Source organism: Micromys minutus (assembly GCF_963924665.1).
Source record: "Micromys minutus genome assembly, chromosome: 6".
NCBI classification, from domain to species: Eukaryota; Metazoa; Chordata; class Mammalia; order Rodentia; family Muridae; genus Micromys; species Micromys minutus.
In genome coordinates this window covers 741,306-813,394 of record NC_137975.1, presented here as the reverse complement: position 1 = coordinate 813,394, position 72,089 = coordinate 741,306, and positions in this window count along the sequence as shown.

The following is a 72,089-nucleotide window of genomic DNA, read 5'->3' as shown; positions in this document are numbered from 1 at the left end:
GAAGTGAACCGAAAGCCATGGCCCCATCCTCACATTCTTTCTGATGTATATTCACCTTTTCACCCTCATCTGATGACACTCTGTGTCTCTACTTCTTTTTTGCAGTGTTTGCACTTCTGTCTCTTCCAGTCACTGTTGGCACCCCTAGAACAAGGTCTTTGAGGTGTTCTATTTCTTTGCCATCCCAAGCTCTAACAGTGCTTGCAGCACAACTCAACTTGTATTTGTCATATGTAATTAACAATTAATTAGCATTATATTAATTAACCTATGTAATTTCACACAGAGTGATATATAAACAAACACATTCAGTAATACCCATGTCTGGAGATCATAGAACAACTTACTAGCATTGGTTTCTTCATCACATTATATGGACTTTGCAAGTTGAACTCAGGCTTTCCAAGTTGGTGGCAAAGGCATTTACCCGCTGAGCTTTCTCAGTGAGAAACATCTATTATAAACAGTAGATTAATTATGAAAACAGAGGTCTAATTACCTTTTGTCCTGGTTTTGTGAATACATGTATTCTCTCAGCAGTGGCCCTGGCTCTAGAAAACCTCCAGAATACAGAAACTATCACATGTTTTCTGCTTTCCCCTAAGCTGATTGAAATGATTGAGTTCTTATTGAAATATTATTCTTGGAATTAACGTATCATAAAATCATGTACATTAACTTACATTCATGTAGTCCTACCGTATGCATCCTTTTAGATTGAATTATGTGTACCAGGGCTTGCCTACATGCATGCTTAGTACCTGTGAAAATCAGAAAAATAGCATCGAATGTCCTCAAACTGGAGGTGTGATGTTTCTGTGCCACCATGTGGGTTCTAAGAGCTGAATTCTCGCCTTCCATAGGAGGAATATGTGCTTTTAATTGCTGACCTATTACTCAACAACCCTATTTTAGTTTTTAAAATTCATTTGTCAGGATTCTTACTGAGTCTGTATTTTCTTGCAACTCTATGATGAACTAATTCTATTTCTGGGAATATCTTCTCAATATTAGACATAAGACCTGAATATGTGATTATATCCACTTTTTCCCAGGAAGAATCTGATGCCAAACAAAATTACCTTTGTATTTGATGAGCATAGAAATTCTAATGAAAATAAATTAATCAAATAAAGGATACCTGTGTTTGTGCATATATGTATGCAAGATGTGTATATGCATCTGTCTATATATGTGTATCTCTGTAACTACTTAATATATGTGTTCATACAAAATAGGCTCCAGCATTTAAAGTGATTGTGAGTAAGGCATAGCAGCAGGAGTGTGAGGCAGCTGGTCACAGTATATTCAGGAAGCAAAGAGAGAAGAATGTTTGTGTTGCTCTTCTTTTTCTTTTTTATTCGCTTCTATTTCTTTATAGCATCTTGAGTTGCACCAACCACATTAGAGAAGGGCCTTTCCACTACAGCTCTTCCAGCCCCATGTCCCCCTCTCAGATGTGCTTGAAAGTCTGTGTCCTGTGTGATTCTAGAATTCCATAAATCTGGATACGCTGTTTTGTGTAAAATTACGAAAATGTTCATAATTGAATTCGAATTAAGCCAAAGGTAAAACAATGAATAAACTGTCCTTCAGCTTAATCTATTCTTGGTTATTGTCACTATCTAAGTTACATACCAGGTGATGAGAGCAAATTAAGAATCACCCTGCAGTCACTTAACTGTTTTCTATGTGTCTGTGGGGTTGTGTGTTGTATGTATGTTGGTGGATGTGTGTACGTGGTGCAAGCATATAACTGTGACTGTACCCATCTCTGCATGTGTTTGTGGAGTCTGGAGAAGGATATCAAGGTTCTTTTTTAGAGCTTTGCACTTTTCCTTTTAGATAAATTTTCTTGTTGAACTAGAAACTCACAGTGTGGTACTGGAGTACTGGCCAGTGGGCATGGGCTATAGTCATCTGTAGCCAGGCCCTATTTCCGGCATTTTGTACACATACTCAAGATTCATGTCCAGGTCCTGATGCTTTTATCCATTAAGCAATCTCCCAGGTTTTGAGTGGTGAATGTTTGCTTTTGATTCAATGCCAGACCTAATTGTTTTGTTTCTCCCAGTTAACTCTGCAGGTGGTTATTGTAAACCAAACCTGAATAAACTGGAAAATACAGTAAGAGTAGATGCATCACAAGCAATTCTATGAAACTATATCTTGCATACTTACCTTGTGGAGTACAGTTGATATTTCTGGGTTTGTCTGTTATATAGAAAACATAGTCTAATATAGGGGTAGTTTAGACTGTATAAATAGAAAAGGAGTAAGAGAGATACATCTCTGGAGATAGTGTGGACAAAGTGATACTTTACCATGTGAGAATTATAACTGAGATTCATAGTTCAGCAGAGGGAATAAAGGAAGTCTGGGTATGCACCCTTTGCAGCACAGTTTCTGGAATAAAACAAGCAGGGACCTTTATATAAATATACTGAAGTATTTAAGACTCCATTTCTTTTCCAATATTTGCAATTACACAGTCAAGTATTATAGCTTGGAGTCGTAGATCACTGTGCTATCTAGGATGGCCCGAAGAGAGCAGCATAGTGGCCGCTTAGCAAAACAATGGGTAGGAAATGCAAAGCTGTCACCCCGTTAGGATTCATATAAATTGCATTTCCTCACTACTGTGAACTCAACAGCAATGGTTGCGGCTGTGCAAGTACTTCTGCAGTAAGATGGAATCTTGTGTTCTGCCCACAGGATGTATATATAGCTAGCTGGGTCACATGATGTCCAATTTTTAGTTTTTCTGATTTAAAAGGTTATTGTTGTTAGTAAACATATGTGGAGATTTTCTGAAATATTTTTGACTAGAACTTTTAAGATTATTAAAAGTATTTTAATAATATTTAAGATTATTGTAGAGGGTGATATAGAGTGGCAGGACCAAGGATGAGAAATAAAGAAGAGAAAGGCAATATCTGGGGCCCTGAAGTCTAGTATAAGCTGATAATTAATGCTAAGCAACTTTATTAGAAATTATAGAATCATATTTGTGATTTGCAGTCCTGGGGATACTAGTGGTTGTACTTGGGAACAACCAAGTCAGCAAACAAGTCAGACAATGCTGATCAATTGAAGACGGGTTCCCATAGACACAGCTGCCTAAGGACTGAAAAGCACAGCTTGGGGAAGAGTCTGGTCCCAAGAAACTTCAACCTTCACTTCTGTGAGGCATTGGCTTCAGCATCAGAAAGGCCTTGGCAAGTTTGATCCCGGCCAAGGGCAGAGAACTAATGTTCCAGTATTCTTTGGTCCAGGTCTCTCAGACAGCCTTGTGTAGATCTGGCTCCCCACATTTATTTGACTTTTCTAGTTGAATGTGAGTAATTTTTCTTTCACAAACAGCATAGTGTTAGATCACAGACCTCTCTAACTGGCCGCTGCCTTTCCCCCAGTCTTTTCATCTCTTCTGTAATCTCTTGCTATGACTGATAAGCAAATATTCTGTAGCCTTGTAGTCTCTCTTTTCCTTGCATCTGCTTTCCAGACTCCAAAAGCCTTTAATAATAACTCTGCCTTTATCTTTTATCTCTCTATGACTCCATCTATTAGTTTAGGTCATGTGATATATAACCCACCCACCCAAAAAATATTCTAGGAGTAAAAAACACCAAAATCCAATAGTTCCTTAGAAGCTAAAATCCTGACTGTCTATCTTTGTGTTTCCTGTTCCATCCTGGTTATCTGCGGCCATGATGCAATACCTCCCCTTATACTCCCAGACTTCAGCGGGATTTCCCTTCAGAATTCCCGTCACTTTACTTGTGTAGTGTATTTTTTCTCATTACTGTTGTTCAGACCGAAGGGTTTATTCTCCCTGAGCAGGCCACTGCACTGCGGCTCTTCTTACATATCTCATCGGAAGGGTGCTTCCTTTCTAAGAATCTGTAACATTTTTTCTTTCATTTCTGACAGACTCAACCAAAGATGATGGTTCTAACAAGTGAAATTACACTGTGATAATTATTTTCTTCCATGAACTCTTAAGGTGCTTATTAAACAGTATGGAAAATGTGTACATATTTTAACTCATCTATTATTTCTAGCTATATGTTCATGAGCTACTTAGGATATTCTATAGAGATATGCTATCTTCTGTTAAGTCAACCCTTGCTCTTTCATATTTTCTTTATTCTTGAAATTTTCATGTATTTATATAGAGAAATATGCTCATACTCACTCTTCATTTTCCTCATCAAAATCTCACCAAATCTACCACATTACATCTCCTGACTTTTTCATCTTTTTTCCTTTTCTCGTGGTAAAATCTGAATTTAGTGTCGCTCATGAAGTGTCATCTACTGAAGCACAAGCAAATTGCTAAGGCCATACCTGGAAACAAATGCTTCTTCATTTCCCAGCAGCCATCAAATGTCACAAGCTCCTCAGTATGGCATGGGCAAGGGTGGGTCACCCCACTAGAGCCCTGACTCTGGCTGGCTTGGTCATGTGAGAGTACTGTGTGGACAGAGCTGCTGTGTGTTCATGAGTGTGATAATATCCTGTCCAGAGAACAGTTTCCAGGTCCTCTCTACCTATTGGCTGCCACATCGTTTCTTGATGTGGACTTATAGAGGTGGACAAAGTGTCCATTGTGAACAGGCAGGAGCATAGTAATCTAATCTTGATGGAAAGGTTATTAACAATTTTAGTCTCTAAATATCTTATATATATATATATATCAAAATATATATATCAAGATATATATATATCAAAATCTGGAAATTTTTATTTCTGTTTATATTCTGTAATATTTTTCTTTTATTTATAGCAAACACAACCAAAGATGATAGTTCTAACTGTTGAAGTTACATTATGATATAATGTATGTGTATCAAATTTTTCTAAATTTGTGTGCATGGGTATCACATTTTAAAGTGTATTAAGTTTTTTCTTAAAGTTATCTAGCTATAGTAATATGATCATAGGATTTTATCTTTAAATACATTAAGTTATGCATTAATTTACTCTCCTAATTCTTCATTTTATATCTCAAATATTATTTTCTCTTACATAAAAAGATAAATTTTAATTGCTAAAATTTGGTTAATAAGAACTTTCTTGTTTATTATAATTGTAAGTTTATATTTTTGTTGAAATAATAACTTTGCATAAGGTTTACATGCATAATTTCCATATTTATTTATTTGATATCACACTATTGTTATTAAACATAATCAGAAATATTTTGTCATCTTCTTAAATTATTAATGATTATTAAAAAATATTGTATATTTTTATTTATGAAGATGAGAATTATTTTACTTAATTTGATTTTCTTTTGTTTTTTAATAATAACAATAACATTACATTTCTAAGACCTGAGCTTCTGCCATTAACTTTAATAATGCTATTGCTTTTGTGCTTTATCCAATTTATTTTCTTGTTGATTTATTGGTGTCATGCAGAAATACAACAGGATGTGATACAGATCTTAGGTTCCAAAATCATATTAAAATTAACAAAATGTTGAAAATTGTGGTATGTTTTTATTTATTATGTGTAATTTAGTTTGTGCATGCGTTTGTCTCATCGCATTATGGTGATCATAGGACAGCAGTTGCTTCTCATCTTCCATGTAGTGCCTGAGGTTTGATCTTAGAACTTCAGACATGATGGCAGATCAAATATCTAATAAATGTTGAAATGTATTCTTAAACATTTTTCTCATAATAATTATTACATTTGTGGATGCATACAAGTTATTTTCTGCCCAGGCAATATTTATCATCATCTTCATCTTCATTACCATTCACAAAATTATCTCTAGAAAACACAGTATGTGGCAACAAAAGCAACATTCATTTCGTTTATGGAGTAATCATTATTTCTTCTGGGCACTAAATATAGTTTATTTCACTACCACATCTAATTCTTATGTAATTATTTAACTTAAATCATTTTCTTTTTCATCATCGTAGAAGAGCAGTGCCCACAGTTAATCATGTCTGTGACCAACAATGAAGAGCACTGGATATTGCAATGTAAGAGAGTTTCAGACATAGTCCAGTTGTGGAGATACCATTCATCATGAACATTATGTCTGTGGAGCAGAAAATTTTCTGTCTGTTCAAAAGTTCTCTCCTATCCTGGGCACATGCAGAACAGTAGTACATGCCAGTTCTTTACCTTTTATGGATATTTTCCCATAGAAGCAATTTGGCTCAAGACACATGAAGCCTCATTAACAGCATGCGTTCAAAGGGCAACAATTAACATTATTATACAATTGTTAACTTCATTATACAATTGCACAAATGCATCTTATATCATGGGCATCTTCATCAGCTTCATAAAATTCTTTCTTTTCAGATAACTATAACATAAATTTTGATTACTTGAATGAACAAATGACTATTAAATGCAACTGTAGAAATTATTGATTTGAATATGACTTGAAAAAGTATAGAGAAGAATTATTTGATTTTGAACACTAAGTAGGAGTGTGTGATTGCATTTTAACTATATGAATTATTCTGTTCAAAGTCATGTTATGTGGCTCTTTGTAGATATGGACAGAATTAACACAACTTACATTCAAATCATTGCCCTTTGTCCTCCGTTTTCCTTTTGACATTTTATAGTTTTTCATTTTTAAAAGCAGTTTTAAACATTGACTTTGTGTGTGTACATGTGTGTACAAATGAGTTCAGGTGCTTGCCGAATGCAGGAATGCAGAAGAGAGCCCCCAGTTGCCTCACGAAATTGACAGATGGTAATGAGACCCCAGATATGAATCCTGGACACTGAACTTATGTTCTTTACTAAAGATCCAACACTTTAGGCACTGAGCGTTTTCAATAGGTCTAACTTTTCATTTTTATTAAGGCTCTAGTTCTGTATGTCTTTATTATTCATAAAAACAATTTAATCAAATTTGACACAGTTGTGTGTAGATATTCATCTTTAATTAATTGGAATTCAAAATTTCTAACTGTAATTCTTATTGATTTCACAATGTTAATAACATATAGATAATATCATACTGATATATACTTTCAGGAAAACCATTCATGAAGCCACCATGACTGATAATGGGAATACAGAAGGCTTAAAAACAAGTACTTCCTGAAAGCATGACATGTGTACTATTCACCACATTAATATATAAGCTGATATGTAGGAAAAGACAATTCAGATTAATCAGTAGAGAATTTGCTTTGTCTTGAACTATCAACTCAGCTAACTTACTTTCTACCACTGTGGGACAAATTCCCTCCCCAGACGACTGTCATGATGATTTTCTCATCATTTCTACAAAGAGCCCAGTATTTGAGGAAAAAAAAAAACTTGAAGTTAAAGTTAATCTGTTTACAGAGATATAGATCTGCAAGTTTGAATGTTATTGCTAATAACATGATGGATTTACCTTTTGAACTTCAGAATGACATAAAGTACATATGAAAAACACATGGATTATGAGGTGAAAACTTATTTGGCTTGTTGTCTGAATGTCTGTATGTTCGAACTTGTTTGTGTGTCCATGAGTATATGTATGGTTTTGTGTGTGTTGTGTGTGTGCCTGTGTGTGTTGTATATGTATGTATGTGCCTGTGTGTCTGCATGTATGTGCTTTTGTTTGTGTATGTGTGTGTGTGTGTGTGTGTGTTATGTGCATGTGTATGTGTGTGTCATGAGTGTGGAGCATTGTATGTGCATGTAAAGCGAGAATTCTGCACTGAGTGTCCATTTCTATGTCTATGATCTTTGAGACAGTCATTCACTCACCCCAGTGCTCACTGCTTGGGTTGGCCTGTGAGTGTCAAAGACTCTCCTGTCTTCTCCTCCCCCTAATAAGAATCCAGATGTATACTTCTATACCTGGATATTCATGTGAGTTAATACAGATCCTCACCATTGTGAAGCAGCCACTCTACTGACTGAGCTATCTCTTTAGACCCTGAAGGCTTATCCATAAGATATATTTAATATGCACAATACACATATAAGATATATATGTATATATATATATATATATATATATATATACATATACATATACATATACATATATATGTGGGGGGGTTGTGTATCTTACCACTTACTATTGAGATGACTATGAGAAAAATAGAGCCAATCTTATTGAAGACACTGTCCTTCTCATGAACTCTTTAGGGATAAATTTTACTCTTGGTTTTTGATCCTTACAGTATGTCCTAGAAGAAACTTTATGTTGATAAAGAAGAAACTAATACATAATGTTTTCTATTTCCTGAAGTGAGAATAAAGTTATTTTATACTGAACAGAGGGGACTAAAAAGGTAAACTATATGAAAACAGGCCCCAAAAGGGAGGATTCTGGCCTCTGCAGATGCTTAATGGTCCACAAATGTACATGATTAGCATTTCATAGGGTTAGCATAAGTTTTGAAAAATTGTGGACTGTACTGTGAACCTCTGTTGTGAGATTCTTCTCAGTACCCAAAGTAGTGATATTACTTTTCCAAAGCCTGGCCTCCACGATGAGTTAAACAACCCCATCCTTGATAACTGCTATTTCTTGTTTTGTGTAAGACACATATAACTATAAGTGAATATGATTTGTTTTAAATTTTTTAGTAATTTATTTTATCTCAATGACTTTCCACTTTACTTATGTGAACATGGTTTGTTCTTTCTTTTTATTGTACGTTAGTGGGTGGCTTGAGTGGGGCTTAGGTTTCAAGGCCAGGGTCCATGTAGTTCAGGATAAGCATAAATTCAATTTGCATCTATGAATGACCCAAAGGTTCAATTCTTTTATAATTGCTAGATTTACAGGAACAAATATATTTTGCTAGTATTAAATTCTCATCTTTGTTTTGTTAACTAATAACTGAACACTCTACCTACTAAGCTTAATCTACATTCACATAAAAAGCATAGTTGCTTAATCTCATTAGCTGTATTTTATTTATATATTTATGGATGAATATTGCTCATCAAATGATTAGGAATATCACGAATAATTTAAGCTGGTTATTTTAACTGTATATTGATTTCTTAACCTTCTAATGAAATTAATCCATTTTACTTTTATCATGTAAATTTGCATAACATCTAATTATAACAACTATTTATTTACTTCGTTTTGCTTTATATATAGCTTCTTTGTAGGTCTGTGAATTATAAAATCTAAGTTCAAAAGTAGATTGCTACTATATTTTGAGGTTAGCAATCTAATTGTTGTTTAAACTGGGCATGCATTAACCTGTTCAATATATATATATATATATATATATAGCATAATCCTCCTGACAGTGGGACCCTGTTCTAGCCACTGCAGTCACAGAGACATGGTAGGTTTAGATCCTTCAATAGGAATACTTTGTATCATGGAAGTGTTAGATGTGCATGTAGCAACATGAATTAGAACAAGAGGATCATTCCAGGCATAGATTATCATGGGAACAATAAGGGAGACATATTTTATCTTATTTCAGGGACTTTACCCAGATTTACAGAAAGGAGGATATTAAGTTATATGTTGAGGAAGAAAGTAACAAGACATCTTAGCAAGAAAATCAAAAGTTAAGAACATAGAAAAAATAACATGGACAGATCCAGAGATATGAGAGGCAAGAGAAAGTGCTAAGTACAAAATATAGGTCAGATTAAGGGAGGCGTTTGACTTTTTAAAAAGTGTTGTTCTTTGTCCTTGGCAAGCTTTCACTTTTGATTTATTATATCAACACTTTAGATTTCTTTTGGGTGTGTGTGAAAGTTGTATACTTTCTCTGAATACAAACATGGACTATTTTACTGTCAGAGCCCACAATAAGAAAAGGGAGTATGTGAATGTATAAAACATGGCTTTAGAATGTGGGAGCCTTATGAACACTGATGGCATCTTCATTTGTTAAACACAGAAGTCCTATAAGTAGATTAGTATTTTCAAATAACCTTCTAGAGACTGAAGACAGATTAGAAAGAGGTTTCAGCTCACAGTATAATGGATCTGTCTAGAAAAGATATTTGTGAGGCTGAGAAAGAGTAAAAGAGGATAGAAAGGATGCTTAATGTCCATTATATTCTCTCAGGAAAATGTCTGTATGTAACATGGTACCATTTTAATAGATATGTACTATGGAAACAATGAGTCCTGAGTCTAGTTCAGGAATCTTGACTGGAAGACTTAAAGTGATGCCCCAAGAGGTTGGGGGTAAGAATGCAGACAACTTTTTAAAGATAATATTAACAGTAATGATGACCACAGCTGATTACGATTAAAACCTCACAAACTGTTCCAGCTGCTACCAGTCAGGCTGTTAACATTCACAATCTACACATGAGTGATATGCTTAAGTGTGTAAGAAAAACATTAAAAAGTCCAAAACACAAAGTAGGGCTCATGAAGAATTGGGAATCATAACTTCCTTGATTTGACTCAAAAGTTATTGCTTATGAGAGCAGGCTGAACACCTTAGGTCCAGTCTGCTTTTTATTTCTAAGCCCTCAATAATCAAGATAACAAAATCGTATAACTTTCTCTTTCTCTTTTCTTTTCCTCTCTTAAATTTTCGCTTATCTTTTTAAATTTTTCTTCCATATGGTAAGATTGGGTTATTTGAAACCTAAGGAGACTTGAAAAAACTAAGAAAGAATCATGCTCTTTCATTTGTTTTTTTTTTTTATTTCTGTCCTTCCTCTGTCTTTATATCCCTCTCATTCCCTCTTTATCTTTTTCCATAGGTTGTCATATATCACAGACTTACCTGAAACTCACTACATAACCAGCGATGACTTTGAATGACTGATATTCACCAATACGATTAGAGACTCAAACAACCATGCTTTATCATTTATACTTTTGGAACTTAATCCAGGGTGTCCTCCAAATTGGCATATGATCTGCCAAATGAACAACTTCCCAAGTCTCTCATTGTTCCTTCCTTCCTTCTTTCATACCTTCCTTCCTACCTTTCTTCCTTCTTTCTGTCCTTCCCTCCTTCCTTACTTTTGTTCTTTGAAGAGGTGCCCCCCACACCCCAAATGGCCATTTCTACTATACTTCTTACCTTAAATTTTTTAAATTTGGATGCTCACGGCCATTCAGCTGCCGAGCTCCATGGACAATGACCTGTGCCACCTAAAGAGTTAGTAAAATGGAAGGATGTCCTCACTGGTAATTGGAAAGGTCTGGATCCTATTTTAATATGCTCCAGGGGAGCTATTTCTGTGTTTCCACAGGGAGAAAAAAAAAAAGCCCGATTTGGATCCCAGAATGTCTAACATGTCGAGTGCTACCAAAACAAGATGCTGTTCCACCTGCTTCTGATGAGCCAGTCCTGCATGACGATTCAAGTGGAACTGAGTTGAAAATTTTTGTAGGTGTTTCCAAAACCGATGCTCATATGCCTTAATGCAAAACTATTTCCTCCTTTGTTTGACACCATTAAAACCTTTGATATACCGTACTTGCCCTTAGACATGGAGATAGCAAGGCTAGGAGATTATAAAACTCTTGCCTTATCAAGTAATTTTTGGCATGCTTTTGTGCAAAGAGACTGTGTTTCTGCTCTAGATGGTGTGCAAACTCCGTACTCAACAATAACATGACAAAGTGGTCATAGCACAAGCTCTTGCTGCACTCAAAATGGGCACCTCTCCCTCTGTTTGACTTAGTATGCTTTAGAAAAAGTGATGGGTCTGTGTCTGGATAGCCCCTGCACCCTGAGCCTTCGAGGCATTGCACCAGGAATGGGTATCCTACACATAGGCAGTCTTTGCACCCTACAGGGCTCGTTCCCATTGTACGCAGGAAGGTGCCTTACCCAAAATTATTGCTGATCATGGTCTTGAACCCTAAAGGTCCAACAAGAGCCTGATGGTTGATTGGCCATGTTTTATGTTTTATTTAAGAGAAGGGGGAGATGTTGAGAGCCGTTTGTGCCGCACCCAAACATGGCTCCGGCTTCCCGCCGATGACTCAGCAAACAGAGCCCAAAAGACATAGTGCGCATGTGCCACAGACATCACAGTCTGCTCTCCGGGCATGTTAATGAGTTACTGGAGGGTGCACCAATCAGGTAGCGACACGAGTCTCCTGGGGATATATAAGCAGTGCATTTTTCTTCCACATGGGTCCCCTGCTTAGAGTATTGTACAATAAATGTTGTTCGTAGAAGAATCCTGTTGTTGCATGCCTATTCCTGCCGGAGGGAAGTGGGGCGCGCGACAGTTCTTTTTACTTTCTGCTCATATATTTTTCCTTTCATTTTGATATTGACCATAAAATGTATGATGGATGCTCTCATTTTTTGAAACCAGAAAGCATGAGCTGAGTTGCAGAGCATTTAAATCTTCATATATAGAAAGCCATTGTGTACCTACAACAAAAACTATACACATAAAAGGTGGCAAAATATTAATGTTTCAAAGTTTCATCTCTTCTTTTCTATTATTACTACAATATTTTATTATTATTAAAAATAGTTCAAGTGACTTAACATGTACACTATGAACATCTGCATTTTGAAAATGAAAGGGGGTACATATTTCAAATAGAGCAAGAGAGAAGCAAGCACTTTTCTAATATGCTAATTTCAGAGTTAATATTTTTATCTACCATGCAAATGTATATTTTAAAAATTCTCTAAGAACACTCTACTTGCTTAACAGTAGGTGACATTAGCAAAATACCTGGAAGTAAAAAGCAAGTCTATTGCGCTTGTACTTAATATCTTTTTTTTAATTGAAAAACTTTATTTTAAAAAACAAAGATAAATGTACAGATTTGAAGAATTTCTGCAAAAAAAGTATATGAATACATTTTTTGTCATTGCTTGGCTTTTTTTAAGGTTTGATAATGTATATTAAAATCTTACTAGTTACAATGAGCATAAAGTACATGTAAAACAGGATGTAACCTGGAATTAGTAAGTTTTCTTGGTGTGTAAGGAGTAAACATAATGTTTTTTTTCTTTTCTTTTCTTTTCTTTTTTTTTTTTTTTTGAACTTCACACAGTCTATGAGTTGTTTCTGGGGTGTTCAGAGCTTTCTGGGGTTAGTATCCAATTATCAATGACTGCATATAATGTCTGTTCTTTTGTGACTGGGTTATCTCACTCAGGATGATATTCTCTAAAAGCATCCATTTTCTTAAGAATTTCATAAAGTCATTGTTTCTGATAGCTGAGTAGTACTCCATTGTGTAAATGTTCCACGATTTTTGTATCCATTCATCTACTAAAGGAACCTGGGTTCTTTCCACTTTTGGCTATTATAAATAGCGCTGCTATGAACATTGTGGTGCATGTGTCTTTGTTGTATGTTGGATTGTCTCTGGGGTAAATGGCCAGAAGTGGAATAACTGGGTCTTCAGGTATTACTATGTCCAATTTTATGAGAAATTGCCAGACTGATTTCCAGAGTGATTGTACCAGTTTACAATCCCACCAACAGTGGAGAAGTGTTCCTCTTTCTCTACATCCTTGTAAGCATCTTCTGTCATCTGAATTTTTGATGTTATCCCTTCTGGTTGGTATGAGGTGGAATCTCAGGGTTGCATTGATTTGCATTTCCCTGATGGCTAATGATGTCTAGTCCTTCCTTAGATGCTTCTCAGGCATTCGATATTGCTCAATTGTGAAATTTTTTATTTAGCACTGTACCCCATTTTTTAATATGGTTGTTTGATGCTCTGGTGTCTAACTTCTTGAGTTCTTTTTATACCTTGGATATTAGGCCTCTATCTGATGTGGGGTTGGTAAAGTTCTTTTCCCATTCTCTTGGCTACCATATTGTTTTCTTGACAGTGTCATTAGCCTTACAGAAAATTTGCCATCTCATTAAGCCCCATTTGTCATCCTTTGACCTTAGAGCATGAGCCATTGATGTTCTATTCAGAAAATTTTCTCCTGTGCCTATGTGTTCTAAGGTTTTCCCTAATTTCTCTTCTAATAATTTCAGTGTACCTGGTTTAATGTGGAGGTCTTTGATCCACTTTTGCTTGAGGTTTGTACAAGAGATAAGAAAGGGTCTATTTTCATTCTTCTGCATGCTGAGTGCCAGCTGGACCAACACCATTTGTTCAATAGTCTGTCCTTTTTCCATTGAAAATTTATAACTCCTTTGTCAAAAATCAAGTCACCATATATGTGAGGGTTCATTTCTGGATCTTCTATTCTATTCCATTGATCGACATGCCTATCTCTGTACCAGTACCATGCAGTTTTAACACAATTGCCTTGTAATATAGCTTGAGGACAGGAATAGTGATTCTAGCAGATGTTTTCTTGTTGTTGAGGATGGCTTTTGATAGTCTAGTTTTTGTTATTCCAGATGAAATTGCACATTGCTCTTTCAAACTCTATAAAAAATTGGGTTGGTATTTAGATGGGGGTTGCATTGAATCTGTAGATTGCTGTTGGTAAGATGGACATTATTACAGTGTTGATCCTTCCAATCCATGAGCATGGGAGATCTTTCCATTTTCTGAGATCTTCCTTGATTTCCTTCTTTAGAGGCTTGACGTTCATGTCATACAGGTCCTTCACTTGTTTAGATAGAGTCAAACCAAGTTATTGCATATTGTTTGTGGCTACTGTAAAGTGTATCTTTTCCCTAATTTCTTTCTCGGCATGTTTGTCTTTTGAGTAGAGGAAGGCTACTGATTTGTTTGAGTTAATTTTACATCCAGCTATTTTGCTGAACTTGTTTATCAGCTGTAGAAGTTCTCTGGAGGAATTTGTGGGGTCACTTATGTTCACTATCATGTAATCTGCAAACAGTAATGTTTTTACTTCTTCCTTTCCAAATTGTATCCCTTTGATCTCCTTTTTCTGTCTAATTGCTCTGGCCAGTACTTCCAGTACTATGTTGAATAGGTAGGGGGAGAGTGGGCAGCCTTGTCGAGTACCTTATATTAGTGGGTTTTTTTTCGTTTTACACCATTAAGTTTTATGTTGGCTATTGGTTTGCTGTATATTGCTTTTATTAATTTTAGGTATAGAGTTTGTTTTCTGTTCTTTTCAAGTCTTTTAACATGAAGGGGTGTTGAATTTTGTCAAATGCTTTCTCAGCATCTAGTGAGATGACCATGTGTTTTTTTTTTTCTTTGAGTTTGTTTATATGGTGGATTGCATTGATGAATTTTCATACATTAAACCATCCCTGTATCACAGGGATGAAGCCGACTTGATCATGGTGAGTGATCATTTTGATATGTTCTTGGATTTGGGTTGCAAGGATTTTGTTGAGTATTTTGCAATGTTATTCAAAAGTGAAATTGGTCTGAAGTTTTCTTTCCTTCTAGGGTCTTTGGGTGGTTAAGGAACAAGGGTTATTTTGGCCTCCAAAAATGAGTTAGGTAGTGCTTCATCTGACTATACTTTGTAAAATAATTTGGACAATGTTGTTATTAGCTCATCAATAAATATCTGATTAAATTCTACACTGAACTCCTCTAGACCTGGGTGGGTTTTTTTTGGGGGGGGGTCTGTTGATTACTGCTTCTATTTTTTAGGTTTTATACTATTATTTAGATGTTTTACCTGGTCCTGGTTTAATTGTAGTATCTGATATCTGTCTAGTTATTCATCCATTTCTTCTAGATTTTCCAGCTTTTGAGTATTGGCTTTTGTATTAGAATCTGATGATTTCTTGAATTTCCTCATTTTCAGTTCTTATGTCTCCACTTTCATTTCTTATTTTGTTAATTTGGATACTCTCTCTATGCCCTGTACATAGTCTGGCTAAAGGTTTATCTATCTTGTTAATTTTCTCAAAGAACCAGCTCTTAATTTTGTTGACTCTTTGAATGGTTCTTTTTGTTTCTATTTGGTCGATTTCTGCTCTGATTATTTCTTGCCATCTAGTACTCTTGGGTGTATCTGCTTTCTTTTGTTCTAGAGCTTTAAACTGTGCTGTCAAGTTGCTAATGTATGCTCTCTCCTGTTCCTTTCTGGAAGCACTCAGAGGAATGAGTTTTCGTCTCAATTCTCCTTTCATTGCATCCCATAGGTTTGGTTTGTTTGTGTTTTGTTTTCATTAACTTATACAAAATCCTTAATTTCTTTCTTTATTTCTTCATTGACCAGGCTATCATTTAATAGAGCATTGTTTAATTTCCACGTTTATATGTGCTTTTTGTTGTCTTTGTTGTTATTAAAGACCAGCCTTAGATCATGGTAATCTGATAGGGTGCATGGGAGTATTTCAATCTTCTTTATCTATTGAGACTTGTTTTGTGACTCATTATATGGTCAATTTTGGAGAAGGTGTGCTGAGGTCCTGCGAAAAGTTGTATTATTTTGTTTTAGGATGATATGTTCTGTAGATGTCTCTTAATTCCAATTGCTTCATAACCTCTGATAGTTTTACTGTGTCCTTGTTCAGTGTCTGTTTCCATGATCTGTCCATTGATGAGAATGGGGTGTTGATGTCTCCCACTATTATTGTGTGGGGTGCAATGCATTTTTTGAGCTTTAGTAGGGTTTCTTTTATGAATATGACTGCTCTTGTTTTTGGAGCATATATGTTAAGGATTGAGAGTTCCTCCTGAAATATTATCCCTGTAATGAGTAAATAGTGTCCTTCCATATATTTTTTTGATAACTTTTGGTTGAAAATCTACTTTATTAGATATTAGAATATCTAATAAAGGAAACCCCGGCTTGCTTCTTGGGGCCGTTTGCTTGGAAGGTGTTTTCCCAACCTTTTACTCTGAGATAGTATCTGTCTTTGTCTCTGAGATGAATTTCCTGTATGCAGCAAAATGCTGGGTTTTGTTTATGTATCCAGTCTGATAGCCTATATCTTTTCTCTGGAGAATTGACTCCATTTATGTTACCAGATATCAAGGAATAGTGGTTGCTGTTTCCTGTTATTTTTGCTTTTGGGGTTTGAATTGTGCCTGTATATTTTTCTTCTTTTGGTTTTCTTCCTTAAGAGTTTTCTTTTTTTCTTTTTTTTTTTCTTTTTTGTTATGAGGTGGTTCCCCTCATTATATTGGGTTTTCCACCTATAATTCATTGTAGTTCTGAGTTTGTGGTCAGATATTGTGTGAATTTAGTTTTGTCTTGGAATATCTTTGTCTTGCAAACTATGGTGATCAATAGTTTTGCTGGATATAGCAGCTCGGGCTGGCACTTTTGCTCTCTCAGGGTCTGCATGATGTCTGTCCAGGCTCTTCTAGCTTTCATAGTCTCAGTTGAGAAGTTGAGTGTGATTCTGATTTGTCTGCCTTTATATGTTAGGTGACCTTTTTCCCTTACTGCTTTTAGTATTCTTTCTTTGCTTTGGGCACTTGGTGTTTTGACTATTATGTGTCGGGAGAAATTTCTTTTCTGGTCCAACCTATTTGGAGTTCTGTAGGCTTGTTTTATGCTCATGGTCATCTCATTCTTAAGGGTAGGGAAGTTTTCTTCTACAATTTTGTTGAAGATATTTACTGTGCCTCCTAGTTGATATTCTTTGCCCTCTTCTATTCCTATTAACCTTAGGTTTGATCTTCTCATTGTTTCCTGGATCTCCTGGACATTTTGGGTTAGGAGCTTTTTGGTTTTGCATCTTCCCTGACTGTGTTGTCTATGTTTTCAATGTTTTCTTTGGCCCTTGAGATTTTCTCTTCCATCTCTTGTAGTCTGTTGGAAATGCTTTCATCTGTGACTCCTGATTTCTTTTTTAGGTTTTCTACCTCTAGGGTTGTCTCTTTTAGTGTTTTCTTTATTGTGTCCATTTCCACTTTATATTCCTTCTTCCATTCCTTCATCTCGTTGGTTCTGTTTTCCTCTAGTTCTTTGAGTTCTTTGAGTGTTTTTCTTGTTTCCTCTTTAAAAGCTTCTAATTCTTTATGCTTTTCTTCTCGTTCTTGTTTAAGTATCTCTATCATCATCTTGAGGTATGATTTTGTGTATGAGTCTTCTTTTCTGGAATGTTTGTCATTCTGCTGTTTACTGTGATGGGAGAACTGGGTTCTGATGTTGCCAGGTTGTCTTGATTTCCCTGTGGTACTTTCTTTTGCTTTCCTCTTGCCATCTTGATGTCTGTGTTTATATGTGGTCTTATTGTCAGTGATTGGTTCTTGCCTCTGCCTTGTTCCTTGCCTGTGTCCCTGGATCTGCTGTTCTCCAGCTACTTGGAATACCTTCTCACCAGGCCTGTGTCCCAGAATCTCCTCTGTTCCTGGTGGCTGATGGTCCAAGTGCTGTTTCTGCACCCGGAGAACTCCAGCTGGGGACAGTCCAATGCCAGGTTACTGGTTCCCTGAACCAACAGGGGGTGAGTGCACTTTCCACGTTCTTGGAAGAGATCTCTCAGCACCCTGGCTTCTCAGAATGCCTTCTCACCAGGCCTTTGTCCCTGGATCTTGGCTTTTCTTCTTTGTTTTCTTCCTTCCTTTCTTCTCTCTTTCATTCATTCTTTCTTTCTTTCTTTCTTTCTTTCTTTCTTCCTTCCTTCCTTCCTTCCTTTCTTTCTCTTTTTCTTTCTTCCTTCCTTCCTTTTTTCTTCCTTCCTTCCTTTCTTTCTTTCTTTTCATATCTTAGACATCAGTTACATATGAGGCCAGCCTCATACTTCTTAGGTATGATAAAATCTGATCCTGATGACTCTACATCCTGAGTCCTGGGATGAACAGCTTGAGTCATTATGCCTAATTAAGTTCAGGAGAGATGGGTCTTGTACATGTTAGGCAAGCACTGAGGTTCATCGCCGCCAGCCTCTTACTAAAGCAAAACATTTTCTAGTTTAAAATTTTTAAAACGGGGTCTCATGTATTTTATGCTGGCTTTAATCTTGCTGTGTCATTGAAAATGACCTTGAATTTTGGTTTTGATGACTCTACCCCCTGAATGCTGGCAATACACTTGTGTGCTAAGACACTAGGCTTATGGTTGTTTACAAACCCCTCAAGCATTTTGCTCCTTCCCTCAATAATGTCTTTGGCATGCAAATCACTATACCACACCTCTTTAGCAAATGTTTTATCTTGCCAATTCACAGATCCAAACTCAGTGAGATGGCAGTTGACAAGGAGAGATTTTGCTAAATTACTTTTTATTAATATCCAGAATTATCTAATTAAAATTTCAGACCACTATGAGAAATTGCACTTCATTTACACTTAAAAAGTTAACTTCAGAAATATTAAGAATTTACACTGAAGAAATGGCTTAGTCAACAAAACCATTACCCACACTACATCAAGACCAGAGTTTGAACACCAGAAATTATGGGCTGTAGCTTGATTTTTGTGATTAGGATGGAGTCTCATGACCAATAGCAACCTGATGAGGAAATGCTTGGTTTGTCTTAATAGTTAGGTCATCATTAGGGAAATGAAGGCAGAAACTTGAAGATAGAAACCAAAGAAGCCAGAAAGAAACACTCCTTAATGGCTTGTTATCCATGGCATTCTCAGCCTGTTCTCTTCTACAACTCAAACTGCCAAGGTGAGTGACCACAATATTCATATCTCCTTCTATAGCAGTTTCTGGCCTCAGAGGATCACAGAATGCAGATCAGCTACAGTAGCTAAGTGACTTATATAAAAACTTTTTATTATTATTCAGCAACCCTAAGTATCTCAGAAGACAAAGTCTAAGCCCATATTTTATAAAACTAATTTGCATCTTCTGACAATGCTCTTCCCCTTCTCCGACTCAAGAAAAACTGACAATAAAGGCCCCACTGGAGCTGGTTGTAGCATCTTTTTAAGGTGAAGTTTCTTTTTCCCAGATAAAACTACTTTGTAGAAACTAGACAAGCAGCATGCAATGTAAAAAGAAGAACCAACTAGAAAGTTTCTGTAATTCCACCAGTGAGAAAATGAGTAAGTTAAGCAGAAGTAGCTCTCCTGTGATAGGATTAGTCAGTTTAACTAAATCGTCAAGATCCTAATTTTGTTATGAAAATTTATCTCAAAAAATAAAGTAGAGTATTAAAAAGAGATAAAGGAGACCCTTAATACGATAATTAAAAGGGAACAGGAATAAAATGGCAGTCAAATACAGGGACTACAGTGATAGACAAGTAACTATAAACACCCTTTAAAAAGTCATTTGGGACTCTGCCACTGTAGAAACTCTTAAGCTACACACAAACACACACACACACACACACACACACACACACACACACACACACACATATATATATATATATATATATATGAAAGAAAGATAAATGGAGTCATCATATCATAGCATGAGAGACAATGTTCTAACTAAATCTCTTATGTCATCAAGTAAAACCTTCTGACAGGAATGAGTTGCATATTGTTAAATCATTGATGAAAAAAGAACCCATAGATCTATTTTTCCATCACAGGCCATTTTTGTAGGTATTATTTATTTTTTATAATATGACAATAAATTTATAATGCTGAAGGTAACGCACTTGAATTGTCAAACATAGAGAAGTTTAGCCAGAGCCCACATAAATGTTTCATTCCTATTGACTAGTGTTTATGATGCTGGAAAGGAAAAAAAATATCAGATACAAACCTTCTAATCTAAAGCAGTCAGCTGGTTGCAAAAAAAATATGCTCACATAATAGTGGCACAAATGTTACATGAGTAACCAACAACCATTATATTGAATTATATTTGCGGCCCACTCTGTGAGACAGAATCCATATCTGACAATGATAAAGTAGACATAAACCTGAGATTAGTTAGGTATAGGTCATAAACTTAGAGGAAAACTTTACTTTTACTATTTTAAAGGAATATAGCAATAAAAAGTCTCCTGCTAATTGTATCCTGATATACCTATAGATCAGTGCCATACTCAGCCTTCACAAGAGTTGCTTCTTCCTTCGGTAGATGTGACCTAACACTGAGTTCAGATAGTGAGGGAATTTTGAGCTCTCAGTGATAAATCAGATGTTTGTATCAGTCTCACTACCTAAAAAGTCAGAGATCTATATAAAAAAGGAGGTAGAAGATTGAAAGAGCCAGATGATTCTTTTTTATGACTCCAACTTCAAAACATAATCATACTGATACACACATGAAGTCACAGAAATTCTGACACCATGCACAAGTTTGGCACAAGCTCAAACTCGATTTAAAAACTAGTACTGAGAAGTAGACATATATACAAAATCTCTTGCTCTGTTAAGGGGCTATTTGTGATTGATACATGTTGACAAAGGGAAAACCAATTTTCTCCAAAGGAGTATCACAAGGTATAACAACTGTATTCACCAAGAAAAACATGCCCTGAGGTATGGGCTAACACAATATTGACTCCACAGTTTTTGTATGTCTCTGTTTGTGTATTCCTTGTGTTATTTTATTTGCTTAGGTATTGGTTTTGTCTTGTTATTTTTGTGCTCATTTTTAGATTTTTTGGGGGGGGTAATGGATAGTATTCTTGAGAGAGGGAAAGATAGAGTGCTAGAAAGAGCCTGAACATGGATTGTAAATAGGTTTGAAATATTTGGGTAAATTTTGGAAGAAGAAAGAGTACAATTAAAATATATTTTCTGTAAATTTTTAATTTTTTTAACTTAAAAACATAAAGCAATAAATAGATAAATAAAGAATGAGGTAGGGAAAAAATGAAGACATCTGTTTTTAACCTCTGGTTTCTACAGGCACCTACACCAAAGGAGACATGCAAAGAAATAAACACGTATACACTGAAATTCTACAAATAACAGTGAATGATAAAAGACTGCATTTACAAAAATAAAAAAATAAGTTTTATTGAGTAACATAGAGATAATATCATTAAATGGTCATATAAATTTACTTTAAATCATGATTATTTAATCTTGGATGTTTTTGAAAACTTGGAAGGCATAAAATGTTTGAGTTTTCAGTCCATTATTGGTTTAAAAAATCTTTTTAATTCAAAAAACACTCTTATCTTGGACATGGTCTTTATAATAGAAGCACAAATTCTTATTTTATTTTTTTAATTGCTATTTTTACACCACAATGATTCATTTGATTGTCAGCATAACAGCATCTAAAACCACTTAGAAGACAATCCAGGAAACATCTGTAATGCAGGTTCTGAATTTAATTAAGTAATTGCAAAAGACTCCACTTATGTATGGACATCAGCATTTACCTTTCTGCTTGTTGACTGTAGAGGCTGTGTGAGCAGCTGTTTATCATTACTTCCTCTGTGTACTGGATCATGAACTATAATCTCAAATTAGCCTTTTAGTCCTTAAGTAGTCTTATTCAGATATATTGGCATAACATCAGAAAAACTGCAAAACATATCCTTCATCTGTAACTTTCCATAATTATACAGGTAAGATGTTAGAAGGAAAAATGGGCTTTTGTCCTCATGTCCAGTGATAGTGTCAATCTTGATCCTTAGAAAATCCCAATTTGGTCCTAACAAATATTCCTTGGCTCTAAGGTAAAAACTATCTTTAACAAATTTATAAATTGTATTTGATACTAAAAACTGTATTGGACCCACAGATACCTCTATTTCTTGCCCTTTGTTATATCTTCTCTGTAAAATATGGCCTGTGTATGTCTGAGTATGTATATGTAGTTTTCCTTTGTGTGGTAGAATCTTCAAATACAGAACCAGCTTTATAGCGGGACATTGGTAACATGCCCTGCACTCTGCACGCGCGTGCACGTTTGTGTGCGTGTGTGTGTGTGTGTGTGTGTGTGTGTGTGTGTGTGTTATACATGTGTTATACATAAGAATGTAAGGGTAATTTTGCCAGGAGAGAACAGAGGAAGCATCAAGTATCTGTATCTATCACTCTCTTTTTGCATGAAAAAGGGACTCTCTGTTCCAATCTTTATAGTCATATTAATAAACCTCCTTCTATAGCTGCTCAATTTGAATACATTACTTGTAGGGGAATTTTCCCTAATTAACTGATTCACTAGTAAAGACGACAAGAAGCCAATTGTTGTATGAAAAGGAGAAGGCAGGTCTTCCAGGTCATAGAGAGGAAGAGGGGACACAGGAGGAAGAAACAGCTTTTATTCAGAGAGGCAGAAGAAAGAGGAGGCAGGATGTAGAACAGGAACTGTTAGACCTGGTGTCAGCTTTTACCACCAGAAGATTTCTTTCTCTTACCTAAGGAAAAAAAGATATAGAAAAGAAAAGAAAGAGAAGAGAAATCCCCGACTCTAACCTATTTTGTTTTCTCCCTATTCAAAACCATAATTATTTGTAATCATCCCCTAAAATGAAAATGTACCTATATAAATTGACCAAAGTCATCCATCTCAACTTAAGTAATGAGATGACAGTATTGTTATAATTGCTTTATATGAATTGCTTTGGGACAACATATTTTTTTGTTGAGGCCCAAGAAAATTAATTTAAAGAAAGCTAGATGCAGCATTTTTGTCCGGTCTATATGTGGTGAAGAAATGCAGGCGTATATGAAGTCCCAACTGAAAAAAATCTAAAAGGTTGATCAAGTGAGCTAGCTGTTCTGCAGTAGTTCTAGAACTATGTCTTTAGAGGAGACAGCTTTTCAATGTAGTTGAGGTTGGAATAGTCAAGGATCTAGAACATCAAGTCTCATCATGTCAGCATCCCCAAGGGTGAATCCCTTCAGTGCTGCCCTCGTGGACCTCCATCTGTAATATACAAAGCTTACAAGCAATATAGAGTTCAATAAAGACATTTGTATGAAATGCATAGGATGCACAGATTGATAAAATTTGATTTCCATACATTGAATAAGCAAAGGAAATACATCTGTCTTTCTTTAAAAGTTAGTTTCAATTGTGTATCATACTGTCATATCAATCTTTATCTATGACATCTAAAAGAAGAGTATGAAAAGTCTTGAGGATTTTGTGGTCAACAAGATCTATTTGCTATACACAGACTTTTTATCTTTTAAGAATTTTATTTTGAGGCAAGAATTCATGAAACCAACACTATCAATGCAATTTCTTTTTTAGATATAGGGAAGGAGGAAAAGGCCTTGGTATAATCAGGCTACATTTATCATTTTCTTGATTGTGCTATGATTTCTTTGTGTATCTTTTATACTTTCATGGTGCCAGATTTACATAGGACAGTTAAGTGGGGTCCTATGTGACTTATCTCTGTTTTTCTTTTAGATGCTATCTTGTCTTTCTAATTTGTGACAATGAAACATCTTTGAAAACAAAGTAAATGTTTTATTTATTTATCTCTATTTTAATACACTTTATGTTTATTCTTTGAGAACTTCAGACATGGATATAATGTATTTTATGATATCTAATTTTTTCTCCCTCCAGCTCTTCCAAGCCCCATCACCACCATATCTTGCTTCTTTCTTTCTTTCTTTCTTTCTTTCTTTCTTTCTTTCTTTCTTTCTTTCTTTCTTTCTTCCTTCCTTCCTTTCTTTCTTTCTTTCTTTCTTTCTTTCTTTCTTTTTTTCTTTCTTTTTTTCTTTCTTTCTTTCTTTCTTTCGGTTTTTGGGTGATTTTGAATTTTTTATTACTTATTCTGTGTTTACATTTGAGATGTTATCCCTTTACCACACCCTGCTCCCATACCCCCTCCCATCTTCACAAAGGTGCAGTCTCTCCTCATTCCCCTCTCTACCCCATTGCCTTATCATTCCCCTGCATTAGAACAATATGCCTTCTCACACTGATGCCAGAGACTGCTATCTTCAGCTACATATGCAACTAGATCAATAGATCTCTCAAAGTGCACACTGAGGTTGGTGTTTTATTCCATGGGAGTTTTGAAGGGTTTGTTTGGTTTACAATGTTATCTTCCCATGAGCTTGCAACCCCTTTCAGCTCCTTAGGAGTTTGAGGTATATATAAGAGAATGCATACACTGGGGCTCTCTGCTCCTGGTGTTACATGATTGGATTGAGAACAGGGAGTGCTGTCCTTCAAACCCAATATAATTTATTCAGACTGGGAGGCACAATTGTGCATCTGGGAAAAGGCCTTTTTGACCTGGGAAGAAATAAGTTATTCTGCCATCAGAGACCAGCATGTTTTTACATGACAGTTACAGCTGCCTAAGAATTCGTACTTGCTTCTTTCCCATAGCTCTAGTGGGCTTTATCCCTTCAAGGATACTAGCTCCTGCCATCTTCAAAGGTCAGAGCCAACTGCACTGGGGAGGTGCTTTTATAAAAGAAGGATCACAATATTCAGTCACCAGATTGGGCTCCCGTTTGTCTGCTCTCTTCAAAGGCTGGAGGCATTATCTGGCTCTGCACAGGAAAAGAGAGTGCAGTATTGGAATACAGAAATGGGAACTGGTTTCTTGTGTTTCTTCACTATACAAGACAAAAACCGAAGTACAAAGCCCACATAAAGTCAGACACCATCATACCTATGTCTACAACAATAACCCTAAGATAAATAGGAGGTAGAAAAATGAGAATCTCTTGAAGCTTATTGGTTAGCTGACCTGCAGTATATCCCACAATAAATAAATAGATAGATATATAGATAGATAGATAGATAGATTAACACTCTGCCTCAAACAACAAGGAAATCGGTGTTCACATCTGAGGTTGTTCTGTGATCTCTATACATACATACATACACTTTTGTGCATGCACACACTTAACACACACACGTACAATAGATACACATACACAGACGCACACACGAACATGTGCACACAGACTTAAATACTTTTAACAGAAAAGAAAATGGCAGAGCTGCCATAAAGAAGAGAATACAGGGAAACAAGAATGGTGAAATGACATTAGGCACAGTTGGCAGCCATATTGATGGGTGTGAAAGAGTGAGTTAACGGATCCTTATACCCTGTACAATAGACGTTTGTGCCACCGAGAAAAGAAAGTTACTCCTGCCAACATCTAAGCATTTGTATTTGAATATAGAAATTTTCGCAGGAGATAGTATAAGTCATAGTACAATCTTTTAAAAATGTTTTGATACACTTTATTATGACAAATTAAATAGCAGCTTAGAAAATGATTAACACAAAATCAATTACTCATTAATAAAAACAAAGAAACTTTGCTTAATCTACCTCTTTTTAATGAATGTAGGTTTTGATTGCTGTTAGAATTGGGACAGTTTATGTACAGTAGAGACTTCTATTTAAGAAATTAGTTTAGCTGTTTCCCCCCTTGACATTTTAAGGTGGACTTCTCTTTCTAACTCTAACTCTGTGATACTTAAAAGAAATCTGAAAACGAATTTACTTGTAGTCTTGTTCATACAATGTACCAGACCAGGAATGTTGATTGATTTTAAGTTACAAATGTGGCAATCATGAGCACTGGACTGAGAGTGGATTTTTAAACAAACCAGTCATGTGGCATTAGCGTAATTGAGTTGGAGAGTCAGCTCTGACAGAGACAATCTAATTTTCAGTCAGAGAGTAAATAGAAAGTCTTATTTGATTTCGTCTTTCTGGCAAGTCTCCTTCCAATTACAGGGACTGGGCTGACGAAAAGATTTCAGCATCAAAGAAGAGAAAGGCAGTCGGTGAGGATATTGTTGGGAAGATCTTGACTCTGAAGACACTTCAGCCTCTTCCTAGCCCTGTGACTAATGTGTTTGCATACTTCTTCACAACATGACACCAGAGCACTGTTGCAGAAAAGGAAATTTCATGTGTCTCAAATTCTTCTTTGAATTACTTCTGTGTGTATGGAATGGGCACATGAAAGAAGAAGGTATCTAAGGCTCCTTGAGTTACTGTTTCTGCAGAAATTACCACTATATAGGGTCAATCATTCTTCAAAATGACAAGGACTTGAATGACTTGTCTGACCCTTTTTAGGCAGGGTTAGTGGAATTTTCCATAAGGGTTTGGTAACTTCTAATATGATTTTTAGGGGCAAAGCAGAGACATTAGTACATTTTTGATTGGCTGCTATGTTATTATTGCTGAGACCTTGACAAATTTTAGAAACTGTTCAGTTCTAGCCTTGGTGTGTCTTCTGGTTTGGTGTCTCAAGAGCTGACACAGCTCCAGACTTATCCTTCCTAAGTCCGGGCTGTTGCTGACTAAATATCCATTGTCAGTGTCTCCCTCTGAGGTACCCAGTATGCTTCTCAGAGAATTAAACATGTTTATTTCTTGGATTTTTGGACTTCTCACTTTCATCTTCTACACATCGTGTCAGAAATGGTGCTGAACTTTTTAATAACTGTTATCAATACCTCATATATATACAGAAGTTCTCAGATTAGGGATCTTCAATGCACTTTTAAGTAGAAATAACAAATGCAAACTTAAAAAAATATATTTTTTATTTCTTTGTGTGTGGTGGCTTGTGTTTATGTGTATGTGTGTCTGCCAAATGAGCACAGGTGCCTCCAGAGGCTAAAGATGACCAATGGGTCCCAGCAGTGCTCTTAGCTGCTGAGTCATCCCTTCAGTCCTAAATATAGGCATTTAATGAACATATGAACAAAAACAGAAAACAAACTGGTAGCTCATTTTCTTACAATTAAAACTCGTAATTAGGTCTTTATCGAGAAATCTCTTTGTTTTAATTTTTAAAGTAAGTGTGAAATTGAATGGAGTCACTGTCAAAAGCAGCTCCACTTCTAAGTGTTCAACACAATCTCACCTTCCAATTACAGGCTAATTGGGGGACAGTTGGAGGATGGGAACATAGAGCTTTTTCTTATCCTGTCAGCTCACTGAGTTCCCACTGAACCCTTGCACAGACAAAGGCTAGTTTGCCCTTGTCCTGGGTTTTGATTGTATTTCCTACACTTTTGCATTTTGTGTTTCAGTTTTCTAAGGAATTTCTGAAGTCAGTATGTATTTTCTTCCCTCCTTTAATAACTTCCCATGGCATTGTCGCTACCATCTCCAAACAGCAGAAAAGGAGCAATGACACAGCGTTCTTCTCATGTTTGTCTTCATTTAAAAATTTAAGGTAAAAAGAGCAATAGCCAGTTTCTTCCTAGGGGAAGAACCTGCGAAGACAATTCCCCCCTTTTGTTTAACTAGACACTCTTTGAGGGTGCAGTGAACACGCTCAGTGATTCCTTTTCTTTGAGGATTACAGGGCAATCCGATAGTTACTTGAACGCCCATCATTTTGCAGAAGGACACAAAAGAAGCAGAAGTATAGGCAGGCCCATTATCTGTTTTCAATTCTTTCGGCTACCCCCAGGCACTCCATGCTTCAAAGCAATGTGCAATTACATGATGTGCCTTTTCCCCTGTATGTAGAGATGCAAAAATAATCCCAGAGGCTGTATCAACAGAAACATGGAGATACTTTAATTTTCCAAATTCAGGGAAATGAGTGACATCCATTTGCCAGATGTGTAGAGGGAGCAACTCACATGGTTTAACCCCAAACCCAATCTGGGGTAGCATAGGGGCACACTTCTGACACCCTTTTACAATATCCTATGCCTCATCGCGAGTGATCTTGAAGCGTGAGGACAGGGTCTTGGAATTAACATGGAGCTGTGAATGAAATTCTTGAGCCAATGAAATAGGTGATGTATTGAAAAAAATCAAGCAAGCCCTGGTGGCTTTATCTGCAATATCATTTCCCTCCACTAGGGGACGAGGTAAGTTAGTATGGGCATGGATATGCTCTACAAAAAAGGGTGACTTTCTTTTCAAAATCAAGTCACGCAAGGTGACAACGAGATGTCCAATAGTAGATTTTGAATTGATGTTACCCACTACTTCCGAGCAGAGCAACGTGTTAACAACATACTGGCTATTAGAAATCAAATTAAAAGGACCTGGAAACAACTCAAATAACTTAATAATTCAATAACTCAGGGTGACACAGGAAGAAATTGTATGGTAACTGGAAAGGACTCTACCACCACATATTCTCCTTGTCCTGTCTTGGAACCATCTGTAAAGATAAGTGGGGCGTATGGCAAAACATAATTTGAAGTGATGCAAGGGAAAACTACAGGATGAGTGGTAATCAATTGTAGGATAGGATCCTTAAAGAAATGAATATCAAACTCACCCTGAAAACTACACCTCAAAATTGCCCAATCATCTATTGAGGCTGATAAAACTTTCAACTCTTTTACATTATAGGGAACTATTAAATACTTAGGTGGGATGCCAAAGCACTGTATGCATTGTTGGGTGCCAAGCAATGCCAATTGTGCCACTGAGGTGGGATAATGAACAAGTGTCTTGGCCGGGGAAATCTTGGAATGTATTCATAGCAAGGGAGATCCTTGCCATAGAACTCCTGTAGGCTGTGCCTCTGTGGGCAGAATACACAGGAAAATGGGTTGTGACACATCCCGGCGTTTTAAGGCCACAGTCTGGATGCCCTTCTCTACCAGTTGTAACATGGCTCGGGCAGCACCAGTGAGTTGTCTGGGAGAATCAAGAGCAGAATCACCTGGCAGAATATTATAGAGTGGTTGCAGCTGTCTGTTGGTCAGAGATAAATAGGGTTGAACTCATTGAATATGTCCTATCACTTTTTGAAAATCATTTGGCATTTTTAACTTATCAGTATAAATTTGGATTTTTTGGGGAGTCACCAAATCCATAGTTATTCTATTCCCCAAATTGTTTACCACCATATCCTTCTGAAAGCTGATGCAAACCTTCCTTGTCCCATCAGTATGTCCTGATCCCAGGTGGGCTGACCATTGCGAGCGTTAAAAATGGCCTGCTGCACAGCAAATTCAATATAGTATGCCTTCCAATCTAAATATTTACCAGAGGTCAGGCAAGCACAAGCCAAATTTTGCCAATCACTATGGGTCATGCAATACCAGTGTCGTGTTCTAATTGCACCACAACATAAGGAGCACTAACTTCATAGGTTCACACTCCCTTGGCTAGCCTCAGAATGATTTTCTAGTCTAGTGGCTCATGATAACGATTACCCTGCGCATCCTGAAATACAGGAAACCACTGGGCTTGTAGCTCTGTCCAAGTTTCAGGATGCAGACTATACCCTTCCACTCTGCCTGGGGCATAAGGAGGCAGAGTTGGTGGCCCTGGAGCCAATGGTTCCACCAATACTTTCATTTACTCCAAACTGTAGGCTATACTCTCCAGATCATCTTCCGACATTTCTCTCACTTCTCCCGCCTCTGAATTCTGGGAGCACTCTTCCCTAACCTTATTTAGAGCCTCATTTCCTTTCTCCAGCTCTGCACTATACCATTCCTCATCTCTTATACAGTTTTTCACCAGTTTCCATACTGGCAGCACTCCTTTAGCTAATACTACCCCTTTCTCTTTGGCAAACTGCAAATCTTTTCCTAATTTTTTCCAACTAGACATTGTGAGATGTCAAGATACAGGGAGCCAGGGAGCTACCTGATCCACTGCTTTTAAAAAATTTCTCTACAGTCTCTTTTCTTAGCCCAATTCCTTTCACTTTCAGCAAATCCTTCAGAGCTTGGTGAACTGTCTGACCTGATGTTGTGTTTCCCATAGTGCCGGGTGCAACTTGTTCTTGTATCGGGAACTTTATCGTCTCAAACTGAAAACCTTCCTTGTCCCCTTTACCAGGGAGCTTTATAGTCTCAAACTGAGAATCTTGATTGTCCCACTTGCCTGGGAGCTTACGGACTAGTCGCCCTGACCACGATGAATTCTGAACGCCAAAGGGGAGGTTCACCGCATGGGCCACTACTTGTCGCTACCGTTTCAGACCAGCAGAAAGGCAGTGACAACACAACATTCTTCTCAAAGTGGTTTATTCAGGAACCTTGCAGCATGCAAGTTAAAATCTTTCTCTCCCCTTCTCTCTCTTTCTCTCTCTCTCTTTCTCTTTCTCCTCTCTGCCCCCATGTGCAGTCCCTTTTATCCTCTCTCAACTCCACATCCTCAGTCCATGTTGTGTGGCTGTAGTTACTAGGTCCGAGTCATCTGTCCTGATCTTGCATCATGGGTGCGCCTGCGCAGCTTGTACGGTGGGAGTGGCTAATATTGGGAAAAGGGGCAAGAGGAAGTCAGGTGCTAGTCACAAGACTTGGCCGGAGTCCCAAGCACCATCTTGGGACTGCCACCACACCTGCTTTCCACATGGCATTATTTGATACTTTATTTAATAATATATAATTAATTTAAAATCATTGCTTTCCTTCTTGCTGTAACCTTTCCTGCCCTTAAGTCTGTTTTAACATATTTTCTCAGAACTGGTAAAGTGGCTCAGCAGTAAAGAACAATTTGGTTTGTAAGACTCAAAGTAAGCCTTAGCTACCAGGAGACCCACAAATGAGACTCTAGAGGAGTCCAATGCAAAAGTAAGAATTTTATTGTTCGAATCCACTTAGGTTGCCTTGCACCCAGAGGAGAAGAAGCCCTTTGTTTGTCTTTTATATGTATTTTTAGTCTAATTTTTGAAGGCAGTTTATAGCAACAACAACTAGGCATGTAATGATTGGTAGTCCTTGTAACTATTACATTATTTGGCTGAGCAAAGATGTGGGATTCAGGGGCTTCACATATCTCCATGTGGGTGGCCAGATAATTGGCTGGGCAGGGAGGGTGACTCAGGGACCTTCCCTAAGGGCCAGTGAGAAGTTCTAAGTCCAAGATATTTCTCAATGTTAAAAAGGCCCAGATTCGCTTTGCCAGCTATGGTGCCTTCTAGCTACAAACAGGCCAACCCCAAAATATCTGAGGCCTGTTTTCTGTGAGCACCTGTACAAATGTATGTACATAAACTTAAAAAATAATTTTAAAAATGTAAAAATCTTTTTAAAAACTCTATTTTAAACACAACAAATTAAGATATTTTATTATGAAAATAAAAGTATAGGTGATATAGCACAAATTATTTCATTGGGCATATTATTGGGTCTCACACATCTCATTTGTGAAAAAATATAGAGCTTTTGTTATATTATCAAACTATGATTAATAAATACACCTTTACTCTGTAGATCTACAGCACAAATTTTGATCAGAATGTTGATTTTTTTATTAGTTATAAAGTATACTTACAAGATTGAATTGCAATAATTATGTAAAGACTCTCCCAGGAGTCGAGGAATACAACAATCACTACAGTGGTGGACAGCTGTGAATCTGAGTACTCCAGAGTATGTTCTGGGTGTATAAGGGCAGGTTTGGAGATACTATAGTGGTAGTGGTTCCCTGACACCTCATATTCAGCCTCACTTATCCCTATTTGACTCATCTAATTAAGGTATTAATTACAACTAAGAATCTGTGGAAGGTCTTCGACTCATACACACTGTCCTCTTAGGCTTCCAGTTTAGGCTTTTCTTGGATCTTGTAAACATTTTTAACTAACTTTAAAACATTAGGCCACTGAGTAAGGATTCACAACCTGTGACTCTAGTTGCTGCAAACATTTCTGTTGAAGAACTGATTTTCTATCATTTTCAAGTTGTTGAAGATTCTGTGCTTTGGGATATCATTTTAAAAAAAGAAAAAGAAAAAGAAAAAAAAAAGGAAAGTCCAAAATTCCCAACCCTAGAACCATCAGAACATGATGAGTCTCTCTACATCGCAAGTCTCTCTGTACCTAGGAATGGTTAGCTGCCTACCAACCCTTGGAAAGTGGACTAAGGCACATGAAACTTCTCTTTCTATTCTGAGCATCTTCTATTGCCCTTTATGAATGAATGTATAGTGACTAAATCATCATTTTTGCAGTCTTGCAACTCAGGAATATTGAAGAAGAAGAAGAAGAAGAAGAAGAAGAAGAAGAAGAAGAAGAAGAAGAAGAAGAAGAAGAAGAAGAAGAAGAAGAAGAAGAAGAAGAAGAAGAACAACAACAACAACAACAACAACAACAAAAATCATGGTTTAAAAATGACACCACTAGGCCAGTTGCAAGCATTCCACACATTTGAGAGAACAAAAAGGGATTGGCCTGATCTTAGAAGTCACCTGACTGGCAACCACAAAGCATCTACGGTGTGCTCTGTCCCATTAAATGTCAAAAGCTGAAGTTTCTTCCAGGGTTTGCAATCTTCTTATTGGGTTGCCCAAAATAGTCATTTTACCCATGTCATGTCTGATGATTTTTTAAATAATAATGCTGTTGTCTGGCTTTCTGTCAGAGGATTCTAGCAATAATTATGGTGGCCAGAGGAAGGAGAGATGTTCCTCAGTAGTTTGCAATAGGTAAGTTGTCCATGCTCCTGGTAGAGACCATAAGTAAAATATCCAACCGAAAATGATAGGAAAGTAGGGGTAAATAAAAGAGAAAGGTGGAGAGAGAGTGACAGAAAAAATAGAGAAGAAGGGGAATGGCTGGGAAAAATAATTATTAGCATGTAAAAATTCATGATGATGAAATGAATTATTGTGTTTAATCAATATGTAATAATACAAAACTTTAAAAAATATTCAAGTGCAGTCATTTCCCCCATTTACTTTCTTTCTTTTTATTATTAATTTGAACAACTTTATTTTAAAAATCAAAGATAAATGTACAGATTTTTAGCATTTTTACATAAAATTAGACAAACACATTTTTGTCAGCACTTGATTATCTAAAGGTTTTATAATATGCATTAAATTCTTAATACTTACAAAGAGCATAAAGTACATGTAAACCAAGATGTAACCTGGAAATAGTCAAAGTTCTTGGTGTGTAAAAATTAAGCGTAATGGTTTTTCATTTTCATTATTTTTACCTTTGATTTTTCTTGAACTTCATACAGTCTGTGAGTTGTTTCTAGGGTGTTCAGAGCTTTCTGGGGTTAGTATGCAATTATCAGTGACTGCATATTATGTCTGTTCTTTTGTGACTGGGTTACCTCACTATGGGTGATATTCTCTAGATGCATCCATTTTCTTAAGAATTTCATAAAGTCATTGTTTCTAATAACTAAGTAGTACTTCATTGTGTAAATATCCTACAATTTCTCTATCCATTCATCTACTGAAGGACATCTGAGTTCTTTTTAATTTTTGGCTATTATAAATAGGGCTTTCATGAACATTGTGGGGTACATGACTTTATTGTATGTTTGAGCATTTCTGGGGTATATGCCCAGAAGTGAAATAACTGGGTTTTCAGGTAGGAATATGTCTAATTTTTCAGGAACTGCCAGACTGCTTTCTAGAGTGTTTGCACCAGTTTAAAACCCCACAAACAGTGGTGAAGTGTGACTCTTCTCCAAATTCTCGCCAGCATCTGCTTTCATCTAAACTTTTGATCTTAGCCATTCTTAGTGTGAGGTAGAATCTCAGGGTTATTTTGATTTGCATTTCCCTGATGAGTAATGATACTTCTCAGCCAATTGATATTCCTCAATTGATAACTTTTTGTTTAGCTCTGTACCCAATTTTTTAATAGGGATTTTTGATTCTCTGGTGTGTAACTTTTTGAGATCTTTGTGTAACTTGAATATTATGCCTCTATCAGATGTGGGGTTGGTAAGGATCTTTTCCCAAGCTGTTGACTGCCATTTTAGGTTTTTTTTTTTTTTTTTTTTTTTTTTTTTTGACAGTCTCCTTAGACTTTTGAAATTTTGCATTCTCATTAAGTCCCATTTGTTAACCTTTGATCTTAGAGCATGAGCCATTGGAGTTCTGTTCAGGAAATTTTTTTCCTGTGCCTATGTGTTCTAAGGTTTTCCCTACTTTCTATTCTAATAGTTTCAGTGTACCTGGTTTAATGTGGAGATCTTTGAACCACTTGCACCTGAGTTCTGTACAAGGTGATTAGAAAAGGTCTATTTTCATTCTTCTCCATGCTGAGTGCCAGTTGGACCAACACCATTTGTTGAAGAGGCTGTCCTTTATCCATTGAATGTTTACAGCTTCTTTTTCAAAAATAAAGTGACCATATATGTGAGGGCTCATTTCTGGATATTCTATTCTATTCCATTGATCCATGAGCCTATCTCTGTACCAGTACCCTGCAGTTTTTATCACAACTGCCTTTTAAAATAGCTTGAGGTCAGGGATAGTGATTCCTGCAGATGTTTTCTTGTTGTTTAAGATAGATTTCAATATTGTAGGTTTTTTTGTTATTCCAGATGAAATTGCACATTGCTCTTTCCAACTCTATTAAGAGTTGGGTTGGAATTTTGATGGTAATTGAATTGAATCTATAGATTGTTTTTGGTAAGATGGCCATTTTACAATGTTGATCCTGCCAATCCATGAGCACGGGAGATGTTTCCATTTGTGAAATCTCTCTCGATTTCCTTCTTTAGAGGTCTGAAGTTCTTGTCATATAGGTCCTTCACTTGCTTAGTTAGACTCATAGCAAGGTATTTCATATTGTTTGTGACAATTGTGTAGGGTATCTTTTGCCTAATTACTTTCTCTGCATGTTTGTCCTTTGAGTAGAGGAAGGCTACTGATTTCTTTTTGAGATAATTTTGTATCCAGCCACTTTGCTTAATTTGTTTATCAACTGTAGAAATTCTATGGTGGAATTTTTGGTTTCACTTAAGTACACTATCATGTCATCTGCAAACAGCAAGTAAAATGTTTTTACTTCTTCCTTTCCATTTTGTATCCCTTTGATTTCCTTTTGCTGTCTAATTGCTCCGGCCAGGACTTCCAGAACTATGTTGATTAGGTAGGGGGAGAGTGGGCAGCTTTGTCTACTCCCTGATTTTAGTGGAATTGCTTCAAGTTTCTCACCATTAAGGTTGATGTTGGCTGTTGGTTTGCTGTATATTGCTTTTATTATGTTTTGGTATAGGCCTTGGATTATTGTTTTTTCCAAGACTTTGAACATGAAGGGGTGTTGGATTTTGTTAAATACTGTCTCAGCATCTAGCATGATGACAATTTTTTGTTTGTTTATATGGTGGATTACATTAATAGATTTCTATATTTTAAACCATCCCTGCATTTCAGAGATTAAGCCAACTTGATCCTGGCTAATGATTGTTTTGTTGTGTTCTTGGATTCGGTTTGCAAGGATTTTGTTTAGTATTTTTACATATATGTTCATAAGTGAGATTGGTCTAAAGTTCCCTTTCTTTTAGGGTCTTTGTATGGTTTAAGAACAAGGGTTATGTGGACTCAAAAAATGAGTTAGGTAGTGTTCCATCTGAATCTATTTGGTCGAATAGTTTGGAGAGTATTTGGTATTTGGTCATCAATATATGTCTGATAAAATTCTGAATATCTGGACCTGAGCTTTTTTTTTTTTTTTTTGGTTGGGAGGCTTTTGATGACTTCTTCTATTTCTTTAGTTCTTTAGGTGTTATAGGATTATTTAGATGGTTTATCTGGTCCTGGTTTAACTTTAGTATCTGGTATCTGTATAAGAATTCATGCATTTCCTTCAGATATTCTAGCTTTGTTGTTTATAAACTTTTTTAGTAGGATCTAATGATTTGTTGAGTTTCCTCAATTTCAGTTGTTATGTCTCCAGTTTCCTTTCTGATTTTGTTAATTTGGATACACTCTCTTTGCCCTTTAGTTAGTCTGGCTAAGTATTTATCAATCTTGTTAATTTTCTCAAAAAAACAGCTCTTGGCTTTGTTGATCCTTTGAATTTCTCTTTTTGTTTCTATTTGGTCAATTTCTGCTATGAGTTTGATTATTTTTTCTAGTCTATTTCTCTTGGCTCTGTCTGCTTCTTTTTGTTCTAAAGCTTTCACCTGTGCTGTCAAATTGCTAGTGTATGCTTTCTCCAGTTTCTTTTCTTTTTTATTTTCTTTTTTTTTTTTTTCTTTTCTTGGAAGAACTCAGAGCTATGTGTTTTCCTCTCAGTACTGCTTTTATTGCATCCCATAGGTTTGGGTATTTTATGTTTAAATTTTCTTTAAATTCTAGAAAATCCTTTCTTACTTTCTTTCTTTCTTCTTTAACCATGCTATCATGTAATAAAGCATTGTTTAGTTTCCAGGTGTAAATGGGCTTTTTGTTGTTATTAAAGACAAGCCTAGACCATGGTCATCTGATAGGATGCATGAAAATATTTTAATCTTCTTATATCTATTGAGGCTTGTTTTGTGACCAATTATATGGTCAATTTTGGAGAAAGTGCCATGAGGAGCTGTGAAGATAGTGTATTCTTTTGTTTTATGATGATATGTTTTATAGATATCTATTAATTCCAATTTTTTCATAGCCTGTTCTAGTTTCACTGTGCCTTTGTTCAGTTTCTGTTTCTATGATCTGTGCATTGATGAGAGTGGTGTGTTGAGGTCTCCTACTATTATTGTGTTGGGTACAACATACTTTTTTAGCTTTAGTATGGTTTCTTATATGAATATGTTTTCTCTTGTATTTGGAGCATATATGTCAAGAACTGAGAGTTCTTCTTGACAAATTTTCCCTGTAATGAGTAAAAAGTGTCCTTCTGTGTCTTTTTTGATAACTTTTGATTGAAAATCTACTTTATTCGATATTAGAATGGCCACTCCAATTTGCTTCTTGGGGCCATTTGCTTGGAAGGTTTATTCCCAACTTTTACTCTGAGATAGTGACTGTCTTTGTCTCTGAGATGAGTTTCCTGTATGCAGCAAAATGTTGGGTTTTGTTTATGTATCCAGTCTGATAGCCTATGTCTTTTTATTGGAGAATTGAGTCCATTTATGTTAGTGGATATTAAGGAATAGTGGTTGCTATTTCCTGCTCTTTTTGCTTTTGGAGGTAGAATTGTGCTTGTGTGTCTTTTTCTTTTGGATTTCTTGCTTAGGAGTTTTCTTGTTTTTACTAGGATGTAGTTTCCCTCCTTGTATTGGGTTTTCCACCTACAATTCATTGTAGTGCTGGGTTTGTGGTCAGATATTGTGTAAATTTAATTTTTTCGTTTAATATCTTGGTCTCTCCATCTATGGTGATTGAGAGTTTTGCTATGTAGAGGAGCTTGGGCTGACACTGGTGTTTTCTTAGGGTCTACTTGATGTCTGCCCAGGATCTTCTAGATTTCATTGTCTCTGTTGAGAACTCGATTGTGATTCTGATTGGTCTGCCTTTATATGCTGCATGACCTTTTCCCCTTACTGCTTTTAGTATTCTTTCTTTGCTTTGGGCACTTGGCATTTTGACTATTATGTGGTGGGAGTAATTTCTTCTCTGGTTCAATCTATTTGAAGCTCTGCAGGCTTCTTTTATAGTCATGGTTATCTCATTCTTAAGGGTAGGGAAGTTTTCTTCTATGATTTTGTTTACCTTGCTTGTTTCTCTGGATCTCTGCTGTTCCTGGTGGCAGAGTGCCTGAGCATTTGTTCTGCACCTCCGGGTGCAAACTGAGTCCCTACAGCAGAGTTCCTGCTCCAATGAACTAATGGGGGGGATGTGGTTTCAGTATGCTAGGCCCAGACCTCTCTGTTCCCTGACTACTCACAGTGCAGTCTCACCAGGCCTGTGTCCCTGAATCTCTGCTGTTTCTGGTGGTCCCCCATTTTCCATAGTTTTAGCTAAGTCTCTTATTCATAATCCATGTCCCTACCCCCAGTTCTATATGAAGTGCTTTAAATCACCATCATCAGATAACTGCTTTGATCCCCTGTTGTTAATTTAGAGTTCTTGAAAGAGTAAAAATGTTAGGACATTTACCTTCCTAATAACATAATAATAAAAAGACATATAATAAATAATATTCATTCTATCCTGGTCTGATTGGTGACTGTTTTACCAATATCCCAGATAGGTAAACTTTACAAAGGCACTAAGATTTTGACCAATAAGGCCAGATCATTGTCTAAATGTGTCCAGATATTTCTGTTCTGTATCTCACAGTCAGGCTGGTGTGGGTATATTCATGTGAGTATATGTGCATCTGAGGGATTTTATAACAAGAAAACATAGAGAAACTATCTTGAAAGCATTGCACTCATACTTACTCTGAAGTAATTTTTCTGCACCTTAGCTTACTTCTAAAGCCTTCTAATTGAAACCTTGCCCTAGTCTGTTAGATTAAAATGACTAGCATCTGGCTGGTTCTTTCTATAGCAGATTTCTTTCCCGCAAAAATATGTGCATACAAAAACTTCTCAATTCAAATAATTTAAGTTTTTATCTGAATCAATTTTCTTTAAACTCTAAAAATATCTCCTGGTAAAACACGGGCAAATATATGCATTCAAGTAAATAAGTTGAAGATCCACACATGACTGGGAAGAAATTGTAGGATTAATTGGACTTTTCATTCACTAGTGATAAATTATTTGAGATCCACAAGCACTGTCAAAGATGTGCTTACTTTTGTTAGGAAAGACACTGAGATTACCCGGTAGATTTAATCTTTAATCTCTTTTGAAAAAGTAAAAAAAAAAAAAAAAAAATTATAAATATTTAAAAATACACAAGATGGCTTAAATTGCTAAAATTAAAAAAGGAAAGAGGAAGAGAGAAAGAGAATAGAGAGAAATTACAGTCTGAAAAACAAATTGTCTTTAGGGAAAATGAAATTAACTACAAACACAACATATCTAAATAGTCTACGAGAGTTTTAGTCATGATTAGAATGAGTGATTTAATTTGTGTTTCTTCATTTCTACTCTTTGATTGGAATTTGATGCATGGCTGTGTTATTTTATTCTGCACACACTAATTTAGTTATAACAAGGAACGACATTAATCACCTCTCTGATTTTAATGAGAGAAATGAATCCACTACTATTTTGCTTTGAATTAATTTTCTTCCACTCTATTTTTATTTTTCTCTTCAAATGGTCTTTAAATGAAGGATATCCCAGAAGATATCTGTGTGCTCCAGCTTGAATTTTGATGAAATATTAAATTTTTAATAGCAGTATCTTTACCATCAGTGTTTTTATTTTATGGAATTAATGGTTGGCACACAACATTTTTGATAAAAATTTTATGCTACTTCTCCTTGAAAACAACTACCAAGATATATTAATTTCCAAGTACTACATCTCCTTTTCTCTCATATTTTCTGCAGAAGCAATCACATGCACATGATTGGCTTAAGACTGGTTTACTAACGTCTTGTAATAGGATGGTGAGGGTTTATGGGACCCAAGTGTTCCCTGAGATCATATAGATACTTAGCTGCATGACTGGAGTAAGCATTTTGTTCAGTGATGTAGTTATTTATAAACTTTATGATACTGTAAAACTACAACAATAACAAAGTCAACAACAACAAGAAAAACAGAATAAAAACTGAACAAAACAAAACAAAAACCTCTGTCATGCTGTGGTAAGCAGCACAACTTTAAATTCACTGAGTCTTCAAATCTATATGAAAACAATCACACCATGACAAACTTGATAAGGGAGGCTACTAATAAGAAATATGGTGCTCAGACAGGGCGTAATAGAGAGTGAGTGTAATCAAACTGTTATAAACCTGCCCAAAACATCATAGTGAAAACCATTATTATGTATAATTATTATGTGATTTAAAATATCAAAAACAGCCTTTCTCTTTAAAAACTAAATCAGGTCCACCTAAAGCAGAAAGCCAATACTGATTAGTGAATCTGGACTATATAGTTAAATCATAAATCTGTTACGAATATGTTACCTTTGTTTTTCAGTTGATTCCATTTGGGTTCAAGTAAACTTACTTTTTCTTTCACAAGGTGGAAAAATGGTGAGGAAAAGAATATAACCAGGTGCAGTACTCCTGATGACTAATTCTAAGTGTTTCCCCAAATACTGCTTCTGAAATATAATTCACATTAAACATCATATGAATAGGATATTAATCATGTTCCTTACTCTGAAGAATGGCAGAATGGCAGTGTGTCATTTGAGAAAAGCACAAAGTAGAAACATCAAAATGTTCTCCAGGTCACTTTCTCATGTTCCAGGTTCCCCTTGTATTCTCTTTATAGGTGGAAGAAATATCAAGAGGCACAGAGAAGCTAAGAGAAATATAAATATACTAACTTGTCATTTTAATGAGAATGGTTTATATTGCGTCATATTTAAATCCTTGGTGTTCAGTTGGTGGCTGTTTGGAGAGGATTAAGAGGTGTGACCTTGAAGAAGGAAGTTTCAAATGACCCTATCTGACTCCTACTTGTTGGTCAAGATGGAAGCTCTCAATTGTTCTAGTCTCCACACCTTTGCTTTGCTGTCAAACACTTTAATTCTAAAACTGTAAGCTCAAGTAAAAACCTTAGTTTTTTTTTTTTTTTGAACAACTTTATTTTAAAAAACAAAGATAAATGTACAAATTTTAAGGATTTTTGCATAAAAGTATATGAATACATTTTTGTCAATGTTTGGCTTTTTTTCCCAAAGGTTTGATAGTGTGCATTAAGGTCTTACTAGTTACAATGAGCATAAAGTATATGTAAAACAGGATGTAACCCGGAATTAGTCAACGTTTTCTTGGTGTGTAAGGATTGAGCATAATGATTTTTTTTCCTTTCTTTCTTAAAACCTTAGTTTTATAAGATTCCTTGGTCATAGTGATTTATTACAGGAATGGAAAAGTAATTATTATACCAACTGTTTCTTTTTCTGGTTCTGTAATAATAGATCTCTTGACTAACACAAGCATACTTGTCTATGATTTCTGTCTAATTCTTGTGTATTTATTATTTTATTTTTACTTTTAAATGTATGTATGAGTGTGCACATGTATGTACTGGCATCATCCTAAAGAATTCTATCGACTTCCATTGATATTTTCCCTCAATGTCCAGGAATTATCAAGTATACCAGGTTGGCTGGCTGTCAAACACTAGGAATCTGCCTGTCTATCCACAAGTTTGGATTGTCAGTGTCTTAAAGCCAGAATTTAGGGCATAAAAACCTAAATTTAGGGCTCTATTTCTTGGCCATCCAGAGGCATATTTAAATAGCACATGTGAGTGCATGAGTGTGTGCATGAGTTGTTACTTGGTATATGGGGTTGTGTTAATTAGAAGATATAAAAAATTGTCTTTATTTATTCATGATATTTTTACAAAGAGAAGTTTCTTTCAAAAATTTTATTTAGCCCATTTTGACTTTGACCTTGGAAATTGCAACTTCCATTTATGTATCCTTAGCTATACAGAATAAAAAGTTTAAAAGCAGGTCATTTTGAACATCACTTCTTTAAAAATTCAAAAAGAATGCTCATTAGAGTTTGGTATCTCTGTGCTCACTTTAATTAGATCTAATTCGTCTCTCCAAATAGACAAATATTAAAGAAAGAAAATGAGTGTTTCAAGGTTCGGTCTAGTGCTTTCTAAAGTCTCAGCAGTCTTCTTCATTCTGGGGTGGCTTTTGTAATTAGTAGCATTCAGAGTATTTGTTTAAAGTAGATAATGAGACATGAAGCCCAAACTCATCTAAAAAACTTTAGTAACTACACTTTGTGGATATTGTTCTAAAACAAATATGCCCTCACACATACATTTTTCCCTGCATGTCATGTTTCCTATAATAAACTGTTAAAGATTGTTCAATATTTATTGACCTTTGAAAGTTCTACAGTTAGAAAATCACTTTCTATTCTTCTCCTAAAGGGGATGGAAAGAACTCACACCTGCAAAACACCTGTGCTTATTCAGAGATTTCCCACCTGTATTTCAAGGTACTGAGTTCTTATTTGGAAGAGTTAAACCTAGGTCTCCTCTCAAATACCATTTTCTATTTAAAATTGAGCATTATCCTAGTGTTATAAGTTGAGATAATACAAGTTTATTGATAAAAATCACATGAAATTATTTTAAATGAGTTAAAATAACAGCAAAGAATGTTCTTTTAGCTGGAAATGTGCTCAGTTGTAGAGTATTTACTTTGTTTCAAGTAACCCTAGGCTCAATCGTAGCAACACACACACACACACACACACACACACACACACACACACACTCACATACATTTTCAGAGCTTTCACTTTTTCTAATCCCTTCATATTTTTCCAGAGAAGACAACTGGAATCTGCAGGAAGACCTCCTGACTGAGACCCTGCAGGAGACCTATGGCAGGTCATATCTAGTTTGAGATTTCTGTGAAGAGACAATGAGAAATATTCCTGCACATTTATTCTCTAGAAATGTTCAGCATCTAACTCTGTTCAGATGAGCTATAACATCTGGATAAGACTGATGGTTTTGCCTGTACTATTGACTTATTCCCTTGTGATCAAAGAAACTTGCGTTAGTAGAATCCCTAATATTTCTTCATCACATTAACTTGCGATGACTTCTTTTTCTCCATTCTTCAAATACATCTTCTATCTTATCTACATTTTACTTCTTGCTTGAAATCATTGTGATTTATATGTGATTATGAAGAACAAAGAAGAGTTTCCCTACTGTGGATCATCCTCCAGTTTTGTGTTAGAATCTGATGTGATATTGGTGATACTACCTAACATGCTCAGCCCATTCTCTGTTCACACGTGTGAGTTTGATTTCCAGCAAGAGGCATGTCTGGCTTTGCTTGGAGACATCTTCTGTTGCTCTTCTGCTTTCCTATACCTCAGCACCTGTTGAGTAAACTATATTCTAGTCTCATTTCTGAGTTAATTGAAAGGCTGCCTTGACGTTGGTGAGTGTCAATGACACAAGTATAGACAATCCAAGAAAGTGAGAGACTTTTCTGAAATCCAACCCGTAAAGGATCTTCATGGTTATCAGAACATAGCAAATAACCTACATGCTAATGTCAAGTTGATGGTAAAGGCTTCAGAAAAATGTAATATAGATGATCAGATGATGTCTGCCAACTCGAGAGTGGATGGTGTACTTTTGTGTTTGTGAGGATTGAAGATGCCAGGATGTATAGAGGGAACTAGACTGAACTCAAAGATAAGAGACAAACTGTATTTCAAAAGCACAGTATCATGATTCTACATAACTACAACAAACACATCCACTCACAGCACTTGGTGTTGAAGGTAGATAAGAGCATTTGGCCATGAGACAGTAGGAGGAGAGGTGGGGAGGACAGATATCCATGGAAGAGAGTATATGTCTAAACTCAGTTAATAATATGAAACAAGTCATTTGGGAAATTAAAGACAACAAAGAAATGGTTCATGTTCTGTGGCTTTTGTTTGCTTTGAAATAATTATCAGGAATTTAAAAGTTGAGTGGGAAGCTACAAAGAGTTGAGTGTGACTTAACCTACAGGATGAGTGGAGGACCCACAGTGAGACAACACTGGAAAGTTGGCAGTGTTGAACTCATAAGGGCTCTGAAAGAGGGTGAACTGGTGGTAGTTTAAATGGTAACTGTCACTCAGAGGTTCACATATTTAAACATTTGGACCACAGCTAGTCATGCTGTATGGATGCTCGTGGAATGTCTAGGAGGTGGAGCCTTGCTGGAAGTGGATGACTAGGAATGGGCCTTGAAGATTCTTGTTGTTGATTTTTTTCTTTTCTTCTATTGGATATTTTCTCTAATTACATTTTAAATGTTACCACTTTTCAAGTTAACTCTCCTGAAATCTCCTATTCTATCCACCCTCCTTCTGCTTGCGTAAGGGTGCTCCCCTATAGAGCCATACACAACATCCCACTTCCCTGCCCTGGCATTTCCCTACACTGGGTAATCCAGCTTCCACAGGACCAAGGGCCTCTCCTCCAATTGATGCCTAACAAGGCCTTTCTCTGCTACATATGCAGTGGGAGCCAAGGGTCCCTCCAGGTGTACTATTTGGTTAATAGTTTAGTATTTGGAAATCCTTGGGGAGTCTGTTTGGTTGATAATATTGTTTTTTCTAAGAGATTGCAAACACCTTCAGGTCCTTCAGTCCTTTTTCTATCTCCTCTATAAAGAACCCCTTTCTTAGTTCAGTGGTTGGATTTGAGCATCCACCTCTAAATTTGTCATGCTATGCAAAGCCCCTTAGGTGACAGCTATATCAGGCTCCTCTCAGCATGCAGTTCTTGGCATCCACATTAGTGTTTGGGTTTCATGACTGTGTAAGGTATAGGTACCTACATGGGACAGTCTCTGGATGGCCTTTCCTTCAGTCTCTGCTCTATACTTTGTCTCTGTATTTCCTCTTGTGAATATTCAGATCCCCTTTCTGAGAAGGACTGACACATCCACTCTTTGGTCTTCTATCTTCTTGAGCTTCATGAGGTTGGCAGATTGCATCTTGGGTATTATGAACTTTTGGGATAATATCCACTTATCACTGAATGTACACCATTTGTGTGCTTCTGTGATTGGATTACCATACTCCGTACATTTTCTAGTTCCATCCATTAATCTAAGAATCACATGCAGTTCTTGCTTTTAAAAGCTGAGTAGTATTTCATTGTTTAAATGTACCACATTTTCTATATCCATTCCTCTGTGAAAGAACATCTAGGCTCTTTCCAACTTCTGGCTATTATAAATAAGGCTGCTATGAACATAGTGGAGCATATGCCCTTGTTATATTTTTGAGCATCGTTTGGGCATATGCCAAGGAGTGGTATAGCTGGGTCCTCAGGTAGTATTATTCCAAATATCTGAGGAACAACCAGAGTGATTTCCAGAGTGGTTGTATCAGCTTGCAATCCCACCAACAATGGAGGAGTGTTCCTCTTTCTCCACATCTGCTTTTACCAGCATCTGCTGTCACCTGGTTTTTTGATCTCAGCCATTCTGATTCTTGTGAGGTTGAATCTCGGGGTTATTTTTATTTGCATTTCCCTGATGAATAAATATGTTAAACATTTATTTAGGTGTTTCATGACCATTTGATGTTCCTCAGTTGATAATTCTTTGTTAAGTTCTGTTGTCCATTTTTAATGGGGTTATTTAGTTCTCTTAAGTATAGCTTCTTGAGTTCTTTGTATACATTAGATATTAGCCCTCTATTGCATGTATGATTGGTAAAGGTCTTTTCAGAATCTGTTCGTTACCATTTTGTCCTATTGACAGTGTCCTTAAGGTTGCAGAAACTTTGAAATTTTATGAGGTCTCATTTTTCGATTCTTGATCATGGAACATAAGCCATTGGTGTTCTGTTCAATAAATTTTCCTCTGTTCCCATCTGTTTGAGGCTTTTTTTCACTTTCCCTTCTAATAATTTGAGTGTATCTGGTCTTATGTGGAGTTTCATCATTCAGTTGAACTTCGGCTTTGTACAAGGAGATAAGCATGAATTAATTTTCATTCTTCCATATGCTGACCATCAGTTGAACAAGTACCATTTGTTGAAAATGATGTCTCTTTTTTTGAGTGGATGGTTTTACATCCTTTTTCAAAGATCAGGTGACCATAGATATCTGGGTTTACTTCTTGGTTTTCAATTCTATTCTATTAATCTATCTTCCTGTCTCTGTACCAATACCATACATTTTTATCATTATTTCTCTGTAATACAGTTTGAAGTCAGCTATGCTGATTCCCCCAGAAGTTGTTTTATTGTTGAGAATACTTTCCACTGTATTTTGTTTATTGTTATTCCAAATAAAAGTGCAAATTGCTCTTTCCATCTCTAAGAAGAATTCAGTTGGAATATTGATGGGGATTGCACTGAACCTGTACATTGCTTTTGGCAAGATGGCAATTTTTACCAAATTAATCTTGCCTATCTATGGGTATGAGAGATGTTTTCATCTTCTAAGATCTTCAATTTTCTTTTGTCAGAGACTTGAAGTTCTTCTCATAGAGCTCCTTCACTTGTTTGTTTAAAGTCATACAGAGGTATTTTGTATTATTCATAACTATTATGAAATGTGTTCTTCCCTAAATTTTTCTTAGCCAGTTTATCCTTTGAGAAGAGAAAGGCTACTTATTCTTTTGAGTTAATTTTATATACAGCCACATTTCTGGAGTTGTTTATCAGATTTAGGAGTCAACTGGTGGAATTTTCAAGGTTACTTAATTATACTATCATATCATCTAAAAATAGTGATATTTTGACTTTTTAATTTCAAATATATATACATCTTCACTCTTCTTTTATTATCTAATTGCTCTGGCTAGAATTCAAGTACTATATTGAATAAGTTGGAAAAAAGGGGGCAGCTTTGTCTAGTCTCTGATTTTAATGGGATTGCTTCAAGTTTCTCTCCATTATTATTATTTTTTTTTTTTTGATGTTGGCTACTGGCTTGCTGTATATCACTTTTACTATGTTTAAGAATTGGCCTTAAACTCCTGATCTTTCTAAAACTTTTACCTTGAAGGGGTTGTGAATATTGTCAATTGCTTTCTCAATATCTAATGATATGATCATGTGGGTTTTTTTCCTCTTTGAGTGTGTTTTTGTAGTAAATTACACTGATGGGGTTTAATTTAGATACATTTAAACATACCTATATCCATACAATGAAGCCTAGTTGATCATTATGATTGATTGCTTTGATGTGTTTTTGGATTTCATTTGTGAGAATTTTATTGAGTATTTTTGCATCGATATTCTTAAGGAAAATTGGTCTGAAGTTTTTTTTTTTTTTCTTTGTTCGATCTTTGTGTGGTTTAGGTATAAGCCTAATTGTGGTTTTGAAGAATAAATTTGTTAGTGTCCCTTCTGTTTTAATTTTATGGACTACTTTGTTTGAACAGTATGGTATTAGGTCTTTTTTGAAGATTTTATAGAATTCTTCACTAAAGCCATCTGGTCCTGTCTTTTCCTTTCTTTCCCTCTCTCTCTCTCTCCCTCCCTCCCTCCCTCCCTCCCTCTCCCCCCTCTTTCTCTCTCTCTCTCTCTCTCTCTCTCTCTCTCTCTGTTGTTGTTATGAGACTTTAATGACAAATGACTTCTTCTTTCTCCTCCTCTTCTTCTTCTTCTTCTTCTTCTTCTTCTTCTTCTTCTTCTTCTTCTTCTTCTTCTTCTTCTTCTTCTTCTTCTTCTTCTTTTTCTTCTTCTTCTTGTAGTAGTAGTAGTAGTTATAGCACTGTTGAAATAGTTTATCTGATCTTGAATTACTTCAGTACCTGATATTTATAGAGAAAATTGTCCATTTCATCCAGAACTTCCAGTTTTGTTTAATAGAGGCGTTTGTAGCAAGATCTGATGATTTTTTTGAATTTTCTGTTTCTGTTTTTGTATCTCCTTTTTCATTTCTGACTTTGTTAATTTGCATACTGTCCATGTGCTTTCTGGTTAGACTGACTAGGGATTTATCTATCTTGTTGACTATCTCAAAGCTATTGTTTTTGTTGAATTTTTTTTGTATAGATTTTTTTTTAATTTGGTGGATTTCAGCCCTGAATTTGATTATTTCCTGCAATCTGTTCGTCCTGCACGTATGTGATTCTTTTCTTTCTAGATTCTTTAGTTGTGCTTTCAAGTTTTTAGTATATGCTTTCTCTAGTTTGTTTCTGTAGGGGCTCAGAACTAAGAGTTTATCAATTAGAGCTGATTTTATTGTTTTTCAGCACTTTGGGTATGTTGTATCCTTATTTTCATTTAATTCTAAGAAGTGTTTAATTTATTTCTTTCATGATCAAGTTGTCATTGAGTAAAGAACATTGTTAAGCTTTCTTGTGTATGTGGAGTTTCTGTTATTCTTGTTGGTATTGAAGACCATGGTGATCCGGTGGGATATATGGATTTATTTCAATCTTCTTAGAATCTGTTTAGGCTTGTTTTGTGACCAATTATATGATCAGTTTTAATAAAGGTACCATGAGGTGCTGGGAAGAGGATATATATTTTTTTTTTTTAGGATGAAATGTTCTATAACTAAATTTAAATCCATTTGGTTCTGAAATTCTGTTAGTTTCACTGTTTCTTTGCTTTGTTTGCCCATTGCTGATAGTGGGGTTTTGAAGACTCTCACTATCATTGTGTGAGGTGCAATGTGTGCTTTGAGCTTTAGTAAATTTTTTTTTTTTTTATAAATGTGGGTGCCCTATATATGTTCAGAATTCGGAGTTCATTTTTAGATTTTTCATTTAATGAGTACTAAGTGCCCTTCCTTATGCTTTTTGATAACTTTTGGTTTAAATATAATTTTATTAGATATTAGAATGGCTACTTCCGATTTTTTTTGTGATCATTTACATAAATTTCTTTCTTCATTCATTTACTTTTTGTCCCTGCGGTGTGTTTCCTGTATGCAGCAAAATGCTGGGTCCTCTTTATGTATCCAGTCTGACTAGTTTGGACAAGTTCCCGAGATTCTGTTGTATCAGAGTCCTGGGAATCAGGCTTTTTCTTGGGTTTGCAGGAGTCCATGTGGAGCTAGAGTCTTCAGTTTGCTCTGGGCACAGGTGCAAGTTGGAAGGAATCTGTGCCTCTGGCTGGGCAGGAGTTTGTAATTCGCTAGTTCCTGTTCGGGTCCCAGTTACTCTGGGTGTTGGAAAAGATGTTTTGATTTCAACTATGAACTTGCGTGTGTCAGAGCTCCAGTTCTTCTGGGTGTGTCCTATCTCCTGGGAATCGAGCTTCCCCTGTGATCCTGTGATCCTGTGATCCTGTGATTCTGTGATCCTGTGCACATTAGAGCATCTGGGTGTCCAGGTTCCTCTGGGTGTGGTAAGATTAGATGGAGCACCAGCACCCCAGAACTGCTCTAGGTGCAGGTTCAAACTGGAAGGAATCAGTGCCACTGGCTGTTCAACGGTCCTTGTGTTCCTGGATCCGCTGGGGACCCAGTTACTCCAGATTTTGGGGCCGATATTGGGACCTTCTCACCTGTGATCCTCAGCATGTTAGAGCACCTGGGAATTGGGATTCCTCTGGGTTCTGGAGGAATGGGTGCGAATCCAGTGCTCCAGATTTGCTCGAGGTACAGGTTCAGAAGCAAAGGACCTTGAGGCTTTGTAATCAGGCTTAATTAACGGTTTATCCTTGTATGCCTGAATATGGATACAATGTGACCAGCTACTTCTTACTTTGGCTGCCTTTTCTTCTATGCCTGCTGCCAGGCGGTCTCCCTATTGATAAATCATCTCCTTCTGAAATAGTAGACAAAATAAACCTTCCCTACCCTAAGCCATTTGTTTAGGATATTTTTATCACTTTTCTTAGAAGGTAATCAGGAAAGATACAAAGAGAAAGTGCTACGGAGAGATAGGGAAGGGAAAGAAGAGGTTGATGAGAATGTGGAATTGAAGAATACAAAATTTTCCTAGTAATGTATTTACAAGGGTAGATTTTGAACATGTATTTATTTTTTTCCACTAATATTAGGGAATATAGTATTACTATCTCGGATGCCTGCAATGGACACTACAGTGGACAGAATACATCTTTCTGTGGTGCTTAATCTCCCCCGAAAACTTAAGGAGGTACCGATCACCATGGATACACACCTCTGTCTATGAGGGAGTTTCAAGAAATACTTAATTAAACAAGAAAGATCCAGCCTGAATTTTGAAAACATCGCTCATGGAATGATATTGCGTGATAAGTGAAAATGAGAACGTGGACTGAGGACCTGCATCCATCTTCCTGCTTCCTGACTGTGGATGCAGAATAACACAGTGCATCATGTGCTGGCAGCCATGACATCTCTGAGAAGATACAGTGGATCAGCAAATTGTGACACAACATAAATGAGGCTTTATTTAATTGCTCTGTCAGGTGCTTTAACACAAAAACAAGACAAAATAACTTATATACTGAGTGTTCTCTCAAATTCAGAGCTCCTTTATCTGATTCCTCTTTTTTTTTTTTCTTTTTCTTTTTCTTTTTTTTTAGTACAGAATAGTTTATTCAGGTCATGGGGGTCGAGGGTTAACAGGATAGTAGAGGCAGAGAGAGAGGAATAGAGAAGTGAAAGCAGGCCATGAGCATGTGGAGAGAGGCGGGGATGGGGGGGATGGGGAGAGGAGGGACAGGGGGAAGAGCAAGGAAGAGATGAAGAGAGTAGGAAGGCAAGAGGCCAAGCCCTCTTTTTCACTCTTATATATCTGTATCGTGAGTACCTGAAGTTTTTTGCCAGCCAGTTATTTAAGTGCAAAATACCACAAACAATTCTGTTCCTACAAAAGTAATAGCTCTTAAAATAATCCTAAGAATTTTATAAAAAGACCCCTGGATTATGATATTTCTGATATAGGGTGACTTCATGTTTATTTACTTCTATATTCAGGAGATCAAGCAAAGAAAATATTCAGAAAATTTTGGAAAACCACACTGTACATTGAAAGATATTTCAACCATCTTCCTATACATCCTGAGGAAAGTGAAGAAAGGAATGCCCCAGGGTTAGATGACGCTTTTAATTCATAGTGCATTTTTAAACTAAGGCAAACTTTTCTAGCATTGTAATTTACAGAGATATTTAAATGCTTAAAAATAGGAAAAGAAATCTATTCTGTGAGTGCTGGTATGTCTGCATGTATGCATATTTGTCTATACAATTTATTTTCATATATAATAAAATCAATGAAGTAAAACCAGGACAATCATATCTGGTAGAAGTTTGTGTATAATTTTGAACATTATCATTGTAATTTAGCTATACCTTTAGGACAAAATATGCTTTCATTTTGTTGAATTTTTGAGTAAATGAATTTTAATAAAATATATAGTTCTGATCCTTAAGTAGAAAGAATACTACATTTATCAATTTTTTCTACTTGTTTTGTAAAAGCCTTTTCTTGGAGACATGCAATAAGCACACACACACACACACACACACACACACACACACACACACAAAAGGGGGCAGTAAATGATTTAGAAAAAAAGCTAAGACAGACCAAAGTGACAACTGTATCAAAGACTAACTTGGTAAGGAAATGAGTTTTTATTGGGATTAGAAACAAGAGTGTGACTGGAGAATACTTAAAGCATTGCTGACAAAAAAAGTAGCTGCCTCACCAAAATATTCCACCCCAAAACAGGAGAAGACTCAAAAAAACACAGTGAGAATACAACTCTACAAGTTTAAAGATTTATCTCCCCTCACACCTTTTCTAGTCATCCTTGCCTAGACTCAGTCAAGTTTCCACCTTTCCATATATGTGATCTTTGTTTACACTGCAATTCTCATTAATCTTTTCTTTCTTTCTAGACTGCATGCTCCATTTGGAGGAAGTGTATATATTACAAAGTGAATTTTCTCATTTTATAGGAATTGGAAATGGATTGGGAGATGGTTGGGTACATTCTCATTCTACAGGCATCAGGACTTGAGTTTGAATTCCCAAAATGTATGTAAAACCAAATGTTCTAATTTGTTTTCTGTTTCTGTGACAAAACACCAAAACCAAGTTCATGAGGAAAAGGTGGCTTCTATGTTATCCTTCCAAGTTATTGTCCATCATTTAGGGAAGCCATGGGAGGAGTCCATCACAGGAACCTGGAGGAATAAATTGAAGCTGTAGATATAAAAAGTTATTTTATGAGGCCACATTCACCCTGATACCTAAACTATATAAAGGGCTAACAACAACAAAGATAAGTCAGACAAATTTTCCTTAGAAGAACAGATGAAAAAATACTCACTAAAATGTTTGCAATCCAAATCAAAGAATGCATACAAGAGATGAACAAGTAGGTTTCATCCCAGAGATATAGGGATGGTTCACCACTAGAAATCTAATGCATTATATAAATAGAATATCTCTAAAGATCGTTTCTTTAGATGCTGAATAGTCTTTAATAATATTCAACACCCCTTCATGGTAAAAGTACTTATAAGATTAGGGAGAAAGGAACATACCTAAGGACAACAGAGATAATTAACACCAAATTTAAGTGCAAAGCAATTCCACTGAAATAAGGAACAAAACAAGTCCACTCTGTTTATACTATTCAATATAGCACTTGAAGTTTTATCTAGAGCAATAAGGCAACTAAATGAGTTTAAAAGGATACAAATTGTAAAGAAAGAATGCAAAGTATCATTATCTTTAGACACTAAGAATTTACTTAGTGACCATAAAGTTTACACCAGGGATCTCCTGCAGCTGATAAACACTTTCAGTGAAACAACTGGATACAAGATTGACTGTAAGATCTCAGCAGCCTTTCTATATAGAAATGACAAACAGAGGAAGAAATCAGGGAACCAACACCCTTCACAAGAGCCTCAAGTTATAGGTCAAATCTATCCAAGTCACTGAATGAATTCTGTGATTGAAAACTTACAATCTTTGAAGGAAATTAAAGAAGATATCAGAAGATGGAAAGATCTCCCATCCTCAGGGATCAGTAGGATTAACAGTAAAAATGACCTTGTTTACCAAAAGCAGTCTATAGATTGAATGCAATCCCCTTAGAATTCTATTCTTTACAGACCATGAAATGACTATTTTAAACTTCATACAAAAAACCAAAACCCAAAAACCCAAGATAGCTAAAACAATCCTAAACATTAAAAACAAAAACAACAACAAAATAAACAACAAGAAGTTTGAAGATATTACATTCACTGATTTTCAAGTCATATAGCAAAGTAATATTACAGTAATAAAACCTACAAGCTATTGGCATAAAAACAGATACAACAATCAATGGAATTGAATTTTAGTCCCAGACATAAACTCACACCTATAAACACAGAGTCAGACTTTTGTTACAGAAGCCAGAAATATTCACTACTAAAGAGAAATCATCAACAAATGGATTTTGTCATACTGAATGTCTTCATGTAGAAGGATACAAATGATTATCCTGCTCAAAACTCAAGTACAAGTAGATCAAATACTTTAACATATAAAACCAGACACACTGAACCTGATAGAAGAGAAATTAGAAAACAGCTTTTAACTCTTTGGCATATAAGAAAACATTCTGAACGTAACACCAATTTTATATGCTCTAAGATCATCAATTAAAAATATAGAGCTATTTTCTGGACAACAAGGGCTACAGAGAAACTTACTCCCAGTCTTGGAAAAATATATATATTATATATATAAATAATTAAATAAATATCTCAAAACAGGTTTTGTATTTTACATCAGGGGAGAAACATAAATTTATTAATTACAAATAGAAATCTTAAGTTGCAAGGACTTAACATGGAACAAACAAACTTAATCTGTAAGTATTTTAAGGATTTAAAATAGGACAAACTGGAACTTAAACTTAAGTACAGATAAAACCCTCAGCCTGCAAAGGTATATTTTTACTGTTTCATCTTCTCATTAACTTGTAATGTATATTGTTCCTGTTTTGGTCTCAGAGGTTAAAAAAAGAGGGTAATCAAACAGCATTATATAAATATATAAAATTGTTAAAAATATGCTTATTAATAATAAAATGCTTTAAAACACATCTCCAAATTAAAAAATAACAAACAAGAAATAATGACTGTGTGAGCCCTGTCTAACTGCAAAGCTTAGACCGCTGGTGAGTTTGTATCCCTTAGACAAATAACTCTTCCTTTGTAGGGAAACTGTTTCTCTTTATGGTCTCTAATATCTTGTCCCTCATGAACTCAGACTTTTTTATGTAATCAAACAGCCTCACACCACTTAACAAAAATGGGGAACCTCACCACACTTAAATCCTGGCAGTCTTTTCTTATTGTGTGCCAAATTTTTCTTGGAGAGCACATACCTCTGGATAGGATTGCATTTCACAAGTCTTCTCATTCTTAAATCATCTTCAAATTGCAGTGAAAGGGAACATGTTCCCTCTCTGACAAGTTCAGAAAATCTAGTCTTGCCTGCAGACAGAAAGAAAATCAGTTCTTCACCAGCCACATTATCCTAAACTACAGGTGTCTGCTTTTATACCCTGAGATTTTGTAGATTTGTTTTGATTTCTTTGGAGCCAAAATTCAAACCAAATAAGAGAAAATGAGAGAGAGAGAGAGAGAGAGAGAGAGAGAGAGAGAGAGAGAGAGAGAGAGAGAGAGAGAGAGAGAGAGAGAGAGACAAAAAGAGAGGGGGATAGGAAATGGCTCTCTGGTTTTCCTTCATTTGAAACAAAAATGGCATTAGCAACACTCAATTTATTCAAGGTCATGCAATATTCAGTTTCTACAAGAGAAGATAAAAGAGTAGGTCTCTGGCTTACTCTCCCAGAATACATAAATATTAACAGTCTGAGTTAAAAGGTATAAATTGCTGCCTGGAGCAGATTCTGTAGCCTTTTTTCAGAGGCTCTTATTTGGTTGGAGAGTGCTCCCAAATGTCTCCTTCTGGAGCCTGGTCCCCTCAATCATTCTACCAATGTAATTGGAAGTGTGAGTCCAGAGACTCATTTTATACATTAACAACTATTTTACATGATAAAATTAATTTGCCTGAGACTGGCTAAAGTGGTAGTTTTGTAAAACTAACAAATTTTAGACTTTTGCCTTTTTTTTCAGAATCTGCATATGGAGAGACATATCTTCTATACATAGTTGATAGTGTGCTTTTGGGAAGAGATCTGTGTGGAAAAAAGAAGTTGACATCATGAATCCAGCTGTGTTACTTCCCATCTTATTTTCTTGAGACAAGGTCTCTCATCAAACTTGGAGCTAAGCTGGCAATTAACAAGAATAATGATTCTCTTGTACGTTGCTTAATTCTGTCAGAGTCCCTCTCCCCAGGTTGGCTGTTTACCCTGCTGCTGGGGAATCAAACTCAGATCCTTATACTGGAATAAGGCTAACGTTTTGTGTAAAGGAAATCATAGATATCTATATCAGTGGTATAAAACATTTATTAAAGTGAAGCCACCATGTTCTATGGTAAAGTGTCCAAAAGATCTAACCTTGGTGACCATTTTTGCCACTCTTCTTCAGGGGTCCACAGCTCACAGTCAGCTGCACATTTTCCTGAAGACACAGAGGAAAAGGCCTTCAGTCACCATCTACTTCATGGTTATTATGTGACTTTCTCTATACTTGATTCCTGGATATTTTTTAATACTTGTATATTTTCTCCATGTAAAGTAACTTAGTTAAAAAAGTTTATTTTTTTTATGGTCTTTTTCAGACACTAGACTTAGTATTAAAGTTTGTGAAAGGGCCAGTGCCCATTTTATCCTCAATCATAAGAATTCATTGGTATAAGATATTTCAGAAAGGGCAGAGAGAGTAATGTGTGACATGTTCTTTTTCCCTATTTACTTCTGCTCAAGAAACCAATGTCCAGTTCCATTGTCTTGAACTACAAATGTCCTAAGGTCTCCAGTGAGAACCAACCATTGTGAAAGCTGTGCTTGCTACACCACTGTGTTAGTTAGGGTTTCCATCGCTGGGAAGAGATATCACAATCTAGGCAAATTTTTTAAGGGAGAACATTTAATTGGGGCTGTCTTACAGGTTCAGAGATTAAGACCATTATCATCAAGGCAGAAAGCATAGTGCTAGAGGACTTGACAGTTCTATAACTTGTTCCAAAGGCAAGCAAGAGACGACTAGTTTCTTTGTGGCTAGAAAGAGGGTTTCAAGCCCACACCCACAGCTCCATACTTCCTTCAACAAGGCCACACCTTATAACAGTACCACTCCCTGTAGGCCAAGCATATTCAAGCCAGCACATTCTACTCCATGGCCATAAGAGGTTCGTTCAAATTCGTGAATCAATGAGGATCATATCTAGGTATAGCACAATGCAAAATATATTTAGTCCAACTTCAAAAGTCCCCATAGTCTATAAAATATCTTCTCCAATGTTAAGAGTCCAAAGTTTAAAATTTCTTCTGAGATTCAGGCAATCCCTAAACTGTAATCCCTTAGGAAATCAAAATCAAATAGCAGATGTAAGGCTATCATTACTATTCCAAAATGTTGTGGTAAGGAAATACTGGATGGAACAAGATGAAATTCAAGATGAGCAAACTCCGAAGTCTGCATCTCTATGTCTGGTGTCAAAGCCAAAGCAATCAACAGATCTCCAACTCCTTTCAACCTTGATGCAGGCTAATGCCAGAACTTGAAATTAGCAGCAACAAATTTTGTTCTCTTGGCAGATTCCATTCCCTGCTGGCAGCATTCTTCTCAGGTATCCTACAGCTCTAACATCTTGTGGTATACAAGGCAACTTCACCTTTATAATTTTTGTTCCAATATTTGAGATCCACACATAATTTGCTGGGTTCCTCCAAAAGTGCCTGAGTCACTTCCCTAACTTTGTCTTCTACAGTGCTCTAAGATCTGGTTGACTATATTTCCCTGCTGCTTTTCTTGGGTTTCATCCCACGGTACTGGCATTTTCATTATGCCAGGGTCTTCCCCTGCAACCAGGTTTCACAAGTTGTCTCTCATAGGCTTTCTTCATGATGTTAAGCCTCAGCTTTTCATGATCCATTCATTCCTGGGCCCTCAACTGTAACTGAGGCTGTACCTTCACCAGTGGCTATCCTTGGACTTTCACTGTGCCAAGCCTCATCTGATCTCTATGACCCCTTCACACCTTTAAAACCTTTGGTGACTCATACACATTTTCAAGTACAGCTGTGTCATGAGGAACAACCTTGAATATCTCTAGACTATGACTTATTTGTGTTCCTGTTAGATGGTAACAGCATGAAAGGCTCGGGCAGGGTTCTTCAGAAGGTAGTGCATGCTTTGAATCAATATTTTATATATGGCACATTCTCTTCCACAGGCAGAATCTATGGGTCCAGGAATCAAGAGGCGGGAAAGGGAATTTACTATCACTCCTAGTAACCCACTAGAAAAAAAAATTGCTTCCTGTCTCTGCAACCCTAAATTCTGCTGAGCAAGATGTTTGGAGGGAATCCTAGCAAGTAAGTGCAAAGAGAGGAGCAAGAAGACAAAGAAAGCCTTCTTTCTTCAATATTTTAAAAGATTTATTTATTTTTATTTACATGAATGCACTTTAGCTGTCTTCAGACACCCCAGAAGACTGCATCAGATCACATTACAGATGGCTTTGAGCCACCATATGGTTGTTGCAAATTGAACTCAAGACCTCTGGAAGAACAGTCCCTGCTCTTGACCACTGAGTCATCTCTCCAGCCCCCACTGCCTCTATGTAGGCCTCCAGCAGAAAGTATTTTTCAAATTAAAGGTGTGTAACATAATACCTGGATCTAAGGTGCTTTTTACTTAGAACTTGGTGTGTCCTAGACTTACCTTGAATTCCAAGATCTGTTTGCCTCTGTCTCCTGAGATTTAAGGCAAGCACTAAGCTTTTCATGGTGACTATGTCTCAAGATCTGTATCAAAAGCATGTGTTTTATAGCCTTAAGATCTGAAAAAAATGCTATAAGATATGGATGATATAGCTTGATATTCATAGAAATAACTGTAGTGACTGAAATAGAATATTGTATATTTTTCAAAAACTTTAAGCAATAAAATTTTAAGAACTGGAAAATAATTCTATGTTACACCAAAGATTGTTTATGACTGTGTTATTTTCATCTGCAATACTCCCCATCAGAGTTGCTATATAACAAACTTATATTCAATATACTTTCAGAATAGAATGCAATCGTTTTTGTTGGATTGACTGCTGTCTTTTGTATTGATGAGGAACTTGAATATAACAACTGTGCGTGTGCCTCAGAGTTAACGACATGTAGAGTCCTAGACAGTCTTTATGTGTCATTTGCCATATCTGAATATTTAAATACATTCCAGTTGTATTAGCTTTTTTATATATGACTTTTATTTGATCCTACTTTAAACCCTTCCGGCAAAGAAGTGGCACATGAATAAATAAGTAATAAGGTATGCTTTAAGTATGAATGTGAGAAAGAAAAGTTTACAGATCCTAAAAGAATCTCATTGTTAGAATTTGAAATGTGGTGGAAAGCTCAATACAGTCATAATGATCTTCCTTTAGGTTCCTGCAAGAAAACACTGATTAAATATCAGCAAACCACAGAACAAAAGAAGAAAAGAATAGACACCATGAAAATGGGACCCAAAAAAATGGAATGGAATTCAGCATAAGTAGGTTGGTTTAGTACTACTAGTACCACAGAACAGTAAGCAGGAGGATGAGGGCCAATGGGAAAAAAGATGCATAGTAACACCAGTACTCAAAAATGGTTGTGGTGTGTTTGTTTGACTGTGTTTGTTTGAGTGTGTTTGAGAGAGAGAGAGAGAGAGAGAGAGAGAGAGAGAGAGAGAGAGAGAGAGAGACAGAGACAGAGACAGAGACAGAGAGACAGACAGAGACAGAGAAACAGAAAGAACAGAAAGAAAGACAGAGAGAATGTGTATGTACATGTGTGTGCATTTTGGGTACAGGCATACACATTCCTGAGTACAGGTGTGGTCTACTGAATGTGGAATTTCAGAGGACAGAGATTAATGTCAGTTTTTATCTTCAATCATTTCTCCAACTTATGTTTTTCCATATTTGTAGGTCTTATTGATTTTTAACATCCGTTCATTTATTGTTTGTGTGTACTTGTGTCTTTAAGTGCAAATGGTACAAATCCTATGTGAAGCTCTAAGGACAACTTACAGGAGTTGATTCTCTTCTTCAATCTTCTGACCTAACAAATGAACTTTCCGTTGGGTAATCTTTCCAGCTGTTCACCTTGTAGTTTTGACTGTGTCTCTCAGAAGAGATTCTGGACATTTCCTAAATCTACTACACTGGCTTACCAGCAAGCCCCAAAAATCCCATTTTTACCTCTCCTTAACCCTGCTTCTAGCATGATAGGTAAAGATCACAAACCTAGCCTTTTCATATGAGTAATAAAGACAAGAACTCAGGTTTATATGTTTTTACAAAAACAGACTTTTCCAAGTCATCTCTTAGGTTTCAAATGAATTGCTTTTATAGCAAAATATTAGGTCTAAAGAAATAGCCAGCTGATTTCTATATGTTATATAGCAAAAGATATCTTACCCTTCAGATAAGAAGACAAACCCAGAAATATAAAATGAATTGACTTTTCCAAAATGTCTTGGGTTGTCTTGGTCATCACCTTTCCTCTGCCCTCACCCCAAACCGGCAAGGGTACTTGAACTTTTGTTGATCTTTGTGAAAATCTTTAGAACATTCTAAATGTAGAACCGAGTAAATCTAATTATGACTACTATTATTTTTTGTGTTGATGATGATGTAGGAAAATATCTGGCAAAAGAAACTGAGAAGGTTGGATGAACCAGAGCCAGGTTCACTCCATAACAGGCAGAAAATTAGCAGTTTGGGAGAGTAGGCCTAAGTTACTGTTTCTATGAACTGGAAAAGTTCTAAAATAGTCAATTCCAGGAAAAAACAACCTTCACAGGCAGCCAATCAAGAAGTTTCCCTACCACTCAGCTTTAGCCAACCTTATGGGCAACCAATCAGGAGTTGTAAAACTGCCCCACTAGCTAGCCTGAGACAAGTATAATTAATCAGCAAAACTCCCCCAAATCACAGTCACAATAGCAGCCATACACTTGGAAAGAGATCCAACCAACCAGGGCCATGAAAGGTAAAATCACCCACTTCTACTGTAACAGGCTTTGATCCTTCAATGTCCAAACCTCTGTCTTCCATCCTGATGTACAGTAGACCCCTGCATGTAGGTTATCTACAAAAGAAATGCTCTTTGATGTTGCATATTATTTGAGTTTGGGGTATTATTTTTTTATAAACCATGGGCTCTTATAAAACTTAAGAAATCAAAAGTTTATTTATTTTGTCCCATACTTTGAAAATATCAGCTATAAAATGGGATGGTAATTTAATTACACAGTTTGAACATGTATGTAAATATCCTGTACCTCTTAACAGTATTGTGCACATATTAAAAAATAAAATTTAACAAATGGATCATTGTTCATGTCCATCAAACATCGAAGCACATTCGTTGTCTTTCATTTTTATTTAAGTATTTCATTTATTAACATTCCATGTGTTACTCTCTCCTCCTTGTCCAGCTGCCTTCCAAAGTTCCTTATCTCATTCTCCCTCCTGCTTGTCTCCCCCTCTCCTCTACCAGGCATCCATTTCCCTGGAGATTCAAGTTTCTCCAGAATTAGGTGCATCTTCTCCCACTGAAGCAAAACTCAGATTTCCTCGGCTACATATGTGCTACATATGGTCTGGAGGACTCAGATTAGCTTGTGTATGTCCCTGATTGGTGGATCAGTCTTTATGTGTTCCCAGGGGTCTGGGTTAGTTCACCTACTCATCTTCCTATGGGGTATCCCTCCTCTTTTCCTCCTTCAGTTTTTCCTTCAATTTCTAACAATACCTGCACTGTTTTACTACATTGAACCGGGCGAAGGCCTAAGCGTTTGAAAGAAAGACAAGACTCAATTATTTGTGTTACCAAAAAATGCCTTTACTCTATGTTCAGCTGCAAGCCTGTCAAGACTGCCTGCAGTCTCAGTATATACACTCAGGGGTAATTACAAAGGATGTATGCAAATTCCCTAGTTGCTAGGTGCAGGAATCACCCCCTAAAATAAAGTCTGTAACCTGGGGCAACTGGAAACAGGAAGACTAGGTGTGGATTGGGCTTGTGGCTGGGCCATTTAGCATTACAAAAGAGAGTGTGAACTTCTCTCAGAGTGGAGTTGAGGCATGCAAGCCGGCAGTCCAGCTAACCCCAAGAAGATGGGACTTGGTATGACTATTCCAACAAATTTCTTCATAGATAACCCTGACTTCAGTTCAATGGCTGGAGGTAAGTACCTGCCTCTGTCACAGTCAGCTGATTTTAGGGCCTCTCAGAGGACAGCTATGCTAGGCTACTGTCTGTAAGCACATCATATCATCAGTAAAAGTCTCAGGTCTTGATGCACCCCACCCCCATATGAGAAGGATCTCAAGTTGGGCCAGTCACTGGACAGCCTTTCCTTAACTCTCTTCTCAATTTTTGTCCCTGTAGTTCTTTGAGACAGCATCAATTCTGGATCAGAATTTTTGACTGTGGGTTGGTAACCAGTTCTTACCACTTGGAACCCTTTTAATCTACTGGAGGTGGACTCCTCGAGTTCCCTCTCCACCCTTTTTGTCAATTTGGCTAAGATCACCTACATTGAGTCTCAAGACTTTCTCGTATCCCAGGTTTCTGGGAGTTTATAAGGGGTCCCTCCTCTTCCCGCTGCCAAACTGCCATTCATTTTCCTGGCCCTCTGAACTTCCCTGATGTTCCCTCCCCCCATACCTGATCCTATTCCTTTATTCCCTCTCCCTCCTCTCTTCCACTCAGGTTCCTCCCTCTGTCTGCTTCACAAGATTTCTTTCCCTATTCTAAGTGGTATTCAAACATCATCAATTGGACTTTTCTGCTTGTTAAACTTCTTACTGTCTATGGGTTATATCCTGGATATTCTGTATTTTTTTGTTAATATCCACCACCTATACTATGCATGTCTTCTTGGGTCTGAGTTACATCACTCAGAATGATAGAATGATATTTTCGAGGTCTATCCATTTGCCTGAAAATTTATGATATCCTTGTTTTTATTACCTGAATAGTACTCCATTGTCCAAATGAACCACATTTTCTTCAGCTGATGGACATCCAGGGTGTTTCCAGCTTCTAGATATTACACATAATGTTGTGGTGAACATAGTAGAACATGTGTCCTTGAGATATGGTGGAACATCTTCTGGGAATATGTGCAGGAGTTATATAGCTGGTTCTTCAGGTAAAATTATTCCCAATCTTCTAAATAATCACTAGATTGATTTCCAGACAGGTTGTACAAGGTTGAAATCCCACAAGCAATGGAATAGTATTCCTCTTTCTTCACATCTTTGCCAGCATGTGCTTTCACATAAGTTTTTTTTTTTCTTCTTTTTTTTAAATCTTAGCTGTTCTGATTGGTGTGAGTTCAAATCTCAGGGTTTATTTGATTTGCAATTTCCTGATAATTAAGGATGTTGAACATTTCTTTAAGTGCTTCTCAGCCATTTGAGATTCCTCTGTTGAGAATTCTCTGTTTAGCTCTCTACCTTCTTTTTAAATTGGGTTATTTGTTGTTGATTTTTTTATATTAGTTGTCTAATGAATGTAGGACTAGTGAAGACTTTTTTCTCAGTCTGTAAGTTGGATTTGTTCTATTGACTATTTCCTTCATGAGGTCCCATTAGTCAATTGTTGAACTTAGAGCCTAAAACACTGGTGGTCTGTTTAGTAAAGTTCCCCTGTACAAATGAACATGAGTTCAAGGTTCTTTCCCACTTTTGAAGGTGCCTGCACCGCCAACACCTACTCTGGTGAAGGCCTGAGGCTTTGAAAGAAAGACATGACTCATGACTTAGGTCATTTCAGTTAGGAGAATGTCATTTTACTCTTTGAATTCAACTCAATTTATATGGCACAAAGTATTATGTAAATCTCCTAGCTGCCTGGGTGTAACCTAACACTGATTATAGCAGTAAAAATAGGAAAAAAGGTATGAGTCATCTGCTTGTGACTAGGCTTATGGGAAATTCAAAGGAGGGTGTCTTGTTTTCCCAAAGTCTAGGCATACAAGCCTGTAGTTCCACTAACCCTTGGGGGGGTGGGTGCACATCAGTCCAAACACACTATTACTTTTGATAGATTCGGTGTATCTAATGTTATGCTGAGGATCTTAATCCACTTGGACTCGAACTTTGTGTGAATATAGGTCTATTTTTAATCTACACACAGACTGCCAGTTAGACCTGCACAATTTACTAAAGATTTTTTTTCCACTGTATGTTTTGGGTTTCTTTTTAAATATCAGATGACTATAGGTGTGTGGGGTTATTTTTGTGTTTTCAACTTTTTTCCATTGATTGTTTCTATACCAATACCAACCAATCTTTATTACTATTGCTTTGTAGTATAGCTTGAGGTCCAGGATGGGTATTCTCCCAGAATACCTTACATTGTGGAGGATTATTTTGAATATCCTGGGTGGTTTTTTTTTTTGTTTGTTTGTTTGTTTGTTTTTGTTTTTTTGCCATATAAAGTTGAGAATTGCCTTTTTAAATGTCTATGAAAAATTGTATTGGAATTTTGATGGGAACTGCATTGAATCTGCAGATTGCTTTGGGAAGATAGCCAGTTTTCACTATGTTAATTCTATCAATCCATGATCATGGGAGATCTTTCATTTTCTGAGGTATTCTTTGATTTATTTCTTCGGGGATTTAAAGTTCTTGTCATACAGATCTGTACGGGGAGGTGCTGGTACTATGGTCTGGTTTCCTAAGTAGTTCTTTACTTGTTAATATTAAACTTTGGGAGCCAATTGCAGAACAGATGAGACAGTGGAACTTTAAGGTTTGAAGAGAACAAAGAGAGAGGGATACCTTTAGGCCTTTAGATTGTAAGATCCCAGGGCAGCCAAGGTCTGTGGCTCCACTGTGAGCAGGTTGCCAGAGATGTTTGGCAGGGGCTGATTGGAAAAGGCCATTGAGTTTGGGGCAGAAGTAGAGATGGAGATGATGGTTGAAAAGGGCACATAATTCCAGGTGACAGGCATCTGCACCAAGCAATTGTGTTATAAAAAGCAAATTGAAACATAACAAACTTAGTGTTTGTCCTATATCCATGGATTTTGGGGTCTTAGGAGTGGGCTGGTAACACTGCAGTTCTAAGAGCAAAGACAGAGAAAAGAAGCCAGGTAAGTGGTGGTGGTATGAGTTATGGAAAAATGATGGGAGGAACAAAAGGAAGCCTGAAGGGGCTGGTAGCTCAGTCACAGCTCCCTGGAAAGGCAGTTGCATAATTTTATAACTCCAGACAACATAGATCTTTTACTTGATGATTTAGCATTACATCTAAGTAGTTTGCTATTTGTGGCTCATATGAAGAATGTTGATTCTCCAATTTATTTCTCAACCTGTTTATCATTTGTATAACAAAAGCTACTATTTGTTTCAGTTAATTTTATATCCTGACATGCTGCTAAAGTTGTTTATCAGCTGTAGGAGATCTCTGGTGGAAATTTCAGGGTCACTCATGTATACTATCATATCATCCACAAATACTGATATCTTAACTTATTCCTTTTCAGTTTGTATCCCCTTAATTCTTTTTTTTAATCAAATTGCTCTAATATAAATTTAAGTACTATACTTAACAGATAGGGAGAGAGTGGATAAACTTGTCTAGTTCTTGAGTTTAGTGCGATTGCTTGTAGTTTCTCTTCATTTAATTTGATGTTAACTGTTGGTTTACTATATCTTGCTTTTATTATGTCGAGGTATGTGCCATGAATTCTTGATCTTTCCAAGACTTTTAATATGAAAAGGTTTGTATTTTGTCCAAATTTTTTTCTGCATTTACTGAGATGATCATGTGACTTTTTTCTTGAGTTTGTTTATATAGTGGATTGTAATGATGCATTTTCATATACTAAACCATCCTTGAATACCTGGGATGAATACTACTTATGTGTAGTGAGTGATGGTTTTGATGCGTTCTTGGATTCAGTTTGCAAGACTTTTTTTTTTTTTTTTGAGTATTTTTACATTGACATTCGTAAGTGAAATCTTGGTCAAGATGTTTTCTGGCCCTTTGAGCTGTTAATTTTCACCTTCTTCTATTCCTATTGGTCTTAGGCTTGATATTTTCATCATCTCCAGAATTTCCTGGATGTTCTGGGATAGAAACATTTTATCCGTTGTATCTTTTTTAACCCGTGTTTCAATATTTTCTATGGTATTCTCTATGCCTGAGGTTCTCTCTTCTAGCTCTTGTATTCTTTTGATGATGCTTGCTTCTGTGGCTTCTGTTCTATTTGCTAAGTTGTCTATCTCCAGAGTTTTCTCCATTAGTGATTTCTTTCTTTCTATTTTCATTTTTAAGTCTTGGAGTGTTTTCTTCAATTCCTTTACCTGCTTGCTTGTGGTTTCCTGTATTTCTTTAAGGGAATTACTTTTACCCTTCTTAAAGGCCTCTATCATCATGATGGGATGGGATTTTTTGAGTATCTTGCTTTTCAGGTGTGTTAGGGTATTCAGGACTTACTGTGGTGAGAGATCTAGTTTCCAGTGTAGCCAAATTGCATTGGCTTCTGTTGCTTATGCTCTTGTGTTTGCCTGTCATCATTTGGTCATCACTGCTATTAACTGGGTTGGTTGTCTGTGACTGGAGCTGGCATTCTTGGATGCAGGTAGAGTTCTGTGACATGGATTAGAGTAGTTCTCCTGTGAGGCAGGTAGTGCTGTTACTATTAAGGGGTGGTGTGTTGTTTGTCTTTGTTTAGAACAGTCATTATATGCCCCTGGTTAGAGCAATCCTTCATTATCCTTGGTTAGAGTACGTCTCCTGTTTTCCTGGTAGGATGAATGACCTGTATCCCTTATTACAGCAGGTCTCTTGGAAAATTAGTAGGCTGTGGCATGTGGGTGGGGATTGGGCTGCTCAACTGTCATGTCTTCTTTCTTAAATGTGGATTGAGTCATTAATCATGATTCATAAATATTATAAACTTTACTTATCAAGGCAAAACTATACAGTCCTGAATTTGGATCAAATCTTCTGTTCTTATTTTTTTTCTAGAAATGTTAGTTATGAAGGTTGTTAAATCTCAACAATTTAGACATTATATTTCATATAGTGTGTTCATATTACTATGAAAACATTTGTTGTTATTTTTTTTAATCCTGACATTTTATTTTCAACTTGTCGATTTTATTGTGCCATTAGTGCCGGCACTGAGTTTGCAAAAATATATCACCACACCTGGGTTTATTTTTAATGTTTTACTTTTATAATTTATTTCATGTGTATGTGAGGTGGTGATATCTGAGGCTAGAAGAGAGTACCCGATTTCTTTGGAAATGTAGTTATAAGACACCTGACCTGAGTGTCAGAAATTTAAGTCAGGCCACAGAGAGAGCAGCTAGAAAGCTTAGTTGTGGGGACAGTTTTCTATCCATAGGCTTTCCTTTTTAATATGTATTTTGATAGCATCAAACTCAAGTCCTCAGGCTTGGGAGATAATAATTGTATCTAATAAGCTATTACCACAGTTCTAATCAACAGATTTAACTGAAAATATAAGATATGAAGAGAACACCACCATGTTTGAGATATTTACTACTAGTTACAGATTTTTTTACAATGACTTAAACATAGGGGGCATTTACATGCTTATTCATGAACTTGAATGTTTTAGAGATAGGGCTCATTAAAAATAATATTTACATTTAAATCATTCCACAAATTTATAGTTTTTTTAAATCAAAAGTTAAATAAGACATATATTTATTTATTTTTGTGTATGTGAATGCACATGTACTAATCAATCCATGTTTTGTAGGTCAGAGGACAACTTGTAGTCAGTTCTCCTCTCCCTCCACATTGTTCATGGGATCAACCATGGGGACAGTCAGGCCCTCAGGCTTAACAGAAGCACTGAACAAATTCTATTGCACTATATGTACATCTTTAAATTAGAGTTATTTTTAAATTTTTGAATGCATGTGTATGTGTCTGTATGAGTTTATGTGTATCATGTATATACTGGAACCCAAAAAGAGGCATAAGATCCTTTGTATTTGAAATGGGCCATTGTGAGTGGCCTTATAGGTGCAGCTGGAAACAACCCCAGTTCTGGACAGTAGTAGTAAGTGATCATATCTGCACATCCATCTATCTACAAATTTATTCATATATTTGATATGTGTTCTGAAAAGGCTGTTTTGGTACACACATGTGTGTGAGTGTGTGTGTGTGTGTGTGTGTGTGTGTTTGTAGGGCCCTCTTTCGGGGACCCCCACTTGAGTCTCGGGACACAGGGTTACCCAATGAAACTTGAGAGACCTTCTTGCTGCAAAAGCACGAGGTAGTTTAATGGCGGAGCTCTGGACCGATACATATCTCACGCAGGAGACAGAGGTAACGACCCTGAGAGTGGGGGTTTTTATAGGGAGAAGGTCAGGGCTGGGAAGAATCTGCACAAGTACTAGGTTCATCCACACCGTGACTATGCATCAGCAGAACAGTACCTGCAGTCAGGAAGTCAGGAGACTGGTGGAGCAGATGTTTATCTAAGCCAGGAAAACCTGTGGTTAACATATAACTTTTAAATAGACTCAGGAGGGGATCATTTGATCGAACACTCAGGTGTAAAAGACAGCCTGGATACACTTCTGCATTCCTATGGTATCTTTATGGTCAGTTAACCTAGTCTCAGGAATGTTTTAACAATGGGCTTAGCTGGACATGCCTGGACTTGTTTTACAACGTTCTCAGTTATAGGCCTTTAAGCTTACAGACTACCCTTTTTTTTTGCCCCAACTTACATGAGTTTTTAGACCTTGAATTTAATTTCCTTTCATGTGTATGCATGTTCTACTGAAAATTTGGGAAAAAAAGTTTTCATTTCTCAGGTTCTTTAGAAATAAAAACTTATGATAAGAAAATCATCGTGTTAAAAGACTGTGAAAAGTAGCATAAATTACTTAGCTGAGCTCTTTCAAGTATGAAAATCATTTCAATTCAACTGAGCAATTCTGTGCTCAACTCACACTAATTATCTCAGAGGGCTGGAAAACTTCTGCATGCATTTCTGAGCACAAAAGCCTTATCTATGGATACGGTTTTCTAACTTTTAAATCAAAAATTGAATTTATGAAAATAATTCTTACTACCAAAATTCTGGCTTTAGCAGAAAAGGTTATGAATAGTCTATGTGAGCTAGGTTACACTGCAGTGTGAATGTTCAGCTCAGCAAGACACATAGATTCTGATCTCAAAGATGTTGAACCAGGTTGCAGTCTCCCTGGAAAATTCTCACTGTAGTTACCAATACTGGTCACAGCAGGCTGGGATGATATTATTGAAACGGATCTTATGTAATTGGTTTACCCAAAAGTTTGCTTATTTCATGTGGTAGCAAATACTAATTGGGGGGCTTTACACCACCATAGGTCATTTAGTTCCTAAATAAAAGACACAAAACCTTTATATTTATTTGTTTATTGTTTTTTTATTACAATTATATTTTTTTAAATGAGGGATACATATACATATTTTTAAAGGCAATTTGACATAACACTATATGAATGTTTTTCTCAGTACTTAATTCTTTTAGAGGTTTGATAGCATTCATTGAAATCCCACTAGTTACCATAAGCATAAAGTACGTGTAGGACAGAACCTAATATGGAAACAGATTTCTTTGTGACTATAGATTGAGCATAATGATCGGTGAATGCAAAAAAAATGCCTCAAAGTTATAATCTTAGCTCTTGGATTATTAATGATTTAAGGTCCAGGTGTACCACACTCTGAGAGGGTGCTATACATTTATTTCCTTTCTAAGAAGGACTGAGGTTTTCACTTTTTGGCCTTCGATATTATTATTATTATTATTATTATTATTATTATTATTATTATTATTATTATTGCTGTTGTTGTTGTTGTTGTTGTTGTTTGAGCTTCATATAACCTGTGAGTTATTTCTGGGGTGTTCAGAGCTTTATGGGGTTAGTATTCAATTATCAGTGACTGAATATTATGTCTGTTCTTTTGTGACTGGGTTACCTCACTCAGGATGATAGTCTCTAGATGCATCCATTTTCTTAGGAATTTCATAAAGCCATTGTTTCTGATAATTGAATAGTATTCCATTGTGTAAATATACCGCAAGTTTGTATCCATTCATATACTGAAGGACATCTGGGTTCTTTCCAGCTTCTGGCTATTATAAATAGGGCTGCTATGAACATTGTGGTGCATGTGTCTTTATTGTATGTTGGAGGGTCTCCGGGGTATATGCCCAGAAGTGGAATAGCTGGGTCTTCAGGTAAGACTAGATCCAATTCTCTGAGGATCCACCAGACTGATTTCCAGAGTGATTGTACCAGTTTACAACCCCACCAAGAGTGGAGGAGTGTTCCTCTTTCTCCACATCCTCTCCAGCATCTGTTGTCATCTGAATTTTTGATCTAGGCCAATCTGACTGCTGTGAGGTAGAATCTCAGGGTTGTTTGGATTTGCATTTCCCTGATGACTAATGATGTCAAGCACTTCCTTAGATGCTTCTCAGCCATTCAATATTCCTCAATTGAGAATTTTTTGTTTAGCTCTCTACCCCATTTTTAATAGGATTGTTTGATTCTCTGGTGTCTAACTTCTTGAGTTCTTTGTATACCTTGGATACCAGACCTCTATCAGCTGTGTGGTTGGTAAAGATCTTTTCCTAATCCGTTGGCTGTCATTTTGTTTTCTTGACAGTGTCCTTAGCCTTACAGAAACTTTGCAATCTCATTAAGTCCCATTTTCCAATCTTTGACCTTAGAGCACAAACCATTGGTGTTCTGTTCAGGAAATTTTATCCTGTGCATATGTGTTCTAATGTTTTCCCTACTTTCTCTTCTAATATTTTCAGTGTACCTGATTTAATGTGGAGATTTTTGATCCACTTACACTTGAGCTTTGTAAAAGAAAGAGTCTATTTTCATTCTTCTGCATGATGAGTGCCAGTTGGAGGAACACCATTTATGGAAGAGTCTGTCCTTTTTCCACTGAATGTTTACAGCTTCTTTGTCAAATATTAAGTGTCCATATGCTTGGGAGTTAGCAATAGAGATGGGCAGATATCAACTATTATAAGTATAATAGTAGAAATTTTACTTCCTTATCAATAACCCTGAGCTATAATTTGCCATGATCCAGGTGGGCTACTCTTACACCAACTGGCTAACCCTCATTCCCATGTTCTCAGAAACCATTTACTACATAACGTCTCCTCTTTTCTCCCGTCTGATCTCCTCCTCATGATCTCTGAATCAGACCCCAAGCCCAGGAACTGAGTCCTGCCTGCCTCTCCTTTGCTAAGCTACGGACTGTTGGTATCCTTATCGAAGCAATCGTTGTAAGTTAAGGAAGATGGTTATATAGCATCAGTTGGTGCATGTGAAGATCTCCCCATCCCTGGGAGCAAACATGCACCTTGTGGTTAGTATTTAGCATAACAATACATAGAAACATAACAAACCTCAACAATTCCCCATAAGCAATTCACCATGGACACTATTTTACCCTTATTTTTGTTGCTTTCTTCATCATTTGGCTGTGTCTATACACAAATTCAGTGTGATTACAGACTGTATCTAGTTTCTGGTGAGAAATCAGGAGGGCAGAAAAGCTAATTAAGTTTGCCATTCAGAACAACATACCATACCTCAAAGATGTTTACCAGCAAGTATGTCAATTTCCAGGTCTTCCATGGTAGAAGGGAAGCTTTGACCCCACAAACTTCACATAGTCTTTTACATGAGTGCCAAGGCACATGTGGTCACACTTTCAGAGGCACAGAAGAAAATATAAAAAATATAATGTTAAACCATTAAAATTGACACAAAATATAAGGAAATCAGAATCTGATAACAAAATACGTGCAGAGTGCCCATCAGTCCTGCCATCTTAAACTCTTCTCAGCCTGGACATGCCCTTCCAGTTCCTCTACTCATCCTCTTATATAGACTTACTGTTTTCAGACCTATGAGCCATTTTTTTGAAATAAAAAAAAAGAAAGGAAGACCCAAATCTCTTATCTAATGTCCTCATTTTTTAGTATGATAGTATTTTAGAAATGCTAAGAGAGAGCTGTGGCCTCCAGAAAACTTCTCTCTTTGTATACTGTCTTCCCTAAGGCACTCTGACTTACCCCCTTGAAACAAACCTTGGAGAAACTGGAGGTGGCGTTATTTTCACCTTGCCTGAGAGAAAATACAACCTAGTGATCTTTCTGGCTCTACCCTTCTTAGTGCTAGAGTAGGAGGTACAGGTAGCCACACTCAGCTTTGTACTAAGTTGTATGATGCTTTTCAAGTGGATTTTAAAGATCCAAACAGCCCTCCATACATGAATAAAACAACAAGAATGACAACAAACCCACTTCTACTCATCTAACTCTACAACCAATAGCCTACTCATTTTTCTGGGTGTTAAAAGTATAGATGAAATTCACAGAAACCTATGCAGTTGCATTTGTTGTCTATCTTAACATGGCTACAGAACATTACTAGTAAACTAACTTGCAGTAATCTCATTAATAAAACAAGAAAAGTCATAATACACAAACTAACAGTTTATTATCATGGGCCAAGAATGGGAGCACACTGAATTTCACTTCTCTGTTCACCAAGAGAAACCCAAACATTTGAAGGCTCCATTAGAAAACAAATGTCTTCTTCTTCCTTTTTTTTTTCTTCCTTTTTTCTTTTCTTTGTAGGCATTCTGTAGAGAAGTAGGCATTAGGATGAATGATGAAGAATTTTTTAGAATTAATGTAAAATTAAGAATTTCTAAAAATCATTAACAATGGTCAAAGCCTTGATCATGGAGAATTCTAGTGAACAAAAGAATGGTCAGAAAGAAGATGGAAGAAGAAGGGAAAGGAGAAAGAAGTGTGATGACAGTACTTGAGTAAATCTCTAGATGCACTTGAACTGACAGCTCTGAGTCATTACTGAATGTGCACTGCCTACGTTCCCCTCCTTCACCTGGTGAGATTCATTTTAAAACAGCTTCCCATTTTCTATAATGCTTAGGGGGCTTATATAGCCATGTATGACTGAATTTGACATTCAAGAGTCCACCCACTGTTGAATGATTTTTTTTTCTTAATGTATTTGATTGCATTGTTTTTAGTGAGTGTTTTTCCTGTTCTTGGTGTATTACTTGCTTACCAAGGTGCAGTGGGTAGATATATAACTTTCATGTTTAATGCATCCAACAAAAGGCTTCCCCTT